Consider the following 61678-nt stretch of genomic DNA (forward strand, 5'->3'; position numbering starts at 1 on the left):
GTATTGTCATTTAAAAAGCTGTGGGTCTGAAATTGCTGTACTCACAGGTCTTTAATCTATTGTTAACAAATGCATTCATTCATTACTGAAGATGGCCCTTGTTGTCATTCCCACTGCGATCCCTAAATCTGGGAGGGTGCCAGATAGCATTATCACTGCAAGGTGTATGTTGCAGTACCAAGTGCCAGCCTGCCAAGAATGAGTGAAAAGATGGATAAGAGTTGGTGGAGCTATATGAAAACAGTTGCGGTTGCCCTGTGCTCGCGTGCGGTATATGCCAATTTTCCCAATGGAGAGAAAGGAATACTGGTTAGGTGTGCATAACATTGACATAGGGCTGGCTTTTACGGGCCCCTATGAGACGCGGTCAGAGACATGGTGGTGGGGGCATGGGTGACGTGGGGTGGAGGACCCGTTTCCTCCCTGTCGCCAAACAATCTTGCCGGGGGTGTGACATGCTGACGACAGCCTTCCCGCCCAGAGGCCAATTGAGGCCGTTAAGTGGCCTGTTAAAGGCCAATTAAGGGCCCCTTTCCGCCGCTGCTGGGACCTTACCACAGTGGGCGGTGCCTCTGCCATGCAGGGAGAAAGCATTGTAACATGAGGTGCCATCCCTGCGAGCTTGGGGGTGTGGGGATCCCTCCTCCATGGGCAATCAGTGACCCACGAGGACCCCCGCCGGGAACCACTTTACCCCCAGGACCCCCGTCCCCCTGGACTGCACGACTGCCCCTCTATCCCCCCTTGCCAGGACCTTCCAGACTGGCCCCAGCAACCCAGCCTCTCTTACCTGTGGTTCAGGGTTCCAGCGCTGAGCCTGGGTCCAAGGCCTCTGCAGTATCAGCAGTTGCTAATGCTTCTGGTGGCACTACCGATACTGCTGAGCTGCCAGCCTTCCGATTGGCCGGCAGCTCTTGGAGGCGAGATCCCTGTTTTTAAAGGGATGGGGATGCCTGCTACTGAAACTTTGAATTAAAAAGACCGGAGGATCACTCAGATTGGAGTGGGAGTGGGGGTGGGGGGGTCGGGGGTTGGGGCGTGGGCATGAAATGGCAGAGGCAGGGTTTCCCCTGCCTTTTCAACCCAGTGCCGGGAGCCTTGCCTCCAACGCAAAATCCAGCCCATAGTATGCAAAGGATTTTTTTTAATTTATTCAGTTTTAGGATGTGGGCATTGCCAGCAAGGCCAGCACTTATTGCCCATCCCTAATTGCTCTTAAGAAGGTGCTGGTGATCCACCTTCTTGAATACAACTGAGTGACTTGCTGCACCATTTCAAGAACAACATATTTATATAGCGTTTTTAACGTAATAAAATGTGGCAAGGCGTTTCACAGGAACATTACAAAACAAAGTATGACATCGAGCCACAAAAGGATAGATGGGGTAAGATGACCAAAAGCTTGGTCAAAGAGCTAGGTTTTAAGCAGTGTTTTAAAGGAGAAAAGTGAGGTGGAGAGGCGCAGAGATGTTGGGAGGGTATTTCAGAGCTTGGGGCCTAGGCAACTGAAGGTGTGGTCACCAATGGTGGAGCAATTAAAATCAGGGATGAAAAAGAGGCCAGAATTATAGGAGTGCAGATATCTTGGAGGGTGTGGGGCTGGAGGAAATTACAGAGATAGGAAGGGAAGAGGCCATGGAGGGATTTTAAAACAAGGGTGAGAATTTTAAAATCAAGATGTTGTTTGACCAGGAGCCACTGTAGGTCAGCGAGCACAGGGTGATAAGGGAATGAGACTTGGTGCAAGTTATGACAAGGACAACAGAGTTTTGGATGTCCTCAAATTTATGGAGAGTAGAATGTGGGAGACCAGCCAGGAGTGCATTGGAATAGTCTAGAGGTAATGAAGGCATGAATGAGGGTTTCAGCAGCAGATACGCTGAGACAGGGATGAAGTCAGGCAATGTTATGGAGGTAGAAATAGGCGATCGTAGTGACACCATGAATATCAGGTCAGAAGCTCATCTCAGGGTCAAATGTGACAACAAGGTTGCAAACAGACTGGCTTAATCGCAGAACTTAATTTCAGCGAGCTGTTAAAAGTCAACCAGTTGCTGTGGGTCTGGGGGCACATAGAGGCCAGATCAGGTAAGTACAGCAGATTTTCTTCCCTAAAACACATTAGCAAACCAAAATAGACGGACTTTTTGAAGAATCCTGTAGTATCATGTTCACCATTACTGATACTAGCTTTACAGGAATTGCAATTATTGTCTTTGAACAGAGACCTGAAGCTGCCTAATTCAGCTGGAGGACACTTTTAAAAGCCTATCTCCCTCCACAACTAAGATTCAAGGAGTTTGTCAACACATTTTACTCTCTTGAGTTCTGACCTGAGAAAACATGAGGCCTGAAAAGGCCAATACCTATTTGGCACCTGCTGCTGCAAGAGACTTTTTAAAAATTCTTAGCTTTGAAACAGCATGAAATTAAATTGAAACATGCTGAAAATACTCAAGAAAAGTGGCAGAAACTCCAATGAAACATCTGTGGTCCTTTGGTTTCATCTCTTTCTATTTTTTTGAAGAGCATGCTTCTTCTTATCTTGCCTGTCCTGGTCAAATCATTATACTTCTTGTGACATTGTTCCTTTCAGAAGTTCTCTCCTTAGCAGGAAAAAGTGAAACAGTTACTATTGTATATCAGTGGGAGCCTCCTTGAGCTGAATAGCAAAATTACTTATTATCTACCTAGCAGAATTTGGAATTGTCAGAGGGACAAAACCATTAGATAGTTTAGTGGTTGCATGGTCTTCTATTACACGACTACATACAAATGGAAAGATCTGTGTGGGGGTGGTGAATCATTTATCGATCTGACTGCAAGAAGAGGGACAAGTTTAAGTTGCTCTTGAAAAGTGAGCCCTGCTGCAGAATTCTGAAGACTGTAAGATAATTTTGGGAGCAAGAAGTATGCTGTGTTATGTCTATTTAACACAGGAAACTGGGAGATAGTCCTAATTTAGTTGACATGGTAACATCTCTTCACTGGCAGTCAGCTATTGTGCACTTTGAACTGTCTATTGGCAGAACTTACCTCCTACCCAGCACTCTGTGCTGCTGTCCTGTGTAGACAAGGGCCTGGAACCCCATTATTGTCTGCCCTACTTGCTGCCGATAGAAAGTTTTACGGCATCTTATATTCCAGAAAGTCTTCTCTTCTGTTGTTAAAAAGAAACACTTCAATTAATTTTCAAAATTTTGCTGCACATAAAGATCCCCTTTAAGGTAGATTTCATAAAATTACATAGAATTTACAGCACAGAAACAGTTCATTCAGTTCAATAATCCATGCCAGGGTCTAAGCTCCATTTGAACCTCCTCCCACCCCACTTCATGTTTCCTTCTATTCCTTTCTTCCACATGAGTTTTTTTTAGCTTGTCCTTAAATACATCTATGTTATTTGCCTCGACTAGTCCATGTGATAGCAAGTTCCATATTCTAGCAACTTCCAGGATAAAAGTTTGCTTGCAGCAACACCAGCCTTAATTTCTGTGGGGCATCCCAATTTCCTGTCATAATTTGAGGAGAAAATTGGCAGAACTCCAAGAGGAACAATGTAAATGACCATTTTTCGCCATTTTATGTCATTTCTTTGGGATTTCCTCTGGTCTCCTGTCAAAGAACCACACTATAAATTCCAGATGAAGATATCTCACTGTACAATCAGCAATCCTACAATTTGACATGGGTTTTATGCCAGGAACTAATCTTGGTAGTACTAGTGGGTTCAATCCATTTTCATTCAGACAGCAGGACACCTGCCAAATCTGATTAATTCAGGTACACACATGGACTGGAAAATCCACTATCACATTTCCAAGCTTTGTCATTCCTCATTTTTTCTAGTGTGTCAGCTTGATCTCTTGTTCCTTGTGTGTTGCATAAATGTTATTTAAACATTCATTGTACAATAGAATGTACGTAAGGAAGAATTTCAAAACTTTACCAGCTTCTTCTGATAATTAATTTTACAGTTTATTTTCCTGGACGATCAAAATTTTGTCTGATTTTAAATCTCTGGACATAGCCGAGAGGTTCTTTTGATCCTTGTTCCTCTGAAGTGTTGGATGAAGATTTCTAGCCTAAGTAAATAAAATGGATCCTGTCGCCCTCGAGGCACACTTTTCCTCAGATAAATGGAGCTCTGCTGAGTAGGGTGAAATCACATTTCTGAGCTGAACATTTCAAATCTATTAAGACATATTCCACTTTGACGAAGGCTTTCTTGTTTAGAATCTCCCCACAACTGAGTTGTTGCTTCAGTGAAAAATCAATAGTTTTATTTAAACAACAGTATATTTAATTGTGTCGGGTAGAAATCACTGATTTTGCTGAGTTGTTGAAATTTATTCTCAGTATCACTGACATCAAAACCTTTTTAATTTCACCTAAATTTTAATTATTCACCCCACATTTACTTCTGCAAAATATTCAGTCAGGTCCCTAGAAATGCTGTTATTGAGGAAACTGCAAAGAGATGTACAAGCATTGCACTGTGGTGATTTACTCTTGGTTTGAATCCCCCCCGCCCTCAATTTTCTCTTCTTGCCTTGGGAAAAGTGCCCACCTTTAACATTGCAATATCAACTGTATGAGAGATGGAGGCACAAACTCTGCAATGTGAGGAATTATGAGGGAGTATTTTTCAGTCTTATCACTAAAATGGCAGGACTAGAGATTGTTAAATTTATAAGATGTTAGTATCATAGAACCATACAGCACAGAAGGCCCATCGTGCCTGTACCAGCTTTTAATCTGAAAGCTATCCAATCAGTCCCACTCCCCTGCTCTTCCCCCATTGTCCTGTACTGTTATTCCTATCAAATTTCCTTTCGAACGTTGTTATTGAATTTGCTTCCACCATCCTTTTAGGCAATGCATTTCAGATCACGATAACACGTTGTGCACTTTCTTTCACTCATGCCATCTCTTTTTGCCAATTACCTAAAATATGTGTCCTTTCCTTACTGACCCTTCTGCTACTGGAAACAGTTTCTCTTTGCTTATCCTTGGAAAACCCTCCATGATTTCGAACAACTCTATCAAACCTTCTCTTAACCTTCTCTGCTCTAAGGAGAACAACCCCAGTTTCGTAAGTCTCACTATGTAACTGAAGTCTTACATCCTTATCATTCCTGTAAGTCTCCTCCTCAACATCTCCAATGCCTTCACATCATTTCCAGAAACAATCAAAGAATCTTAGAAATTTACAGTACAGAAGGAGGCCCTTCAGCCCATCATGTCTGTTCAGCTGAAAAAGTGCTATCCAGTTGTTGATCCATTGCCGTGTAGGTGTAGTATAAGGGTTTGAAAGGGTGAATGTTTGAGACAGTATGAGGAATACCCACCATGATGATGTAAGAGATGAATGTACAGACCATCTGACGTCAATAGTCATGGCAGTGGGGTGGGGGGTGAGGGCCGGAAAATGCCTCCAGAGAGGGCCACCATGCACCCCGATGCTGGGAGGGCCCAGCCTGATATTGCCGGTGGCAGCAAGGCCTTGTGACGGCCCCCGCCGCTTGGCGACAGGATTTTTTTTTATTCATTCAGGGATGTGGGCATCACTGGCTAGGCCAGCATTTATTGCCCATCCCTAATTGCCCTTGAGAAGGTGGTGGTGAACTGCCTTCATGAACCTTTGCAGTCCATTTGGGGTAGGTATACCCACAGTGCAGTTAGGAAGGGAGTTTCAGGATTTTGACTCAGCGACAGTGAAGGAACAGCAATATAGTTCCAAGTCAGGATGGTGTGTGACTTGGAGGGGAACTTGCAGGTGGTGGCGTTCCCATGCATTTGCTGCCCTTGTCCTTCTAGAGGTCTGGAAGGTGCTGTTGAAGGAGCCTTGGTACATTGCTGCAGTGCATCTTGTAGATGATACACATTGCTACCACTGTGCGTCGGTGGTGGTGGGAGTGAATGTTTCTGGATGGGGTGCCAATCAAACGGGCTGCGTTGTCCAGGATGGTGTCGAGCTTCTTGAGTGTTGTTGGAGCTGCACCCATCCAGGCAAGTGGAGAGTATTCCATCACACTCCTGACTTGTGCCTTGTAGATGGTGGACAGGCTTTGGGGAGTCAGGAGGTGAATAACTCGCTGTAAGATTCCTAGCCTCTGACCTGCTCTTGTAGCCACAATATTTATATGACTACTCCAGTTCAGTTTCTGGTCAATGGTAGCCCCTAGGATGTTGATAGTAGGGGATTCAGCGATGGTAATACCGTTGAATGTCAAGGGAAGATGGTTAGATTCTCTCTTGTTGGAGATGGTCATTGCCTGGCACTTCTATGGCGCCAATGTCACTTGCCACTTATCAACCCAAGCCTGGATATTGTCCAGGTCTTGCTGCATTTCTAAACGGACTGCTCCAGTATCTGAGGAGTCACGAATGGTGCTGAACATTGTGCAATCATCAGCGAACATCCCCACTTCTGACCTTATGATTGAAGGAAGGTCATTGATGAAGCAACGGAAGATGGTTGGGCCTAGGACACGACCCTAAGGAACTCCTGCAGCGATCTCCTGGAGCTCAGATGATTGACCTCCAACAACCACAACCGTCTTCCTTTGTGCTAGGTATGACTCCAGCCAGCGAAGGGTTTTCCCCCTGATTCCCATTCACCTCAGTTTTGCTCGGGCTCCTTGATGCCATACTCGGTCAAATGCTGCCTTGATGTCAAGGGCAGTCACTCTCACCACACCTGCAGAGTTCAGCTCTTTTGTCCATGTTTGAACCAAGGCTGTAATGAGGTCAGGAGCTGAGTGGCCCTGGCAGAACCCAAACTGAGCATCACTGAGCAGGTTATTGCTAAGCAAGTGCCGCCTGATGGCACTGTTGATGACAACTTCCATCACTTTACTGATGATTGAGAGTAGGCTGATGGGGTGGTAATTGGCTGGGTTGGACTTGTCCTGCTTTTTGTGTATAGCACATACCTGGGCAATTTTCCACATTGCAGGGTAGATGCCAGTGTTGTAGCTATACTGGAACAGCTTGGCTAGGGGCGCGGTAAGTTCTGGAGCACAGGTCTTCAGTACTGTTGCCGGAATATTGTCAGGGCCCACAGCTTTTGCAGTATCCAGTGCCTTCAGTCGTTTCTTGATATCACACGGAGTGAATCGAATTGGCTGAAGTCTGGCATCTGTGATGCTGGGGACTTCAGGAGGAGGCTGAGATGGATCATCAACTCAGCACTTCTGGCTGAAGATTGTTGCAAATGCGTCAGCCTTATCTTTCGCACTGATGTGCTGGGCTCCCCCATCATTGAGGATGGGGATATTTGTGGAGCCATCTCCTCCAGTTAGTTGTTTAATTGTCCACCACCATTCACGGCTGGATGTGGCCAGACTGCAGAGCTTAGATCTGATCCGTTGGTTATGGGATCGCTTAGCTCTGTCTATCGCATGCTGCTTACGCAGTTTGGCATGCAGATAGTCCTATGTTGTAGCTTCACCAGGTTGACACCTCATTTTGAGGTATACCTGGTGCTGCTCCTGGCATGCCCTCCTGCACTCTTCATTGAACCAGGGTTGGTCTCCTGGCTTGATGCTAATGGTAGAGTGGGGGATATGCCGGGCCATGTGGTTGAGTACAATTCTGTTGCTGCTGATGGCCCACAGCGCCTCATGGATGCCCAGTTTTGCATTGCTAGATCTGTTTGAAATCTATCCCATTTTGCACGGTGGTAGTGCCACACAACACGATGGACAGTTTCCTCAATGTGAAGGCGGGACTTCGTCTCCACAAGGACTGTGCGGTGAACAAAGAACAAAGAACACTACAGTACAGCACAGGAACAGGCCATTCGGCCCTCCAAGCCTTCACCGATCTTGATGCCTGCCTAAACTAAAACCTTCTGCACTTCTGGGGTCCGTATCCCTCTATTCCCATCCTATTCATGTATTTGTCAAGATGCCTCTTAAACGTCTCTATGGTACCTGCTTCCACCACCTCACCCGGCAACAAGTTCCAGTCACTCATCACCCTCTGTGTAAAGAACTTGCCTCGCACATCCCCTCTAAACTTTGCCCCTCTCACCTTAAACCTATATGCCCGAGTAACTGACTCTTCCACCCTGGGAAAAAGCTTCTGACTATCCACTCTGTCCATGCCGCTCATAACTTTGTAAACCTATATCATGTCGCCCCTCCAACTCCGTCGTTCCAGTGAAAACAATCCCAGTTTATCCAACCTCTTCTCATAGCTAATGCCCACCAGACCAGGCAACATCCTGGTAAACCTCTTCTGTACCCTCTCCAAAGCCTCCACGTCCTTCTGGTAGTGTGGCGACCAGAATTGCACGCAATATTCAAAGTGTGGCCTAACTAAGGTTCTGTACAGCTGCAGCATGACTTGCCGTATGCCTTCTTGACTACCTTATCCACCTGCGTTGCCACTTTCAGTGACCTGTGGACCTGTACGCCCAGATCTCTCTGCCTGTCAATAATCCTCAGGGTTCTGCCATTTACTGTATACGTCTCACCTGCATTAGATCTTCCAAAATGCATTACCTCACATTTGTCCGAATTAAACTCCATCTGCCATTTCTCCGCCCAAGTCTCCAACCAATCTATGTCCTGCTGTATCCTCTGACAATCCTCATCATTATCCGCAACTCCACCAACCTTTGTGTTGTCCGCAAACTTACTGATCAGACCAGCTACATGTTCCTCCAAATCATTTATATATACTACAAACAGCAAAGGTCCCAGCACTGATCCCTGCGGTCACTCCTGCCAATACAGTCATGGACAGAAGCATCTGCGGCAGGTAGATTGATGAGGACGAGGTCAAGTATGTTTTTCCCTCGTGTTGGTTCCCCCACCACCTGCCGCAGACCCAGTCTAGCAGATATGTCCTTTCGTACTCAGCCAGCTTGGTCAGTCGTGGTGCTACCGAGCCACTCTTGGTGATGGACATTGAAGTCCCCCACCCAGAGTACATTCTGTGCCCTCGCCACCTTCAGTGCTTCCTCCAAGTGCTGTTCAACATGGAAGAGTACTGGGTCATCAGCTGAGGGAGGGCGGTAGGTGGTTATCAGTAGGAGGTTACCTTGTCCATGTTTGACTTGATGCCATGAGACTTCATAGGGTCCGGAGTCGATGTTGAGGACTCCCAGGGCAACTCCCTCCCTACTGTATACCACTGTGCCACCACCTCTGGTGGGTCTGTCCTGCCGGTGGGACAGGACATACCCGGGGATGGTGATGGCAGTGTCTGGGAAATTGTCTGTAAGGTATGATTCCGTGAGTTTGACTATGTCAGGCTGTTGCTTGATTAGTCTGTGGGACAGCTCTCCCAACTTTGGCACAAGCCCCCAGATGTTAGTAAGGAGGACATTGCAGGGTCGACAGGGCTGGGTTTGCCATTGTCGTTTCCGGAGCCTAGGTCGATGCCGGGTGGTCCATCTGGTTTCATTCCTTTTTATTGACTTCGTAGTGGTTCGGTACAACTGAGTGGCTTGCTAGGCCATTTCAGAGGGCATGTAAGAGTTAACCAAATTGCTGTGGGTCTGGAGTCACATGTAGGCCAGACCAGGTCAGGACAGCAGATTTCCTTCCCTAAAGGACATTAGTGAACCAGATGGGTTTTTACAACAATCAACAATGGTTTCATGGCCATCATTAGACTAGCTTTTAATTCCAGTTTTATTAATTTAATTCAAATTCCACCTTCTGCTGTGGTGGAATTCGAACCCATGTCCCCAGAGAAATACCCTGGGTCTCTGGGTTACGAGTCCAGTGATAATACCACCAGGCCACCGCCTACCCTGTATGCCCATTTACATATTCAAATAAATTAAAATAAATGCATTAATTAGACTTACGCTGCCGCCTTCCATCCCACTATGATCTTCCTGCCACTGGCTGGCATTTGTGGGGAGGAGGGGAGGTAAGTTTCTCAGTGTGGGGGGTGGGGAACGGGATCAAAGGAACATCATTGGTATAGGGGATGGTGGGAAGGGTTTGAGGTTAAAGTTTATGCACCTGTGGGGAGTAAGGTCAGGTGGACAAGTTAAGTGTTTTTGGGGTGAGTGGGCAAGTAATTAATTTTATGGTTATGGGGGAGGAGTGGGAGAGGGGCAAAATAAATGTATTTAATTTTTTTGATTCACTGTATCTTTAAATATTTCAATTTCATGGTAGGGCTCAAAGCCCTTTACAAATGGCGTCAGCGCCTGTGCACAGGCAGCTGACGCCATTGCTGGGACAGACAGCCCACCCTCTCCATGTGATTGTGGGGGTGGTGCAGGATATTTAAATGAGCTGCTGCGATTGAAGTGCGGCCCGCACGGGTGGGCCGCCATTGTTTTCACTTGTAAAATTCAGCCCCACTTGTGAGAGAGACTTGAGGGAGAATAGCCTGGCTTCAGAGAAATCTTGCAGACTTATGTAAAGCTGTCCTTCTTTGGCCTCCTTATCTCGAGAGACAATGGGTAAGCGCCTGGAGGTGGTCAGTGGTTTGTGGAGCAGCGCCTGGAGTGGCTACAAAGGCCAATTCTAGAGTGACAGGCTCTTCCACAGGTGCTGCAGAAAAATTTGTTTGTCGGGGCTGTTACACAGTTGGCTCTCCCCTTGCGCTTCTGTCTTTTTTCCTGCCAACTGCTAAGTCTCTTCGACTCGCCACACTTTAGCCCCGCCTTTATGGCTGCCCGCCAGCTCTGGCGATCACTGGCAACTGACTCCCACGACTTGTGATCAATGTCACAGGACTTCATGTCGTGTTTGCAGACGTCTTTAAAGCGGAGACATGGACGGCCGGTGGGTCTGATACCAGTGGTGAGCTCGCTGTACAAGGTGTCTTTGGGGATCCTGCCATCTTCCATGCGGCTCACATGGCCAACCCATCTCAAGCGCCGCTGACTCAGTAGTGTGTATAAGCTGGGGATGTTGGCCGCCTCGAGGACTTCTGTGTTGGAGATACGGTCCTGCCACCTGATGCCAAGTATTCCCCGGAGGCAGCGAAGATGGAATGAATTGAGACGTCACTCTTGGCTGAAATACGTTTTCCAGGCCTCGCTGCCATAGAGCAAGGTACTGAGGACACAGGCTTGATACACTCGGACTTTTGTGTTCCGTATCAGTGTGCCATTTTCCCACACTCTCTTGGCCAGTCTGGACATAGCAGTGGAAGCCTTTCCCATGTGCTTGTTGATTTCTGCATCTAGAGACAGGTTACTGGTGATAGTTGAGCCTAGGTAGGTGAACTCTTGAACCACTTCCAGAGCGTGGTCGTCGATATTGATGGATGGAGCATTTCTGACGTCCTGTCCCATGATGTTCGTTTTCTTGAGGCTGATGGTTAGGACAAATTCATTGCAGGCAGCCGCAAACCTGTCGATGAGACTCTGCAGACACTCTTCAGTGTGAGATGTTAAAGCAGCATCGTCAGCAAAGATGAGTTCCCTGATGAGGACTTTCTGTACTTTGGTCTTCAAAAAGTTCCAGTCCAGCAATCGCAAGCTTCAAGTCATAAAACCAAGCAATGGTCGGGGATCGGGTGAGCAACTCTTAAAGAGGGTAAAATGAAAGATTGTTCCTAACGGCACTAGGCAGGCAGCACCGGGAAAACCAAAAGTCCTTAGCAAGGGCAGATCTGAGGTCGGCGCCATTACTTGTGGTGATCGCAAGGACGAAAAAAAGGGCAGCAAATACTCAATTTTCCAAGTGAAGGGAGTAAAAAGAGTACAGAGAAAATGCTTGGGAGCTGCTTTTAAAGAAAGAAACAAAAACAGAGGCTAGCGGCGAGATTTCACAGGGAGAAATGGTGACCACAGTGGGAGTCAGCATGAGGCTGAAAAGCACAATGCAGAAAATATCAGATACTGGAGGGAAAGTCTTAAAAAGGAAGTAAATCAAATAGAAGGCAATGGATCTTAAATTCACAATACCAGAGAGATTTGGGCACATGGACAGACCAAATCGAACTCAAATTTGGTCATTCTGGCACAAAAAAGTTTTGAGATACAGAATTACTTCCAAGTTAGACAGCCAGTCTGAAGCAGAGCAAGTTACCACATTGCTGTATTCCATCGGAGCAATAATAGACGATGGTATTGCAAGACAAAGCGTTAATGAGACATCGGATGAATTTGTTGGAGTTTTAAAAGCCTTTGATAACTATTTTAACCTGAGGAGCAATAAGATTCTGGAAAAGGCAAAATGTAACAGAAGGGTCCAGAAGCCAGGTGAACTAGTAGATGCTTTTATTAATGACATTTACAGACTAGTTGAAGGATGCAAATATGGAGACCCAAAAGCAGAATTAATTCGAGACCACATTTTAGTAGGTATTGCCAATGAATCCCTATTAGATTTAGAGTCATAGAGAGATACAGCACTGAAACAGGCCCTTCGGCCCACTGAGTCTGTGCCGACCATCAGCCACCCAGTTATACTAATCCTACATTAATCCCATGTCCCCTACCACATCCCCACAATTCTCCTACCACCTACCTACACTAGGGGCAATTTACAATGGCCAATTTACCTATCAACCTGCAAGTCTTTGGGTGTGGGAGAAAACCGGAGCACCTGGCAGAAACCCACACGGTCACAGAGAGAACTTGCAAACTCCGCACAGGCAGTACCCAGAACCAAACCTGGGTCACTGGAGCTGTGAGGCTGTGGTGCTAACCACTGCACCACTGTGCCGCAGTCTAAGGAAGACCTTTCCCTAGACAAAGCAATACAGCTGGTGAAACAAGTAGAGGTCCAGAAGAAGAACAGAGCAATCCTGAGAGGTGAAGAAAAACCTTGGTCAGGAAACCTCCAGCGGCCATACAATTCCTTAAGCACAGGGCTGTAAAAGAAGCACCAGAAAAGAAGGAACACGGTGCATTGTGCGGGGGGCGAAGGTTGCGGGGTGGGGGTGTGAGGGAAGTGCAAGATGCCATGAAACCTTACCAGCAATGTGGTGCTTAAAAGTGCCACAGGCACAAACAGTGTCCTGCAAAAAAGCAGAATGCTTCCACTGTAAGAAAGTAGTCCATTTTGAGAAGATGTGGCAAAGTAAAATCTTCAGTTTCAGAGTTCGTAAGGAAAAGTCTTCAAGCATAGAGCTGTTAATGAAGTTGAACAATCTCCATCAGGAGAGAAATCAGAAAACTTCCTTGGTGAGATCAAAGATCCTAATCAGGTGTTCTGGTCTGCAGATATATATGTCAACAGACATATCACCAATTTTGAACTAGACACTGCAGCAAGTGTGATAGTTTTATCAGACAACGAACCGTGGTTATCAATGCATTTCCTGAACAGAAATTCAGTTTCATGGCCCTGAAGGGATTTTTTTTTATTCGTTCAGGGGATGTGGGCATCACTGGCTAGGGCAGCATTTATTACCCATTCCTAATTGCCCTTGAGAAGGTGGTGGTGAGCTGCCTTCTTGAACCCTTGCAGTCCTTGGGGTGTAGGTACACCCACAGTGCTGTTTGGGAGGGAGTTCCAGGATTTTGACCCAGCGACAGTGAAGGAACAGCAATAGAATTCCAGGTCTGGATGATGTGTGGCTTGCAGGGGAACTTGCAGGTATTGGTGTTCACATGCATCTGCTGCCCTTGTCCTTCTAGGTGGTAGAGGTCATGGATTTAGAAGGTGCAGTCTAAGGAGCCTTAGTGTGTTGCTGCAGTGCATCTTCCAGATGGTGCACACTGCAGCCACTGGGCATCGGTGGTGGAGGGAGTGAATGTTTGTGGATGGGGTGCCAATCAAGCAGGCTGCTTTGTCCTGGATGGTGTTGAGCTTCTTGAGTGTTATTGGAGCTGCACCCATCCAGGCAAGTGGAGAGTATTCCATCACACTCCTGACTTATGCCTTGTAGATGGCGGACAGGCTTTGGGGAGTCAGGAGGTGAGTTACTTGCCACAGGATTCCTAGCCTCTGACCTGCTCTTGTAGCCACAATATTTACATGGCTACCCCAGTTCAGTTTCTGGTCAATGGTAACCCCCAGAATGTTGATAGTGGGGAATTCAGCGATGGTAATGCCGTTGAACGTCAAGGGAGATGGTTGGATTCTCTCTAGTTTGAGATAGTCATTGCCTGGCACTTGTGTGGCGCTAATGTTACTTGTCACTTATCAGCCCATGCCTGGATATTGTCCAGGTCTTGCTGCATTTCTACACGGGTTGCTTCAGTATCTGAAGAGTCACGAATGGTGCTGAACATTGTGCAATCCTCAGCGAACATCCCCACTTCTGACCTTATGACTGAAGGAAGGTCATTGATGAAGCAGCTGAAGATGGTTGGGCCTAGGACACTGCCCTTAGGAACTCCTGCAGTGATGTCCTGGGACTAAAAGATTGACCTCCAACAACCACAACCATCTTCCTTTGTGCTAGGTATACCTCAAACCAGTGGAGAATTTTCCCCCTGATTCCCATTGACTCCAGTTTTGCTCGGGCTCCTTGATGCCATACTTGGTCAGATGCTGCCTGGCTGTCAAAGGGCAGTCACTCTCACCTCATCTCTGGAGTTCAGCTTCTTTGTCCATGTTTGAACCAAGGCTGTAATGGGGTCAGGAGCCGAGTTGTGCTGGCAGATCCGCTGGTTGTGAGATCGCTTAGCTCTGTCTATCACATGCTGCTTATGCTGTTTGGCACACAAGTAGTCCTGGGTTGCAGCTTCACCAGGTTGATACCTCATTGATTGAACTGAAAGTCAAGGGAAAGCTACAAGCAACACTCCAGTACACGGGAAAGCAGATATTAGAAATACTGTATGCTCTACGGAATCAAGAATTCTCTCTCTTAAGTAGAAGTGTGAGTATTAACCTTCATCTTATAAGAAAAGTGGAAACAGTTAAGCAACAAGAATCCAGGAGTCACTTCCGAAAAGACTTTCCAAAATTATTTATTGGTCAAGGAAGACTTAAGACCAAATATAGTATTACATTGTGAAAAGGAGCTAAACCCTGGAAGGTAGGAAGATAGAACCCACTAATGATGTAAGTCCAACGTCAACTCTAAGAAATGACCAGGATGGGAGTCATTTCTCCTGTTACTGAGTGTTGTTCGGGAATGGTTCCATTCCTTAACCTAACAATACTCTTCGCATTTATGTAAACTTAACTTAATTTTCCACCACTGAGGTCAGACTGACTTGTCTGTAATTATTCTGCCTATCCCTTTCGCCCTTTTTAAACAGAAGGAGGCCATTCAGTCCATCATGTCTGTGCTAGTTCTCTGTCAGAGCTACTCCATAAGTCCCTCTCCCTCGCCTTTTCCCTGTTGCCCTGCAAATTTTTTCTCTTTAGATAATTATCCAATTCCCTTTTGAATACCATGATTGAATCTGCCTCCACCACACTCTCAGGCAGTGCATTCCAGATCCTAACCACTCTCAATGAAAAAGGCTTTTCCTCATGTCATCTCTGGTACTTTTTCCAATCACCTTAAATTAGTGTCTTCTGGTTCTCGACTCTTTCGCCAATGGGAACAGTTTCTCCCTATCCATTCATGATTTTAAGCACCTCGATCAAATCGCCTCTCAACCTTTCTTTTCGAAGAAGAGTAGCCCCAGCTTTGCCAATCTGACTGGCCTGTGGTTGCTGGGATTTTGAACAAGGGCATAACATTTGCAATTCTCCTGGCCTCTTGTACCACCCCTGTATCTAAGGAGGATTGGAAGATTATGGCCAGTGCCTCCACGGTTTCCTTCCTTACTTCCCTCAGCATCCTTAGATGCATCTGATCTGATCCTGGTTTATCAACTTTATCGAATACTTCCTCCTTATCAATTTTTAGCCCATCCAATGTCTCAACCACCTTCTCATTCACTACAACTTTGACAGCAGCTTCATCCTTGGTAAAGACAAATGCAAAGTAGTCACTTAGTAGCTCAGCCATGCCCTCTGCCTCCATGTGTAAATCCCTTTTTGGTCCCTAATTAGCCCCCCTTCCTTTTACCACTTTTTTACTATTTATATACCTATAGAAGATTTTTGGATTCCCTTTTATATTAGCTGCCAGTTTCTTCTCATACTCTCCTTTGCTGCTCTTATCATTTTTCACTTCCCCTCTGAACTTTCTATATTCAGCCTGGTTCTGAATTTATTATCAACCTGATACCTTCGTACCCACCCTTTCTCTGCTTCTTCTTATTTTCCATCTCTTTCATCATCCACCGAGCTCTGGCTTTTTTTTTGCCCTCCCTTTCCCCCTCATGGAAATGGACCTCAATGGATCCTACCTATCTCCTCTTTAAAGGCAGCCCATTGTTCAGTTACAGTTGTGCCTGCCAGTCTTTGATTCCAACTTACCTGGGCCTGATCTGTTCTCACCCCATTGAAATTGGAACTCCTCCAATTAATTCTTTTTAATCTGGATTGTTTTGCTCTTTTCCATGGCTAACCTAAGCCTTACGATACTATGATGACTGTTCCCTAAATGTGCCCCTACTGACACCTGATCCACTTATCCCACCTCATTCCCTAGAACCAGATCCAGCACTGCCTCCTCCCTCATTGGACTGGATACATATCAATGTAGAAAATTCTCCCGAACACACTTCAGAAACTCTTCCCCTCTCTGCCCTATACTCTATTACTTTCCAAGTCTATAGTAGGATAATTAAAGCCCCCCGTGATAACTACCCTATAGTTTTTGCACCTCTCTGTAATTTCCTTGCAAATTTGTTCCTCTGTATCTTTCCCACTAGTTGGAGGCCTATGGAAAACACCCAGAAATGTAATATTACCTCTATTGTTTCTTAGCTCTAACCAAATAGATTCTGTCCTTGACTCCTCTCGGACATCCTCTCTTTCCAACATTGTAGTATCTTTAATCAATACTGCCATCCCTCCTCCTTTCTTTTCTTCCCTATCTTTCCTGAACACCCTGTATCCAGGAATATTTAGTACCTAGTCCTGCCCTTTTTTGAGTCAGGTCTCCATTATCGCCATAGCATTATATCTCATATGGCCACCTGCACGTGAAGCTCACCAACTCACTGTTATGGTCAAGTGAGGAGGGGTCGAAGGGCTTCCCTCTTTTCCTTCTCCTTGTTTGACCACAACAGGTTTATTTCTTTCTTAAAGTGGATGTACTGGTCAATTCAGTAGTGTTTGACTACTTACTTGCTATGATCATAACATTAACCAATCAGACAGGTTTTGTTGAGTTAACAAAGAAATAGGTTAACTTTATTGTACCTAAACTGAACTAATAAAATAATAAACAAAGCACCAACTTTCACTCACACACACTCTGGAGGTTTACACACACACACAAATAGATTACTGAGTGGGGAAAGGTAGATTGGTTGAGTTAGAATACGTAAGAAGGTTTACAGTCTGTGAAGTTTGGTGATTCAGCTGGCTTTAGCTGAATTCAGTGGTCCTGAGGCTTTTAGTTTGTAGAAGTAGATGACTGGTTCAGTGAGTCTCTTGGAGACAGCGATGCAGATGATTTCCTCCAATGAAGTTTCTGATTGTAGCTGGAGTATGCACAGGTGGCCAGTCAACAGGCAGGATTTGAAAACTTTCAAGCTGGAATGGAGAAAGAGAGAGAGAGTGGAACCCCCATTTAGGATCTGCTCATGTCAGAGTCCGGTTGTTTCTCCTATGCTGCAGAGAAAAACATCAGCTTAAAACCACAGATGGGGAGGGGCCTGTCACATGACAGTCACTCAACAATTCAAAAATAGCAGTTATCAGTATTTCTTCTTCTTGCTGAGAGAACAGATAGTTTCTTTAAACTTCCTGGGTCTTGGTTCTGGCTGGGGACTTAGCAGACATTTGATCTCTCTCCTCACAAGCATTGCAGTGTCGGATATAGTGTTGCAAACTAGGTGATCATCTTCAGCTGAAAGGATGACTTTGGTGGCAGCTTGTCTTTTAAAAATGTATTTAAAAAAATACAAATTCAGATATCCAGTCAGTGAATTAAAGAAAATCATCATTCAACAAAATACATTGGCGTAACAATATATATATTGACAGTTACTGTACTCGCCACATCTAAACATATCTCCCTCTGTCAGGCTACAGTCACAACTCTCTGGTCATGTGTGACATGACATCACCTCCCCTGGTGACCTGCACTTGCAGCTTCTTAAGATGGTCCCTCTTAAGGTCCCACAACAGTCTCTCTCCATTTAAATAATATTCCGCTTTTCCATTCTTCCCGCCAAAGTACATAAGCTTACATTTTCCCACATTATACTCCATCTGCCAATTGTCTGCCCACTCATTTAACCTATCTATAACCGTTTGCAGACTTTGTCTCCTCCTCACAACTTGTTTTCCTACGAATCTTTGTATCATCAGCAAATTTGGCTACAATACACTTAGTCCCTTCATCTAAGTCATTAATATAGATCGTAAATACATAAATAGTTGAGGCCCCAGCACTGATCCCTGTGACATTCCACTAGTTAGTTTGCCAACCTGAAAAAGCCCAGACATCCCGACTCTCTGTTTCCTGTTAGTTAGCCAATCTTCTATCCATGTTAATATATTACTCCCAACATTATGAGTTCTTATCTTGTGTAGTAACCTGCTATGTGGCTCCTTATCAAATGCCTTTTGGAAATCCAAATACACTACATCTACTAGTTCCCCTTTATCCACCTTGCTTGTTACATCCTCAAAGAATCCTAATAAATTTGTCAAACACAATTTCTCTTTTATAAAAACATATTGACTCTGCCTGATTTTATTATAGAGTCATAGAGCTATACAGCACAGAAGCAGGTGCATCGGCCCATCATGTCCTTTCCAGCCATCAAGTACCTAACTATTCTAATCCCATTTTCCAGCACTTGGCCCATAGCCTTGTATGCTATGGCATTTCAAGTGCTCATCTGAATACTTCTTAAAGGTTGTGAGACTACCTGCCTCTACCACCTCTTCAGGCAGTGTGTTCCAGATTCCAACCACCCTCTGAGTGAAAATTCTTTCCTCAAATCCCCTCTAAACCTCCTGCCCCTTACCTTAAATCTATGCCCCCTGGTTATTGACACCTCCACTAAGCGAAAACGTTTCTTCCTATCTACCCTATCTATGCCCCTCATAATTTTGTATATCTCAATCAGGTCCCCCCTCAGCCTTCTCTGCTCTAAGGAAAACAACCCTTGCCTATCCAATTTCTCTTCCGAGCTGAAATGCTCCAGCCCAGGCAACATCCTGGTGAATCTCTTCTGCACCCTCTCCAGTGCAATCACATCCTTCCTATAGTGTGGCGACCAGAACTGTACACAGTACTCCAGCTGTGCCTAACTAGCGTTTTATACAGCTCCATCATAACCTCCCTGCTCTTATATTCTATGCCTCGGCTAATAAAGGCAAGTCTCCCATATGCCTTCCTAACCACCTTACCTACTTGTGCTGATGCCTTCAGTGATCTATGGACAAGTACACCAAGGTCCCTCTGACCCTCTGTACTTCCTAGGGTACTACCATCCATTGTATATTGCCTTGCTTTGTTAGTCCTCCCAAAATGCATCACCTCAAACTTCTCAGCATTAAATTCCATTTGCCACTGCTCTGCCCATTTTACCAGCCCATCTATATCATCCTGTAATCTAAGGTTTTCTTACTCACTATTTATGACACCACAAATGTTCGTATCATTTGCAAACTTACTGATCATACCTCCTATATTCAAGTTTAAATCATTAATGGACACTACAAACAGCAAGGGTCCCTGCACCGACCCCTGAGGTACATCACTGGTCACAGGCTTCTAATCGCAAAAACAACCCATGACCATCACCCTCTGCCTCCTGCCAATAAGCCAATTTTGATCCAATTTGCCAAATTGCCCTGGATCCCATGGGCTCTTACTTTCTTGACGAATCTCCCATGCGGGACCTCATCAAAAGCCTTACATCAACGGTTTTACCCTCATCTACACACCTCGTTACCTCCTCAAAAAATTCAATCAAATTTATTAGACACGATCTCCCCCTGACAAAGCCATGTTGACTATCCTTGATTAATCCCTGCCTCTCCAAGTGGAGATTAATCCTGTCCCTCAGAACTTTTTCCAATAGTTTCCCTAGCACTGATGTTAGACTCACCACCTGTAATTACCTGGTTTATCCTTACCACCCTTCTTGAATAATGGTACCACATTCACTGTCCTTCAGTCCTCTGGCGCCTCTCCTGTGGCCAGAAAGGATATGAAAATTTGTGTCAGAACCCCTGCTATCTCCTCCCTTGCCTCACATAGCAGCCTGGGATACATTTCATCTGGGCCTGGGGATTTATCCACTTTTAAGCCTGTTAAAATTATGATTTTCTAAATGTCCTGCTACTATTTCCTTAATAATGGATTCCAGCTTTTGCCCCATGACAGATGTTCGGTTAACTGGCATATAGTTTCCTCATTTATTTCTCCCTGCTTTCATGAATAGAAATAATACATTTGTAGTACATTTGCTGGCTGTTTACCCTCCCCCCTCAGAGAGTTCAGTAACATGCTTGACCCTGGCACAGGGATGCATCTTACCACCCTAGATTCACAGTTATAGCTGTAGAAACGCCTGTCTGTTCCCCTAACTATTGAATCCCCTATCACTATTGCTTTCCCAATCTTCCCCCTGCTGTACAGCTGAGCCAGCCATGGTGCTGTGGAACTGGATCTGGCTGCATTCCCCAGCAGAAACATACTGTCACCACTATTCAGAACTGAAAACTGGTTGGACAGTGAGATGCACTCAGGGGACTCCTGCAATACCTGCCTGGTCTTCCTTGACTGCCTGATGGTCACCCATTCCCTCCCTGCTTGCAGGGTGACCACATCCAGAAACATGCTACCCACGAAACTCTCAACCTTGTGGATGCACCACAGTGACACCAGCTGCTGCTCAAGCTCCTAAGCCTGGAGCTCAAGCTGCTTCATTGATGACAGTTCCTGTACATATGATTGTCCAACACATGAGAAGTGTCCTGGAGTTCCCACATGGAACAGGATGTGCACTCCATGGGACAGCGATGCCCAGCTATGTCTCTATTTATTAGACTGTTAGCTGACTTAACAGAAATAAACTTTGGAATTAAATTAAGACTTGCCATCTACTCACCAATCAGCTGGTTCTCTTGTGCTGTCCTCACTTTATTTTGCATCAAGTTACCTTGAATGTTTTACTTAACTGTTCGAACCCTTTCGTATTGCTATCCCTTTCTGTTTAAATTTTAACTTTATCCCTAGATTTGATTAATTAATTGAACACCGATTTTAATTATGGCACACTGCCAAATTGGTTTCAGTTTTTATAGTAATTAATTGATGAAGTCTTACTTTATCATTGATTAATTTAGATTAAATTAAACTTACCAGTACACTCACCCCATGTGACTCCTTGTCCTATGATGACACTTCACAATTTATTTCCTCCCATTCGGATCAGTTTCACAGATTACAGCCTGCTCTGCTCCAGGCCTACTCCCTGCTGCTCCACTCCACTTCATTCCAGGTCTCCATTATGCTGCTCCGCTCCACTCCAGGCCTGCTTTATGATGCTCTGCTCTGCTCTGGGCCTGCTTTATGCAATGGCACAACATTTGCAATCCTTCAGTTCTCAGGCACCATGCCTGTAGCCGCTTCGTAAAATGTGGTGCCCAGAATTGGTCACAATACTCCAGTTGAGGCCTAACCAGTATTTTATATTGCCTCCCCAATTTTTCCCTACAAATTGCCACTTCACATTTCTCTGCATTAAACTTCATATGTCATTTGTCTGCTCATTTCACCAGGCTGCCTATGTCCTCCTGAAGTCTGTACTATCCTCCTCACTGTATACTACATTTCAGTGTTTTGTGTCATCTAGAAACTTAGAAATTATGTCCTGCAGACCCAAGTCCTGCTGATTAACATATATCATAAACAGCAGTGGTTCCAACACTGACCCCAAGGCGACACCACTGCACACTTCCCTCCAGCCTGAAAAACAACTGTCACCACTATTCTCAGATTTCTGTCTCTTAGCCAATTTCATATCTAGGCTGCCACTGCCTGTTTAATCCCATGGACTTTAATTTTGCTAACAAGCCTAGTATGTGTTACTTTATCAAAGGCTTTTTGAAAGTTCATATGCATAACGTCAATCACACTACCCTAATCAACCATCTCTGTTAATTCATCATCGAACTCAGTCAAGTTAGTCAAACATGATTTGCCTTGAAGAACTCTACACTAGCTTTCATTTATTAACCCATATTTTTGAAGTTGCCAATTACAAAGTTTTGGAAGATTATGGCCAGAGCCTCTGCAATTTCCACCCTTACCTTCTACAGCAATCCAGGATGCATCCCATGTGGACTGGGTGACTTTTCTACTTTTGAGCACTCTTGACTCTTTAATTACCTTCTCTTTCGTGATTTTTATCCTATCCATTTTCTTTATACCTTTTCCTTTACTGTGACATTGGCAGCATCCTCTTCTTTAGTGAAGACAAATGCAAAGTCCTCGTTTAGTACCTCAGTTATACCCTCTGGCTCCACACGAAGATCCTCTTTAGGGACCCTAATCAGCCCCACCCTTCCTTTGATCATCATTTAACAATTTATAAAAGACTTCTGAGTTCCCTTTTATATTACCCGCTGATCTATTCTCATGCACTTTCATTGCTGATCTTATTTCCTCTTTCAGTTCTCCTCTGTAATTTTTGTATTCAGCTTTTTTCTCCACTGTATTATAAACTTTGCATTTGCTACAAACCTCCTTTTTCAGTTTCATTTTAATCTGTATATCTTTAGCCATCCACTGAGCTCTAGATTTGGATGTCCTTCTTTTCGCCCTCATGGAGATGTGTCTAGTCTGTACCTGAACTCTCTCCTCTTTGAAAATGCTTCCCATTACTTATTTAGCATTTTTACTGCCAATTCTTGGCTCCAATCCATCTAGGCCAGACCCTATTTCAACTCACTGAAATTAGCTTTCCTCTTGGTTTGAGTATTTTCAAATTTGATTTTTTCTTGTCCTTTTCCTGTTCCAAATCTAATGATATTATTAACATTGTTTGGCAAATGTTCCCACAATAAAACATTTTCCATTTGTCCCACTTCACTCCCCAGGAGTAGATCCAGCACTTCTTCCTTCCTCGTTGGACTGGAAACATAGTGATCAGGGAAGTTCTCATGTCCACTTTTCAGGAATTCCTCCAACTCTTGGCCGTTCACACTGTTATTTTCCCAAGTCTATATAAGGATAATTGAAGCTCTATTATTGCTAATCTTAAGTTCTTCCATCTTTCTGCAATTTGCCTGCAAATTTGATCTTTCTCACTATATGATGGTCTCTAGCATACACCCAGCAATTGAATAGCTCTTCTATTATTCCTTAATCCTAACCAAATAGACTCTGCCTTTGAAACTTCAGGTCCACCGTCCCTTTTTACTTCAGTAACAGTGTCATGGTTACATCAAGTTACATCCTGTTTACAGAACAGAAACAAGTCATTCAGCCCATGGTGCTCCACTGAACCTCCTCCTCTTCATCTAACTCTATCAGTATATCCTTCTATTCCTTTCTCCCTCATGTGCTTATCTAGCTTCCCCTTTAATGCATCTATGCCATTTGTCGCAACTACTCCATGTGGTAGCAAATTTCCCATTCTTACCATTCTCTAGGCAAAGAATTTTCTCCTGAATTCCCTATTGGATTTATTAGTGACTATCTTATATTTATGTCCTCTAGTTTTGGGCTGCTCCACAAGTCGAAACATTTTCTCTATGTCTGCCCTGGCAAATTCATTCATTATCTTGAAGACCTCTATCAGGTCACCCATCAGCTTTCTCTTTTCGAGAGAAGAGAGCCCCAGCTTGTTCAACCTTTCCTGATAAGTATATCCTCTCAGTTCTGGCATCCGCTTTGTGAATATTTTTTGCATATTCTTCAACGCCTCAATATCTTTTGTACAATATGGAGACCAGAACTGTGCACAGTACTCCGTGTGGCCTAATCAAGGTTCCTCAGCTAACTTGACTACAATTCCTCACACTACACTTTCTACAAGGACTCAATACTTTCCACGACAGTGCTTCTGATATGTCTTCCTTTGTCCTCAACCGAAGATTCCCCCCCACTATGGTTGACAGGGCCCTGAACCGTGTCCGGCCCATTTCCCGCACCTCTACCCTCACCCATTCCCCTCCCTCCCAGAACCGCAACAGGGTTCCCCTTGCCCTCACTTTCCACCCCATCAGCCTCCAGATCCAAAGGATCATCCTCCGCCACTTCCACCACATCCACCAGAGCCACTACCAAAAGTATCTTCCCCTCCCTTCCCCTGTCAGCATCCCAAAGGGATCGTTCCCTCTGCGACACCCTCGTTCACTCCTCCATTCACCCACCACCTCGTCCCCTTCCCACGGCACCTTCCCCTGCAATTGTAGGAGGTGTAATACCCGCCCATTTACCTCCTCTGTCCTCACTATCCCAGGCCCCAAACACTCCTTTCAGGTGAAGCAGCGATTTACTTGTACTTCTTTCAATTTAGTGTACTGTATTCACTGCTCACAATGTGGTCTCCTCTACATTGGGGAGACCAAATGCAGATTGGGTGACCACTTTGCGGAACACCTCCGCTCAGTCTGTAAGCATGACCCCGAGCTTCCGGTTGCTGGCCATTTCAACACATACCCCTGCCCTCATGCTCACATCTCTGTCCTGGGATTGCTGCAGTGTTCCAACGAACATCAACGCAAGCTCGCGGAATAGCATCTTATTTATCGATTAGGCACACTACAGCCTGCCGGACTGAACATTGAGTTCAATAATTTCAGAGCATGACGGGTCCCCCTTTTTATGCTTAGTTATTTTTTCTTTTTTTCTTTTTCCTTTTTTATTTGGTTATTTTATTTTAGGTTTTTCAGTTTGTTTAGTTTGTTTCCACTGTGCTTACCCACTGTTTTGTTTTTTTTAATGTGTTTTTTTATGTTGTGCTTGGAGTGCTCTGTGCTTTACAGTCATTCACACCCTATCTATACTAACACTTCGTCTTTCACCACACCATTAACATACCATTTGCCTTTGTTCCATGACCTTCTGGTCAGTTATTCTCTGTGACCTTGTCCTATCAACACCTTCACCTTTGTTATCTCTTGCCCCACCCCCGCTTTACTTGCTTAAAACCTTTTACATTTCTAATATTTGCCAGTTCTGAAGAAGGGTCTCTGACCTGAAACGTTAACTCTGCTCCTCTCCACACATGCTGCCAGACCTGCTGAGTATTTCCAGCATTTCTTGTTTTTATTTCAGATTTCCAGCATCTGCAGTATTTTGCTTTCATTTTACTTAATTCCATTCTCCCAGTTTATCTGTCTCCCTCACATCTGTTCGGACGATGCAACCTTCCACACTAGCACTTCTGATAAGTCTTCCCTTTTCCTCAACTGAGGATTCCCACCACACCCACCATGGATGATGGGGCCCTCAACCATGTCCAATCTATTTCATGCATTTCTGTTCGCACCCCTTCCCCTTCCTCCCAGAACCATGATAGGGTTTCCCTTGTCCTCACCTTCCAGCCCATCAGCCTCCATATTCAACAGATCATCCTCTGACATTTCTGGTGTGATGCCACCACCAAACACAGCTTCCCCTCCCTTTTCAGAATTCTAAAGGGACCATTCCCTCTGCAACACGCTGGTCCACTCCACAGTCACCTCCAACATTTCCCTCCTTTCCGACAGTACCTTTCCATGCAAGTGCAGGAGATGCAACACCTGCCATTTTACTTCCTCCCTTCCCACTGTCCAGGGCCCCATTTCACTCCTTCCAAGTGAAACAGCGATTTACTTTAACTTCTTTCAATTTAGTATATCAGAATTGCTGCTCATGATATGGTCTCTACATTGGGGAGACTAATTGCAGACTGCTTTGCAGAACACCTCCATTCAGTCCGCAAGTGCGACCCTGAACTTCCTGTCACTTGTCAATTCAATTCTCCACCTTGCTCCCACGCTGACCTTTCTGTCCTTGGTCTGCTACAGTGTTCCAATGAAGCTCAATGCAAGCTCGATGAACAGTACCTCATCTTTCGATTGGGCACTTTACGGCCTTTCGGACATAACATTGAGTTCAACAATTTTACATCATAACCTCTTTTTTTGCTGGTTTCCACCCTCCAGCACCACACCTATCACCTTGTTTCTTTCTTAATCTCTTCCCTTTGTGTTCAGACAGCCGCTATACTGCCATCTACACCTCGTCTGGAAACATCTTTTGTTTCCTTACTTTGCTTTGTAGCATGAAACTTTTTGTGACTTAATGTTTCCTGCCCTCCACCCAACTGCAGACCTTCACTTTTGTTCTTCTGCCCCCTCCCCCCTTTTACTTGTTCAAACCTATTACATTTCTAACCTTTGCAGTTCTGCTGAAAGGTCATCGATTTGAAACATTAACTCTGCTTTTCTCTCCACAGATGCTGCCTACCCTGCTGAGTTTCCAGCATTTTCTGTTTTTATTCTATATAAGGAGAACCTAATTTGATCCCATACATTTTCAATACTGACTCCTAAGCTAGGTCCCTTACTAACAAGCTCTCTTTCCATTCAGCTAATGTCCAGACTGGCCAAGAGAGTGTGGGAAAATGGCGCACTGACACGGAACGCAAAAGTCCGAGTGTATCAGGCCTGTGTCCTCAGTACCTTGCTCTATGGCAGCGAGGCCTGGACAACGTATGCCAGCCAAGAGCGACGTCTCAATTCATTCCATCTTCGCTGCCTCCGGAGAATACTTGGCATCAGGTGGCAGGACCGTATCTCCAGCACAGAAGTCCTCGAGGCGGCCAACATCCCCAGCTTGTACACACTACTGAGTCAGCGGCGCTTGAGGTGGCTTGGCCATGTGAGCCGCATGGAAGATGGCAGGATCCCCAAAGACACATTGTACAGCGAGCTCGCCACTGGTATCAGACCCACCGACCGTCCACGTCTCCGCTTTAAAGACGTCTGCAAACGCGACATGAAATCCTGTGACATTGATCACAAGTCGTGGGAGTCAGTTGCCAGCGTTCGCCAGAGCTGGCGGGCAGCCATAAACACAGGGCTAAAATGTGGCGAGTCGAAGAGACTTAGTAGTTGGCAGGAAAAAAGACAGAGGCGCAAGGGGAGAGCCAACTGTGCAACAGCCCCGACAAACAAATTTCTCTGCAGCACCTGTGGAAGAGCCTGTCACTCTAGAATTGGCCTTTATAGCCATTCCAGGCACTGCTTCACAAACCACTGACCACCTCCAGGCGCGTATCCATTGTCTCTCGAGATAAGGAGGCCCAAAAGAAAAGAAAAAGAAGAATGACATCGAACTCTGGTGTCCCATTTATTGGAAAGTATGTTGGAAAGCAAGCATGGCTCGGCTTCAATGGGGCAGGACTTTGCCTCTTTTTCTTCTTCTTGTTACCTGAGTACTGCCTGAAATTGGGCAGTAAAACTGAGAAAAATCCTCCCTTATGTGTTTTCACAATCCTGTGATCATTGTTTCGCCTGCAAGAAGTCACATCACTTCTACACACCTCTTCTGACTCTATTAAAGGAACAGTTGGGGAGTTCTCCCTGGTGTCCTGGTCAATATTTATCCCTCAACTAACACTACTAAAAACAGATTATCTGTACATTTATCTCAGTGGTGTTGGTGTGACCTTGTTCTGAGCAAATCGGCTGCCGTGCTTCCGTATTACATTTCAAATGTATTTCATTTGCTATAAAGCGCTTTGGGACGTCTTGAGGTTGTGAAAGGCGGCAAATGAATTCAAGTTCTTTCTTCTTTCCTTTAATTCATAAATAAAACATGAAGGAAATAATTATGATATTGTAACTGGCAGCTCATCTCGCATCCTCCGTAGGAATGTGTTCACTTTTACAGGCTTCCGAGCAAAGGGAAGAAAAAGAATTTACTGAATTATCCAAAAATAATTAAAGTTCCATCTAAGAGCTTAAGTAGCCATCATAATATAAGATACAAACTGCCTAGAAAAAATAAAAGAGGACACTGGAATCATATGTGAGTAGAATCAATGTATTTTACTTGAATGCCAAAAATTTGCAAACACAATACCAGTAGTTTTGTCTAAAACTAAGATATGTTTTAACTAGTTATCTCCATGCAATCAGACATAGTTTGTGTAATTAAATTAATTAAACAAAACAAGTGCACATATCTCAGCACAGTATCTGCCATAACTTATATGGAGCAGAGGATCTGGTAACAGATGATGACTTTTTCCATTGCTCAGCAACAGCTTGTGGGCTCCCTGGAGTGTTCAATGGCAGCAGACAACGGCTCTGTATTTCCATTATATTCCTGTTCCTCTTCAGTGCGCTCAGAGTTAGTAATGGTTTCTGCAAAGCATAGAGTCGGGGTGAGAGAAGATTATAACATACAGGTAGAGGCCAAAGGGGCAAACATAGAAACTAAGCTTCCTCATGCATCAGGAACATAAAACAGCAGATGCCAGTTACAAATAGACATACAAAGTAGGTGAAATGCAACTGTAGATTTTGTGTGAAGGAGTTTCTGCAGATACAGTGTGAACTTCAAACAGTGTTATTGATAGTCTGCACTAAGTATAGATTATGTAGTCCTTTCCAAACTACTGTATTTACAGGTTACATAGAATATAAATTGACCAGACATAGGGTTCTAGTTAATAAAAACTGCAAATGCTGGAAATACTCAGCAGGTCAAGCAGCATCCGTGGAGAGAGAAACAGAGTTAATGTTTCAGATCAATAACTTTTCATCTGAACTGGGAAAAGTTAGAAAGGTAATAGCTTTTAAGTAGATGAAATGGGGGAGGATGGAAAAAGAACAAAAGGGAAGGTTTGTGATATGGCAGAAGACGGGAGACATTCAATGACAAAAGAGTTGGTGGGGCAAAGCCAAAGGGAGTGGTAATGGGACCAATAAAGAAACAAAAGATGTGTCTAGAGGAGGTCTGAATGGCAGAATGATGAACAGCTGCTGTCTGAAAGCAAAAACAAGAGAAAAACAAGAGTAAGACTGAAATTTCCAAAGAAATGGAAACAAAATATGGGCAGAGATTATAGTCTGAAATTGTTGAACTCAATGTTGAGTTCAGAAGGCTGTAAAATGCTTAATTGAAAGATGATTTGCTGTTCCTCGAGCTTGCATTGAGCTTCATTGGAACACTGCAATAGGCCGAGGACAGAGAGATCAGCATGAGATCAAGATGGAGAATTAAAATGGTAGACCACATGAAGCTCAGGGTCATGCTTATGGACTGAATGGAGGTGTTCTGCAAAGCAGTCACCTAATCTGCATTTCATCTCCCCAATATAGAGTAGACCACATTGTGAGCAGCAAATACAGTATACTAAATTGAAAACATTATATGTAAATTACTGCTTCACCTGAAAGAATTGTTTGCTGCCTTGGATGGTGAGGACAGAGGAGGTAAAGGGGCAGGTATTGCATCTCCTGCATGGAAAGGTGTCACGGGAAGGGATGTGGTATTGGGGTGACTGAGGAGTGGATCAGGGTATCAGGGGAGGGGCGGGTAAGATGTTTTTGGTGGTGGTATCATGCTGGAGGTGGTGGAAATGGTGAAGAATGATCCGTTGCATATGAAAGTTGGTGCAGTGGGAGGTGAGGACAAAGAGAACCCTATCACGGTTCTTCGGAGGGAGGGGAAGGAGTGAGAATAGAAATGTGAGAAATGGGTCAGACGCAGTCGAGGGCTCTGTCAACCATGGTAGGGAGGAATCCATGATTGAGGAAAAAGGAAGACAGAAGCGCTTATGTGGAAGGTTGTATCTTTAGAACCACTATGATGGAGGAAAAGAAACTGGGAGAACGGAATAGAGACATTACAAGAAGTAGGGCGTGAGGAAGTGTAGTCGAGGAAGCTGTGAGTGTCAGACCCCACCGTGGTTGACAGCTCCCTCGACCATACCTGATCCATTTCCCTCACTTCTACTCTCACCCCTTCTCCTCCCTTCTAGAGTCACGGTAGGGTTCTCCTTGTCCTTCCACCCCACTAGCCTCTTTATTCAACGGATCATCCTCACCATTTCTGCCACTTCAAGTGTGATGCCACCGTCCAGGGGCCCAAACACTCCGAAAAAGGGAGGTGCAGTGGCAGTACTGATTAGGGAAGACATTTTAGCGTTGGCACATGAGGATGCCCTTCAGAGGACAAAGACAGAATCCATTTGGTTAGAACTGAGAAGCAAACAGGATATGATCATGCTATTGGTGGTATTTTAGAAGCCTCCATATATTGAGAGAGAGATAGAGGAGTGAATCTGCATGGAAATCACAGAGATGTGCAAGAAATATAGACTGGTAATCATGGAGTATTTTAATCACCCAAATATCAATTGGGATAATGTTAGACTGAAGGTTAAGGAGGGAGAGGAATTTCTGAAATGAGTTCAGGAAAACTTCCTTAACCAGTATGTTTTCGGTCCAACTAGGAAAGAGACATTGCTGGATCTGGTGGTGGGAAATGAGGTGGACCAAGTGGACCAAGAACCTGTGGGGTAACACTTGGGTAAGAGTGATCATCATATCATAAGGTTTAGATTAGCAATGGAGAAGAGCAAGGAATAATCTAAAGTCTTCGCATTTCTTCGCGGATGAAGATTTTGGGAAGGTTGTACTCATCAGTTGCAGGCCCGCTGGTGGCTAGTCAGGCCTATTCGTGACCGGCAGATTCTCCCACAGCAGGTACAAGTGAAGGTGTAGTTGCTGCGAGGGCAATAGGATCTATCCTTCTCTTCCTTTTCTCTTTCATGCTGGTTCTTCGCTCAGTCTCAAAGGTGTCTGTAGCACTCCCGATGTAGCATCTCCAAGCATCACGATCTATGGCCTGCACCTCCCATTGGCGATAGTTGATGTGGCACACAGAGAGGGACCTCTTCAGGGGGTCCTTGGAATGTTTGTGTGGTGCCTCTCAGTTCTATTTACCAATGGTCAGCTCTCCATAAAACATGATCTTGGGCAGGGCAACGTGACCCGCTGAACACAGTTGGCTTTGCAGGAGGATGGCTTTGATGCTGGTAATGTTGGCTGGTTCCAGGATTTCAATGCTTGTGATGCGGTCCTGCCAGCGGATCTTGAGGATACTGCAGAGGCAACACTGATGGAAGCGCTCTAGAAGGCGTACATGACGGCGGTATAGGACCCATGACTCAGCGCCATATAGGAGGGTAGTGAGGGCTGCAATTTGTACACTTTGAGTTTGGTCTGTGCTCTGAGGCTGTGGTTGCTCCACGCTCATTTGTAGAGTATGCCAAATGCGCTGTTTGCTTTCGCATACATACATACAAATTAGGAGCAGGAGTAGGCCACTCGGCCGCTCGAGCTTGCTCCACCATTCAATACGTTCATTGGTGAACTGATTACTCCACATTTCCACCTATCTCCATAAGCTTTCACCCCCTTGTTTATCAAGAATCTATCTACCTCTGCCTTAAAAGTATTCAAATACTCTGCATCCCCGCCTTTTGGGGAAGAGAATTCCAAAGACTCATGACCCTCTGAGAAAAAAAAATTCTCCTCATCTCTGTCTTAAATGGACGACCCCTTATTTTTAAACAGGGACCCCTAGTTCTAGATTCTCCCACAACGGGAAACATCCTTTCTACATCCACCCTGTCAAGACCCCTCAGGATCTTATATGTTTCAATCAAGTCGCCCGTCCAGTCTTCTAAATTCCAGAGGATACAAGCCAAGCCTGTCCAATCTTTCCTTGTAATACAGCCCGCCCTTTCCAGGTATTGGTCTCATAAGCCTTCTCTGTACTGCCTCCAATGCATGTACACCTTCCTTAAATAAGGAGACCAGTACTCCAGATGTGGTCTCAACAATGGCCTGTATAGCTGAAGCATAACCTCCCTACTTTTGTATTCAATTCCCCTCACGATAAACGATAACATTCTATAGCTTTCCTAATTACGTGCTGTACCTGCATACTAACCTTTTGCGATTCATGTACTAGGACACCCAGATCCCTCTGCATCTCAGAGCTCTGCAATCTCTTACCATTTAAATAATATACTTCTTTTTTATTCTTCCTGCCAAAATGGACAATTTCACATTTCACCTCATTATACTCAATTTTCCAAGTCTTTGTCCACTCACTTAACTTATCTATATCTCTTTGTAGCCTCCTTATGTCCTCTTCACAACTTACTTTCCTATCTATCTTAGTGTCATCAGCAAATTTAGCAACCATACCTTCGGTCCCTTCATCTAAGTCATTTATATAAATTGTAAAAGGTTGAGGCCCCAGCACAGATCCCTGTGGCACACCATTCATTACATCTTGCCAATCAGAAAATGACCCATTTATGCCTACTCTCTGTTTCCTATTCAATAACCAATCTTCTATCCATGCCAATATGTTACCCCTGCACCATGAGCTTTTATTTTCTGTAATAACCTTTGATGTGGCATATTATCAAATGCCTTCTGGAAATCTAAGTACAATACATCCACCAGTTCCCCTTTATCCACAGCACATGTAACTCCCTTAAAGAACTCCAATAAATTGGTTAAACATGATTTCCCTTTCACAAAACCATGTTGATTCTGCCTGATTACCATGAATTTTTCTAAATGCCCTGCTATAACATCTTTAAAAATAACTTCTAACATTTTCCCTAAGACAGATGTTAAGCTAACTGGCCTGTAGTTTCCTGTTTTCTGTCTCCCTCACTTTTTGAATAAAGGAGTTATATTCGCAATTTTCCAATCTAACGGAACCTTCCCCGAATCTAGGGAATTTCGGAAAATTAAAACTAAGCATCAACTATCTCACTAGCCACTTCTTTTAACACCCCAGGATGTAGTCCATCAGCACCCGGGGATTTGTAAGCCCGCAGCTCCAACAATTTGTTCAGTACCACTTCCCTGGTGATTGTTATTTTCTTGAGTTCCTCACTCCCTTCCATTTTCTGACTTACAGCTAATACCGGCATGTTACTTGTATCCTCAAGAGTGAAGACCAATGCAAAATATCTGTTCAATTCATCTGCCATCTCCTTATTATCCATTATTAATTCCCCAGAATCATTTTGTATAGGACCAACGTTCACTTTTTAAATTCTTTTCTTTTTTAAATATCTATAAACTCTTACCATCTGTCTTTATATTCCTAGCTAACTTTTTCTCATACTCTAATTTTACCTTCCTCATCAATCTTTTAGTCATTCTTTGCTGTTATTTATATTCTGTCCAATCTACTGACCTGCCTCCCATCTTTGCGCAATTATAGGCTTTTACTTGAAGTTTGATACTCTCTTTAACTGTTTTAGTTAACCACGGATGGCAGGTCCCACTCTTGGAATTTTTCTTTCTCGTTGAACTGTATCTATTCTATGTATTCTGAAATATCCCCTTAAATGTCTGTCACTGCATCCCTATTGACCTATCCCTTAACCTAATTTTCCAGTTCACTTTAGCTAGCTCTGCTTTCATGCCCTCATAATTGCCCTTATTTAAGTTTAAAATATTAGTCTTGGACCCACTCTTCTGTCCCTCAAACTGAATGTAAAATGGAATCATATTATGATCGCTGCTACCTAGGGGTGCCTTAACTATGAGGTCATTAATTAATCCTATCTCATTGCACATTACCAACACTAGTATAGCCTGCTCTCTGGTTGGCTCCAGAATGTACTGTTCCAAGAAATTATCCGGAAAACATCTACATCTGCCCATCTGATTTTTCCAGTCTATATGTAGGTTAAAATCCTCCTTAACTATTGCCATACCTTTCTGACAAGCTGCCATTGTTTCTTCCTTTATACCCCATCTACAGTGTGGTTAATGTTAGGGGGCCCGTACACTAGAGGCCTGCTGCCCGATCCGAACCTGACGGGACCCGACGACATGTCTCGGGTTCAGGTCGGGTCAGACCCATCTTCCGGGGTCGGCTTTCGGGCTTGGGTCGGGCCGGGCCGAGTCCAGGTCGAGTCAGGTCGGGCCGGACACACACGGTAAGTGCTCTGCTGGTAAGTATTGAAATTTTTAAAACTTACCTGAGCTGGGAGTCCGGGAAGAAACTGAGTCTGCGCAGTGCGCGATGACGTTACTATGACGTCATCGCGCATGAGCTACAGCTCAGTGGAGCTTCCCAGTGGAAAGGTAAGTAAAGTGATGGTCGGGTCAGGCTCGGGTCGGGTCAACTAGTGGCGGGTTCGGGTTGGGTCGGGCTTGGGACAAAATCGGAGGGACTTGGGCTGGGTCGGGCTCGGGTCCGCTGTGGTTCGGTTAGGTTCGGGTCGGGTTCTTTTTCCCGACCTAAAGCAGGCCTCTACTGTAACCACTCCCACAAGTGACTTCTTGTCTATATGATTCTGATCTCTACCCAAACTGCTTCTACATTCTGGTCTCCTGAACTTAGGCTATCCTTCTCTATTGCGCTAATACCATCATTAATTAACAAAGGTACTCCTCCACCTTTTCCTAGCTTCCTGTCCTTCCTAAATGCCATGTACCCCTCAATATTCAGGTCCCAATCAATGTCATCCTGCCGTCATGTCTCTGTCGTGGTTATCAGAGCATACTTATTTATTTCTATTTGAGCTCTCAGTTCATCTGTTTTGTTTTGAATGCTCCGTGCATTCACATACAGAGCCTTTAGTTTTGTGCTTTTATTATTTTTGTAACCGCTAGCCTTATCAGTTGATTTGCTCTTAGATTTGTACGCTCTGTTCTTCCTGTCACAATCTGTTTATCATTTCCCATATTAATACATTTCTCTCTTGCCTTGTCGCTCCTCCTTGATTTACCATATCTTCCCAAATTTGATCCCTTGCCCCCACTATTGAGTTTAAAGCCCTCTCTACTTCCCTAATTATGTGGCTGGCTAGAACACCGGCCCCAACACAGTTCAGGTGTAGACTGCCCCAATGGTACAGCCACCACTTTCCCCAGTACTGTTGTCAGTGCCCCACGAACTGGAACCCACTTCTACCACACCAGTCTTTGAGCCACGCATTAATTTCTTTAATCTTATTTGCCCTATGCCAATTTGCACGTGGCTCAGATAATAATCCAGAGATTAAAGCCTTTGAGGTTCTGTTTCTTAATTTGGTGCCTAGTTCCTCATACTGACTATGCAGAACCTCTTTCCTTGACCTGCCTATGTCATTTGTACCTACATGGACAACGATGACTGGATCATTCCCCTCCCACTGTAAGTTCCTCTCCAGCCCTGAGCAGAAGTCTCGAACCCTGGCACCGGGCAGGCTACACAGCCGTCTGGACTCTTGCTCTTTGCTGCAGAGAACAGTGTCAATTCCCCTAACTACACTGTCCCCTACTACCACTACATTCCTTTTTTCTCCCTCCACTTGAATGGCTTCCTGTACCATGGTGCCATGGTCAGGTTGCTCATTCACCCTGCAGACCCACTCTCATCCAAACAAGCTGAAAGAATGTCAGACCTGTTGGACAATCGCAAAGGCTGAGGCTTCTGCACTCCTACCCTCTGGTTCACCTTACCTGCCTCAGCTGCAGCCACACTCTGCTGTCCCTGACCACTGACCAAATCAGAAGACCCGATCATAAGGGGTGTGACCACCTCCTGGTACAAAGTGTCCAGATAACTTTCCCTCTCCCTGATTTGTCGCAGTGTCTTCAGCTTGGCCTCCAGTTCAATGACTCTGAGCCAAAGCTCTTTGAGCCACAAACACTTACTGCAGACGTGTTTGCCCTGGATCACACTGGCATCCAGGCGCTCCCACATGCTGCAGACATGACAGTCTATTGTCCACTTCCTTGTCTATGGGGACATCAGATGAGATGGCGCCCCCCCAAAATAGGTAAATTGCTTGATGGCATTCAGCTTGGTTCCCTCGATGACAATGCATGGTGGTTGATATTCTTCTTGGGGTGCAGGCTCATGCAGAACTTGATTTTTCTTTAAACTGATTTTTAGTCTGAAGAGTTGTACCAACTCGGAAAAACGTGTTGTTATACGTTGCAGGTCTGACTGACTGTGGGCCATGAGAGAGCAGTCATTGGCGAAAAGAAGTTCACGGATGAGTTTGTGTGTGCTTGAAGATGACTAAGGCTGAAAAGGCCTCCATCAGTCAGAAAGTGCACGTAAACTCCCTCCTTAAGGCCTTCCATTGCCTGCTGCAGCATTATGCTGAAAAAGATGGTGAAAAAGGTCAGGGCCAGCACACATCCTTACTTCACGCCAGTGGAGATACGGAAGAGACTCAAGGGGTCACTGTTGTGCTTGACTTGTGTGTACTGATTTTCATGAAATTGTTTCATCATGGCCAGGAACCTAGGTGGACATCCAAGTTTTTCAAGGATTTTCCAAAGTCCATCTCTGCTCACAGTATCGAATGTCTTTGTGAGGTCGATGAAAGTGACAGAAGCAACCAGAGCCTCAGAGCACAGACAAAACTCAAAGTGTACAAACTGCTGTTATCACTACCCTTCTATATGTGAAATCATCAGGGGGAATGAGGAAATGGCAGAGGCATTGAACAAATGTTTTGTGTCTGTCTTCACAGTAGAAGACACAAGTTCCATACCAGAAATAGGCAGTAAACTACAGGCTAAAAACAGTGAGGAAATTAAGGATATTGATATCAGCCAAGTAAAAGCATTGGAGAAACTTGAAGGATTAAAATCTAACAAGTCCTGGAGACCAGATGGCCTACATCCGAGGGTTCTAAAAGAGATAGCTGCAGAGATAGTGGATGCGCTGGCTATGATTTTCCAGAATTCCTTAATTCAGGAATGGTCCCGTCAGATTGGAAGTTGGCAAATGTTTTGCCACTTTTCAAGAAAGGAGGTAGAGAGAAAATAGGGAACTACAGGCTAGTTAGTCTAATATCAGTTGTTGGGAAGATGCTGGAAACTATTATTAAAGAAGTCTTAACATTGCACTTGGAAAAGCATAGTATGATTAGAACAAGTCAGCATGGTTTTACTAAAGGGCGATCCTGTTTGACAAATATATTAGAGCTTTTTTGAGGATGCAATTAGTAGGGTAGATAAAGAGTAGATACCTGGATTTTCAAAAGGCATTCAATAAGGTGCCACATAAAAGATTAATAGGCAAGATAAGGGCTCGTGGTGTTGGGGATAATATATTAGCATGGATAGAGGATTGGTTAACAGACAGGGATCAGAAAGTGGGCAGAAATGGGGCATTTTCAAGTTGGCAGGCAGTGAATAGTGGGGTGTCGCAAGGATCAGTGCTGGGGCCTCAGCTATTTACACTCTATATTAATGACTTGAATAAAGAGACAGAGAGTAATGTATCTGAGTTTGCTGATGATACAAAGCTTGGTGGAAAGGAAAGCTGCGGGGAGGATGTAGACAGGCTGCAAAGAGATATAGACAGGTGAAGTGAGTGGGCAACAAGATGGCAAATGGAATATAATGTAGGAAAGTGTGAAGTTGTTCACTTTCTTCGTAAAAATAGAAAAGCAGAATATTTTTTAAAAGGTGTGAAACTGGTAAGTGTTGATGTTCAGAGAGACTTGGAGGTACTCGAACAAGGAGCACACAAAGTTAAGATGCAGGTGCAGCAGGCTATTAGGAAGGAAAATGGCACGTTGGCTTTTATTGCAAGCGGATTGGAGAACAGGAATAAAGAAGTTTTACTAAAATTGTACAGGGCTTTGGTGAGACCGCAACTGGAATACAGTGTGCAGTTTTGGTCTCCACATTTAAGAAAGGATATACTTGCACTGGAGGCTAAATTGGTCCCAGGGATGAGGGGGTTGGCCTATGATGAGAGGCTGAGTAAATTGGGCCTATATTCTCTGGAGTTCAGAAGAATGAGAGGTGATCTAATTGAAACATACATTGAGACAAGGTTCTAAAAGGGCTTGATAGGGTAGAAGCTGAGAGATTGTTTCCGCTGGTCAGGAATCTAGAACGTGGGGACACAGTCTCAGGATAAGGGGTCAATCATTCAGGACTGAGACGAGGTGAAATTACTTCACTCAAAGGGTTGTGAATCTTTGGAATGCTCTACCCCAGAGGGTTGTGGATGCTCCATCATTGCATACATTTAATGCTGGGATAGATAGATTTTTGGTCTCGCAGGGAATCAAGGGATATGGGGAGTGGGTAGGAAGGTGGAATTGAAGCCCAAGATCAGCCATGATTGTATTGAATGGCGGAGTAGGCTTGATGGGCCATATGGTCTACTTCTGCTCCTATTTCTTGTGTTCTTGTGTTCTTGTACAGGCCTTTGCTTTGCTCATGACACATTTCTTGTAATTGTCTGAGTGCAGATACCAGGGGCTGAATTTTATAAGCCCCGCAACATCAGGGGTTGTGGTGGGGTGTCCTGGAAAATCCTTCTGGGAGAGGCCCACCACGGGCCTCGGCGCCGGGAAGGTACCGCCCCATTTTATCAGCAGCGGCAAGTCCTCATGGCGGCCTCCCCGCCACATGGCGACGGAGACTTTATTTAAATATGTTAATTGCATTAAAGTGAGTGAATAATGACTTACCTTGCAGTCACAGCCGTACCACACAGATATTCCGACCGGTTGCCGGATGTCCCACACCTTTCGATCTCCGTTTGGAGATCCGAGACGGAACACTGGTGAGGAGGGGGAGGAGTAAAATTTTCAGGTCAGGGCGGGGAGTGGCAAAAACTTATGCGATTGGTGGAGGGTATGCTGGGAAGGGTTTGAAGGGTAAAGTGGAGAATGTTCGGGGAGGGGGAAAGGTCGGAATTAATTTTTATTTATTTATTTGCCTGGAAAAGGCTATTTAGACATTGATTACTCATTCGGGGGGGGGGGGGGGTGGCGGGAGGAGAGGGGATTTAACCTGATAGTAAAGTCTTCACTTGAATTTTTTCCCACCTGTCATTTTCAACATTTAAATTACACTGCAGGGCATGAAGCTCTTTAAAAATGGTGCCAGCACCTGCACAGTGGCGCTGGATGCTGTTGCCATGGACGAAGCTCCATGTTAATGAGCCACCGCATAAAATATCGCAGCAGCTCCACAGCGCACATCTCGCATGCGCACCATGCACTTTTTGAAGCTTGCCACCGCCAGTAAAATTCGGCCACGTGTCTCTGGTGCCTTTGTATGCTCTGGAACTGCACTGGCTCTCAGGGTAGTTTTCGTCCACAAGCCTGTTCAGAAGTCTTCTAGCCAGGATCTTCCCAGCAATAGAAAGGAGGATGATCCCACAGTTGTTGGAGCAGTCTTATTTTTCTCCTTTGTTTTTGTACAAGGTGATGATAATGGCATCACGACGATCCAGTGGACCCTGTTCCCTGCAGCTGTGAAAAACTCATGGAGCTTGGTGTATAGGGCAGGGCCACCATGCTTCAAGGCTTCGGGTGGAATTCCATTGGCTCTGGGGGCTTTGTTGTTCTTCATCTGATTGATGGCAGTCACAGTTTCCTCCAGAGTTGGGCTCTCATCCAGTTCTTCTTTGACAGGCTTTTGTTGGATGTGATTGATGGCAGTATCATGCACTGTGCACTTGGCGCTGAAGAGATTTCTGACCAGTGCTCTGACCAGCGATCCAGGACTGACACCTTGCAGGGTCTTGTCATTGGCACTCCTCAGGGGGTTTTGGGTTTGATGTGCTGGCCCATGGACATATTTTAGTGCTTCATAGAAACTTCTTATGTCACCAATATCAGCATACAGTTGAGTTTTTTCTGCAAGTGCGATCCACCAGTCATTTTGGATGTTCCTCAGTTTTCATTGAAGGGTGCTGCATGCTTGATGATAGGCTGTCTTTTTCTCTTGGCTGGCCGGCTAAGCCATGTGAGCCTGATGAGCTGACCTTTTCATTTTTAGCAGAACTTGAATTCCCTTGTCATTGTCATCAAACCAGTCCCTATTCTTCTTGGTGCTGGGTCTGATGACCTTGTCAGAAGTATCCAGAACTGCAGCTTTGATGTGTTCCCAGAGTTCTTCTGGAGTGGAATCAGCAGTGAGATCAGGATGTTTCAGTCTAGTCTGTATGGTTGCTTGATCTCTATCTGTGCAAGATGAGGTTTGCAGGTTGCTGACTCAAAATTTCTTTGATGGGTTGTCTCTAGACCTGTTCTCGGGCTTAGGCTTGAAGTGGAAGTTCAGCTTTGATCGAACGAGCCGGTGGTCTATATGACAGTCAGCAATGGGCATGACTGTAGTATGCAGGATATCCTTTAGGTCACACTGGCGCACCAAGATGTAATCTATCAGGTGCCAGTGTTTAGAGCGGGAATGCATCCATGTGGTCCTGAAGTGATCTTTTTGTTGCAAGATGGTGTTGGTTATGGACGGCTGCTTTTCTGCACAGAGGTCAAAGAGTAAATGTCCGTTTTCATTACAGTTTCCAACTCCATGGTTTCCGAGCACTGCCTTCCATGCCAGGCTGTCACAACCCACTCTGGCATTGAAATTACCAAAGACAACAATTTTGTCCTTGGGAGGGGCATTCTGGATGAGTTCACGGAGATCTGTGTAGAACTTCTCTTTGTCAGCTGGGTTAGCCTTCTGGGTTGGAGCATAAACACTGATGAGAGTTGCCAACTGCTGGTCTTGGAGGGGCAGGAGCAGGGACATGATGTGTTTGGAGTGGTCGATTGGAGGGCTTGAAAGTTTAGTGTCGATAGTCTTCTTCACCATGAGGCTATCACTGAAGAGGCGTTGTTCACCTTGACCAATAGAGGGTTTAGCCAGTGTTGCGTTCTGTCAGGCTGCCTTGCTCTAAGAAGCGGACCTCACTCAGGGCTGCTATATCAATGTCTAATCTGGCTAGCTCGTGGGCCACCAGGGCTGAGCGTCTTTGGGGGCGGCTGTTGTCACCAGAGTCGAGCATTGTTCTTATTTTCCAGCAGGTGAGTTTCAGAATTTTTTCCTTTTCCCATCTTTTCAAGCGAGGTGAGGAGTTCACGCTTTCTTCCCTGTCGTAGTTTGACCTGATTAAGAGATGCCTGTTGACTACGGAAAACCAATTGAATGGTGGGGAGATGAGCATTTGTTTCAGTCATGTTTTCTAGGTCCCTCTCCAATTCTGATGCAAGCAGTGCTGTCTTTCAAAAAGGCTGCTTGGTCGCTCAGGGTGCTACCAGGTGATGATGTCATCGCTAGGTCGTCATCAAAACGAACAATATCATGAGCCGCCTGCATGCAGGATTGGAACTGCAGCTGCCAGTGCCATCTTGCACCTGTCGTTTTTGCCTCTTTCCCATCACTACGGGACTTACTTGTTGAGTTGCATTGGGGTGGATCTTTCCTTCCTATCTGAACAATGGTGCTTTAAGGTGGTGTACAGTTTGCGCTGACTAACCCCACCCTTCAATCCTGGAGCTCATCTTTTGTGGCCCAGTGAACTGAGACGGCAGCAGCCGTAGGTTTGGATTCAGAGTTTCCCTCTCCTAGGCGGGTTGTCAACCAAAGCCTAAAGGGACCCACCTTCCCTTGTTATTTCATCCACAGCTGGTATACCAACAACCGTAGTACACGCAATATGGTGCAGCATGCCATTGCTCCAGAACATGATGATCACTTGAACTGCTGGTAATCCTTCTGCACTGGCCGTTACCTTTATCAAGAAAGACATCTGCCCAGATGGTGTCATGTTCATTATTTCTCCCCTCACTACGTTTCACACGCCAGCTGAGACAGTGTACCGGGGTATGGCGCTTGGACCAGCAGTGAGAGCTGGGTGTAGGTGAGGACCAGTGATTCCAATCCATCTGCAAATGGGATGCAGCTGACTGAAAATACAAGGGTGCTATCTCTAGCTGAACACTCCATACACCCCATCTAATCTAAAGTAGAACTTCTAAATTGGAAGAGGGCTAACTTCAATGGGATGAGAGGGAATATAGCCAGATAAAATGGAACCAAAAATTGACAGGTAAAATGGGGCAATTGTGGATCTTTAAGGAGGCAATGTTTCAGGTACAGGCTAGGGTGCAAGGTAAGGAAACCAAAGCCAGGGCTCCTTGGAAGACAAGGGAGAGAGAGAGTATGATCAAACAGAAAAAGAAGGTATATGATGCATTTTAGGTGAATTCTTCAAGCAAGAACCAGGTCAAATATAATAAGTTGAAAGGGGAAATGAAGAGGAAAATAAAACTGGCAAAGAGAGAATATGAGAATAGAACATAAAAGGGAATCCAAAGGTCTTCTACCGGCATATAAATAATAAGCCGATAGTAAGAGGTGGAGTGGAGCCTATAGGGACAAAGACGGTGATGTATCCTTAAAGGTACAGGGCATGGCTAGAATTCTTAATGAGTACTTTGTATCGGTGTTTACTAAGGACGGGGATGCTGATTAAATATTGGTAGAAGCAGAGATGGTCGAGGTAATGGCTGGTGTGGAAATTGATAGGAAGGATGTACTGAAAAGGTTGATTATGCTTAGAGTGGATAAGTTACCTGGTCCGGATGGCTTGCATCCCAGGTTGCTCACGGAAGTGAGAGTGGAGATAGTGGAAGGGCTTGCCATAATCTTCCAATGTTCCCTAGATATGGGGGAGGTGCCAGAGTATTGGAGAGTGGAAAATGCGACGCCATATTCAAGAAAGGCTGTGAGGACATTCATAGTAACTACAGGTCAGTCAGTTTAACGCCAGTGGTGGGTAAGGTTTTAGAAACAATAATCAGGGGAAAAAATCACAGGCACTTGGAGAAGTTTGAGTTAATTACGGAGAGCCAACATGGATTTGTAAAAGGTAGGTCATGATTGACTAATGGAATTGAATTTTTTGATCAAGTAACAGAGAAGGTTAATGAAGAGTGAGCAATCAGTGTCGTCTATATGGATTCAAAGAAAGCATTTGGCACAGTACCATATAAAAGGTTGGTTAACAAAATTGAGGCTCATGAAATAGGAGGATCAGTGTCCAATTGGATGAAAAAGGGCTAAGGACAGAAAAGAATGAATCTTGGTAAATGATTCTTTTTCAGACTGGAGGATGGTAAACAGTGGTGTTCCCCAAGGGTCAATGTTGGTACCACTGCTTTTTTTGATTTATATATGTAAATGTCTTGTATTTTGGAATACAGAGCAAAATTTCAAAATTTGCAGATGACACCAAACTTGGAAGCATGGCAGACAAATAGACTGCAACAGCACATAGACAGGCTAGCAGAATGGGCAGACAAGTGCCAGATGGAATTTAATACAGAGAAGTGTGAGGAGACGCATTTTGGCAGAAAGGATAGGGAAGGGCAATAGAGTCCAAATGGCACAGTTCTAAGTGGTTTACATGGACAGAGGGACCTGGGGATTCATATGCATAGATCTTTGAAAGAGGCAGGATATATTCAGACATTACCTCGGAGCGGAGCGGAGCGGCGTGGCGGCTGGCGGACGTGCGTGCAACCTGATCCGGAGTGGCAGCAGACTCCCTGTGTCTCTCAGCGCGCGCTGAGACTTGAAAAGAGGGGGGAAAAACCTTACAGTGACATCACGTGAATTCTGCAAGATGATTGATTGGGTAAGTAACAGCTGTTTGTGCATTTAAATTGCTTCAAAAAGGGGAAAGTTTTTTTTTAAAAACCCTCAAGTGATAAGGTGAGTCTTCTTTCTTCTTTGGCCTCCTTATCTCGAGAGACAATGGGTAAGTGCCTGGAGGTGGTCAGTGGTGTGTGGAGCAGCGCCTGGAGTGGCTATAAAGGCCAATTCTAGAGTGACAGACACTTCCACAGGTGCTGCAGAAAAATTTGTTTGTCGGGGCTGTTACACAGTTGGCTCTCCCCTTGCGCCTCTGTCTTTTTTCCTGCCGACTGCAAAGTCTCTTCGACTCGTCACACTTTAGCCCCGCCTTTATGGCTGCCCGCCAGCTCGGGCGAACGCTGGCAACTGACTCCCACGACTTGTGATCAATGTCACAGGACTTCATGTCGCGTTTGCAGACGTCTTTAAAGCAGAGACGTGGTCGGCCGGTGGGTCTGACACCAGTGGCGAGCTCGCTGTACAATGTGTCTTTGGGGATCCTGCCAACTTCCATGCGGCTCACATGGCCAAGTCATCTCAAGCGCCGCTGATTCAGTAGTGTGTATAAGCTGGGGGTGTTGGCTGCCTCGAGGACTTCTCTGTTGGAGATACAGTCCTGCCACCTGATGCCAAGTATTCTCCGGAGGCAGTGAAGATGGAATGAATTGAGACGTTGCTGTTGGCTGATATACATTGTCCAGGCCTCGCTGCCATAGAGCAAGGTACTGAGGACACAGGCTTGATACACTCGGACTTTTGTGTTCCGTGTCAGTGCGCCATTTTCCCACACTCTCTTGGCCAGTCTGGACACAGCAGTGGAAGCCTTTCCCATGCGCTTGTTGATTTCTGCATCGAGAGACAGGTTACTGGTGATAGTTGAACCTAAGTAGGTGAACTGTTGAACCACTTCAAGAGCGTGGTCGCCAATATTGATGGATGGAGCATTTCTGACGTCCTGTCCCATGATGTTCATTTTCTTGAGGCTGATGGTTAGGCCAAATTCGTTGCAGACGGCCGCAGACCTGTCGATGAGACTCTGCAGACACTCCTCAGTGTGAGATGTTAATGCAGCATCATCAGCAAAGAGGAGCTCCCTGATGAGGACTTTCCATACTTTGGACTTCGCTCTTAGACGGGCAAGTTTGAACAACCTGCCACCTGATTTTGTGTGGAGGAAAATTCCTTCTTCTGAAGACTTGAACGCATGTGAGAGCAGCAGGGAGAAGAAAATCCCCAAAAATGTGGGTGCGAGAACACAGCCCTGTTTCACGCCACTTAGGATAGGAAAGGGGTCTGATGAGGTGCCGCTATGTTGAATTGTGCCTTTCATATTGTCATGGAATGAGGTGATGATACTTAGTAGCTTTGGTGGACATCCAATCTTATCTAGTAGTCTGAAGAGACCACGTCTGCTGACGAGGTCAAAGGCTTTGGTGAGATCAATGAAAGCAATGTAGAGGGGCATCTGTTGTTTGCGGCATTTCTCCTGTATCTGACGAAGGGAGAACAGCATGTCAATGTTCGATCTCTCTGCACGAAAGCCACACTGTGCCTCAGTGCAGATGCGCTCGGCCAGCTTCTGGAGCCTGTTTAATGCGAGTCGAGCAAAGACTTTCCCCACTTTGCTGAGCAGGGAGATTCCACGGTAGTTGTTGCAGTCACTGCTGTCACCTTTGTTTTTATAGAGGGTGATGATATTGGCATCGCGCATGTCCTGTGGTACTGCTCCCTCGTCCCAGCACAGGCAAAGCAGTTCATGTAGTGCTGAGAGTATAGCAGGCTTGGCACTCTTGATTATTTCAGGGGTAATGCTGTCCTTCCCAGGGGCTTTTCCGCTGGCTAGAGAATCAATGGCATCACTGAGTTCCGATTTTGTTGGCTGTACGTCCAGCTCATCCATGACTGGTAGAGGCTGGGCTGCATTGAGGGCAGTCTCAGTGACAACATTCTCCCTGGAGTACAGTTCTCGGTAGTGCTCAATCCAGCGGTCCATTTGTTTGCGTTGGTCAGTGATTATGTCCCCTGATTTAGATTTGAGGGGGGCGATCTTCTTGATGGTTGGCCCAAGAGCTCTCTTAATGCCATCATCCATTCCTCTGATGTTTCCCGTGTCGGAGGCCAGCTGAATATGACTGCATAGGTGTTGCCAGTAGTCATTTGCGCAGCACCTGGCTGTTCTTTGTGCAGTGCTTCTGGCTGCTTGAAGTGCTATCGATGTTAACTCGCTGGGGGCTTTCTTGTAGTTCAACAGTGCAATGCGCTTAGCGGCTATGACAGGTTCCAGCTCTACAATATAAGATTGAAACCAGTCTGCATTCCTCTTCGCACGTTTGCCGTAGGTGGTCAAAGCTGACTCATAGATGGCGTCTCTGATGTGGGCCCACTTGGTCTCAGCATCCCCTGTGGGAGTGTTTTGAAGGGCTGTTACAAGTGAATTTAGAGATTTTTGTAACAGCTGTGGATGAGAAATTCTGCTCGTGTTGAATCGCGGGTGGCCCTTCTGCTTGGAATGATGCAACTTCTTTGGTCTGAGTCTAACCTTGCTGCACACCAGGGAGTGGCCGGTGTCGCAGTCCGCACTGTGGAAGCTGTGTGTGATTTGAACACTGTTTAAGGAGGCTCGCCTTGTGACGATGAGGTCTAGCTGGTGACAACGACGCGATCTTGGGTGGCTCCATGAAACCTGGTGACAGGGTTTAGTATGAAAGAACGAGTTGGTGATGCAGAGGTTATGATAGGTACACAACTCAAGCAGTCTCTGTCAATTCTCATTCATCCTTCCAACGCCATAGTGCCCAAGGCAGGAGGGCCATGAGTCATGGTCGGCCCCAACCCTGGCATTAAAGTCCCCCAGCAGGAACAGGTGTTCGGTGTTGGGGATGCTACTAACGATATTATGGAGTTCCTCGGAGAATTGGTCTTTAGCTTCAGGTGGGGAGCAGAGTGTTGGAGCATAGATGCTGAGTAGGTGTACTGGACCAGAGGTGGTGAGCAGTCGGATGGACAGTATGCGTTCCGAGCCATTTGAGGGACGCTGTATCATGCTGAGCCAGGAGTTTCTGATGGCGAAGCCCACTCCATGCTGTCTTGGTTCTTCAGGATCCCATCCCTTTTTCTACCTATGTCTTTGGTACCAATGTGTACCACAACCTCTGACTGAGTAGTACTACTTAAATTAGAGTAATTTATTAAGGACTTTAGATTGTAGTGGGTCATGTTTGGAGTAGAACTAGTGTTCTACTAGTGTAAATAGTATTTTTTAAAGGGAGTAACTAAATTAATTTAAAGGTAAGTCATGGCAGGAGAGCTCAGCCCCATGGTATGCTCCTCCTGCACTATGTGGGAAATCAGGGATGCTTCCAGTGTCCCTGACAACCATGGGTGCAGGAAGTGTATCCAGCTGCAGCTACTGACTGCCTGCATTACAGAGCTAGAGCTGCGGGTGGATTCACTGTGGAGCATCCGTGATGCTGAGGACATCATGGATAGCACATTTAGAGAGGTGGTCACACCACAGGTAATGGCAGCACAGGCAGAAAAGGGATGGGTCACCACCAGGCGGAGCAGTAGGCGCAGTCCCCTGTGGCCATCTCCCTCTCAAACAGAGATACCACTTTGGATACTATTGGGGGAGATGACCTCACAGGGGAAAGCAGCAACAGCCAGGTCCGTGGCACCAAGGATGGCTCTGCTGCACAGCAGGGGTGAGAAAGGAGTGGAAGAGCTATAGTGATAAGGCATTCTATCGTAAGGGGTACAGATAGGCGTTTCTGTGGCCGCAAACGTGACTCCAGGATGGTATGTTGCCTCCCTGGTGCTCGGGTCAAGGAGGTTACGGAGCGGCTGCAGGACATTCTGAAGGGGGAGGGTGAGCAGCCAGAGGTCATGGTACACATTGGTACCAACGACATAGGTAGAAAAAGGGATGAGGTCCTGCAACAAGAATTTAGGGAGCTAGGTAGCAGATTAAAAAGCAGGACCTCGAAGCTTGTAATCTCTGGATTACTCCCGGTGCCACATGCTAGTGAGTTTAGAAATAGGAGGATAGAGCAGATGAATGCGTGGCTGAGGAGATGGTAGGGGAGGGAGGGCTTTAGTTTCCTGGATCACTGGGTCTGTTTCTGGCAAAGTTGGGACCTGTACAAGTTGGACAGGTTACACCTGAACCGGAACGGGACAAGAATCCTTGCTGGGAGATTTACTAGTTCTGTTGGGGGGGCGGTTGAACTAATTTGGCAGGGGGGTGAGATACAGAGTGGAGGTACAGTAGGGGGTAATATAGAACAGAAAGTGAGTCTGCCTGGAAGGCAGACAAAATATAGACGTGGTAAGGAACAAAGGAAAAATGCAAGGTTGGATTGCATCTATTTCAATGCAAGGAGTCTTACTAGCAAGGCAGATGAATTGAGGGCGTTGATTAGCACATGGGATTATGATATTATTGCTATCACAGAGACATGGTTGAGGGAGGGACAGGACTGGCAGCTCAATATTCCAGGGTATAGAATCTTCAGGCATGACAGGGGAGGGGATAAAAGAGGAGGTGGCATTGCACTGTTGATCAAGGAGTTAATTACTGCAGTAAGGAGGGATGACATCTTAGAAGGTTCCTCAAATAAGGCCATTTGGGGAGAACTTAAAAACAAAAAGGAGGCAATCACTTGGCTGGGAGTGTACTACAGGCCTCCAAACAGTCAGGAAGAGATAGAGGAACAGATTTGTAGGCAAATCTCTGAGAGGTGTGAAAATAATAGGGTAATAATAGTAGGGGATTTCAACTTCCCCAATATTAACTGGGATAGTCTTAGTGCAAAAGGCTTAAAAGGGGCAGAATTCTTAAAATGCATACAGGAGAGCTTTTTGAGCTAGTATGGAGAAATTCCTACATGGAATGGGGCAGTACTGGACCTAATCCTAGGGAATGAAGCCAGTCAAGTGGTAGAAGTGTCAGTGGGAGACCATTTCGGGGATAGTGACCATAACTCTGTAAGATTTAAAGTAGTTATGGAAAAGGACAAAGATGGACCAGAAATAACAGTACTGAATTGGGGAAAGGCCAATTTCAATTTGATAAAACAGGATCTGGCAAAAGTGGACTGGGAACAGCTACTTGGAGGAAAGTGTACATCACATCAGCGGGAGTCATTCAAAGAGGAAATAGTGAGAGTTCGGAGCCAACATGTACCCGTTAAGGTGAAGGGTAGGACCAACAAGTCCAGGAAAACATGGATGTCAAGGGATATAGAGGATTGGATCAGTAAAAAAAAGGAGGCTTATGGCAGATCCCAAGGGCTGAAAACAGCAGAGGCACTAGAGGAGCAAAGAAAGTGTGGGGTGGCACTTAAAAAAGTAATTAGGAGCTTGAAGAGGGGGCATGAAAAAACACTGGCGGGCAAGATAAAGGAAAATCCCAAGGGGTTTTATAAGTATATTAAGAGTAAAAGAATAACCAGGGAAAGAGTAGGGTCCATTAGGGACCTAAGTGGCAATATTTGTGTGGAGCCGGAGGACATAGGTGAGGTTTTAAATGATTACTTTTCATCGGTGTTCACTATGGAGAAGGACGATGTCGGTGTAGAGATCAGAGAGGGGGTTTGTGATATACTTGAACATATTAGCGTTGAAAGGGAGGAAATATTAGCTGTTTTAGCAGGCTTAAAAGTGGATAAATCTTCAGGCCCAGATGAGATGTATCCAAGGCGGTTATGTGAGGCAAGGGAGGAGATAGCAGGGGCTTTGACACATATTTTCAAATCCTCTCTGGCCACAGGAGAGGTACCAGAGGACTGGAAGACAGCGAATGTGGTACTCATTATTCAAGAAGGGCAGTAGGGATAAACCAGGTAATTATAGGCCGGTAAGTCTAACATCAATGGTTGGGAAAATATTGGAAAACATTCTGAGGGAGAGGATTAATCTCCACTTAGAGAGGCAGGGATTAATCAGGGATAGTCAGCATGGCATTATCAGGGGGAGATCGTGTCTAACTAACTTGATTGAATTTTTCGAAGAGGTGACTAGATGTGTCGATGAGGGTGAAGCAGTAGATGTAGTATACATGGATTTCAGTAAGGCTTTTGATAAGGTCCCGCATGGGAGATTGGTTAAGAAGGTAAGAGCCCATGGGATCCCGGGCAATTTGGCAAATTGGATCCAAAATTAGCTTAGTGGCAGGAGGCAGAGGGTAATGGTCGAGGGCTGTTTTTGCGATTGGAAGCCTGTAACCAGTGGTGTACCACAGGGATCGGTGCCGGGAGAACTTGCTGTTTATAGTGTACATTAATGATTTAGACGTGAATATAGGAGGTATGATCAGTAAGTTCGCAGATGATACGAAAATTGGTGGTGTTGTAAATAGTGAGGAGGAAATCCTTAGATTATAGGGAGATATAGATGGGCTGGTAAGATGGGCGGAGCGGCGGCAAATGGAATTTAATCCTGAAAAGTTTGAGGTGATGCATTTTGGGAGGACTAACAAGGCAAGGGAATACACAATGGATGGCAGGACTCTAGGAAGTACAGAAAATCAGAGAGACCTTGGTGTACTTGTCCATAGATCACTGAAGGCAGCAGCACAGGTAGATAAGGTGGTTAGGAAGGCATATGGAATACTTGCCTTTATTATCCGAGGCATAGAATATAACAGCAGGGAGGTTATGCTGGAACTGTATAAAATGCAAGTTAGGCCACAGCTGGAGTACTGTGTACAGTTCTGGGCATCACACTATAGGAAGGATGTGATTGCACTGGAGAGGGTGTAGAGGAGATTCATCAGGATGTTGCCTTGGGCTGGAGCATTTCAGCTATAAAGAGAGACTGAAAAGGCTAGGATTGTTTTCCTTGGAGCAGAGAAGACTGAGGGGGGGGGGCCTGATTGAGGTGTACTAGATTATGAGGGGCATAGATAGGGTAGATAGGAATAAACTTTTTCCCCTCGCGGAGGGGTCAAGAACCGGGGGCATAGATTTAAGGTAAGGTGCAGGAGGTTTAGGGGCGATTTGAGGAAACATTTTTTCACCCAGAGGGTGGTTGGAATCTGGAACACACTGCCTGAAGAGGTGGTGGAAGCAGGAACCCTCACAACATTTAAGAAGTATTTAGATGACCACTTGAAACGCCATTGCATACAGGGCTACGGGCCAAATGCAGGGATATGGGATTAGAATAGTTGGGTACTGTATGGCCAGCACAGTCACGATGGGCCAAAGGGCCTGTTTCTGTGCTGTATAACTCTATGACTCTATCAGTAGTTAGCAAAGCATCTTGCGCTTTATAAATAGACATATTGGGCTGGATTTTACCAGTCCCTCGATGTCGTGGATCATGGTGGGGAGGCCCATAAAATACTTGTGGGAGCATCCCGCCATGACCCACGATGCTGAGAAGGCCCCGTCGCATTTTACCTGTGGCAGTGAAGTCTCGGTGCGTATCCCCCACCTACCCTGCCGCTTGGTAGGGTGAGCTTCATTTAAATATTGAAATTAGAGTAATAAGTATGGAAATGAACCTACCTGGTCATGGCGGCGGTCCCACGCCGATTTTACGGCTGGCAGCTGCAACCCACGTGCCTTCGGGACTCCGTATGGAGTTCCAAGGCGAGATACCGATGGGGAGTGGGGAGGACTGCAATTATCAGGGTGAGGTGAGGGGACAAGGGAAAACCTTTTTCATTGGGTATGGGGATGGTGGGAAGGGGTTGAAGGGCAATGGTGACCAAGTTCATGTGGAAAAGGTCGGGTTGGGAATAGTTTTTGCTGGTGGGAAAGGCCCAGAAATGAAGTGTGTGGTCATTGGGGGTGCGGGGAGGTGGTGGGGGGGGGGAGTGGGGAGGTGGTGGTAGGGGCTTTCAGCTTTTATTTAATTCATTACAATCAACATTATGTTAATTTCACTTTAAAACTGTACATTCCATTGAAGGGCTTGAAGCCCTTTGAAAATGGCGCCTGCGCGTGTGCGGTGGCACCAGACGTTGTTTACGGGGACGCGACAGCTGCCCCCTCTTGTCACTTCCATGTCAGAAGGCCGCCGACTTCTAAGCGCGCCATCACGAAGTGCGGCGCAAGGGTAAAATTCAGCCCATTGTGCAGAAAAGCAGGGAAGTTATGCTCAACCTTTGAAAAGTTCTGTTTAGGCCACAAGTAGGTTATTGAATTCAGTTCTGGTCACCACACTTTCGGAAGGATGTGAGGATCCTTGGGAGGGTGCAGAGGAGATTTACCAGAATAATTCCAGGGATGAAGGATTTTAACTACAAGGTTAGGTTGGAAAAGCTGGAGTTGTTCTCCCTGGAGCAAAAGAGATTGAGGGGAGATTTGATAGAAGTGTACAAAATTATGACAGATTTAGATGTTAGGCAAAGAAAAGCTGTTGCCATTAGCTGATGGTACAAGGGCTGGGGGATAGATTTAAGGTTTTGGGCAACAGCTACAGTCAGGATGTGAGGAAGAACTTTTCTTTCACACAGCGAGTGGTAATGACCTGGAGCATGCTGACCAAGACAGTTTTGGAAGCAGAGATGATGAATGATTTCAAAAGGAAATTGGGTAGGCACTTGAGGTAAATAAACTTGCAGGGTGACAGAAATAGAGTGGGTGAATAGGACAGATTGGATTGCTCTACAGAGAGACAGCATGGGCTGGATGGCCTCCTTCTGTGCCATGATGACTATATGACTCCAGGTGAAACAGCAATTTTATATGTACTTCTTTCAATTTAGTATACTGTATTCGCTGCTCACAATGTGGTCAGCTTTACATTCGGGAGACCAAACACAGATTGTGTGACCACTTTGTGGAACATCTCTATGCAGTCCACAAGTATGGCCCCGAGCTTCCGGTGACCTGCCATTTTAATTCTCCACCTTGCTCTCACGCTGACCTTTCTGCCCTCAGCCTACTGCAGTGTTCCAATGAAGCTCAACACAAGCTCGCAGAACAGCATCTCGTCCTTCAATTAGGCATTTTACAGCCTTCTGGACTCAACATTGAGTTCAACAATTTCAGACTGCAATCTCTGCCCCAATTTTGTTTCCTTTTCTTCGGATGTTTCAGTCTTATTCTTGTTTTACTCTTGTTTTTGCTTTCAGACAGCAGCTGTTCATCATTCTGCCATTCACACCTCCTCCAGACACATCTTTTGTTTCTTTACTGATCCCAATACCACTCCTTTTGGCTCTGCACCAATAACTCTTTTGTCATTTAATGTCTCCTGTCTTCCACCGTATCACAGACCTTTCCTTTTGTTCTATTTTTGCTCACCTTCCCCCATTTCACCTGCTTAAAACATTTCTAACTTTTCCCAATTCTGATGAAGGGTCAGTGACCTGAAATGTTAACTCTGTTTCTCTGTCCACAGATGCTGCCTGACCTGCTGAGGATTTCCAGCATGCTCTGTTTTTATTTCAGATTTCGAGGAAATTGCTGCTTACCCATCTTAATGTTGGACAAGCAGACTAACAATGTTGAAAAAGTGGAGGAGTCGAGTGTGGCGGTGGTCAAGTAGAGCTGGGTGTCACGTTATGTCTTCGGATGATGTCACTGAGGGGCAGTATGTAGATGAGACTAAATGAGAGAAAAGTATTAAAATGAGGATAAAGGTGGGAAGAAAACAGGAGCAGCATCCGCTGCAAATATTTCTACTTTCCCATCTTCCTTCTGTGTTGAAACAGTTCTGGGAGTTCAATATGGATTTTCAGCCCGAGATGAGATAGAAGTTGGCAGAGGGGCTGCACCATCTGCCTGTAACTAGCATCGGAGGCCTATATAATTTTTGGGTTGAAGCTTATTTGAAAGCAGCCAGTGAGCTGTGGGTGCCAAACAAGCAATCCACAAAGGATAGGTGGTTGTGGGATAATTGGAAGTTGGCCAGCTTCAGGTCCAGGCCTCGGTAAGAGCCATTCCGGCAAGGGTGGCGGTGGGGGGAGGGGGGAACAGCCTGGACCAGTATGAGGCCACAGTGATTTTTGGGGCCAGAAGAAGCACTCATGTTAAGGGGTCATAGTTACAAAGGACAATAAAAGAATAGAGGAAATGCAGGAGAAATGTTTTTTACAGAAGGGTGCTAAATATATGAAAGAGATTAGCAGATCTGGTGGTGGCAGAAGAAACCTTCATGGGTTTTAAGGACAAACTAAGCAGGTTCTTGTGAGCAAATGGTAATCAAGGCTATTGAAGATGCACCAAGGGAATACTGTGGAGAGGTGAGTCAGATAGACCAAAGGTCTTCTCCTGCTTGGAAGTGTTCCAATGTTCAAAACAGTCCACAATTTGAAATCTGTTTCATGGCGATTGTGAGCTGGACCAAATGACTACTGGGGCATAATGGCTATTCTTTTGAACCCTGACTGATAACATTAGTCACAATGACAACCAAAGTGGCTGAGGCCCATGCCAAAACAAGGACACTCATTGAACAATCTTTGAGAATCTTGAAACAATTATTCTATTGCCTAGGTCACTCAGAGGTCACATTGTCAAAATAATTCTGTTACTTTGATCATGCTTGATTGATTCTCCTATCTGCAAAGAAATTAAGGATTTAAAATAAGTGGAATTTTCTTTGCTCTTAAGCATTTCTTGGATTTCTGAAATTTATTCAGACGAAAGGGCTCTATGAGAATACATCTTACATATTTAGAGTCATAGAGTCATAGAGTTATACAGCACAGAAACAGGCCCTTTGGCCCATCGTGTCTGTGACGGCCATCAAGCACCTAACTATTCTAATCCCATTTTCCAACACTTGGCATTTCTCATGCATTCCGCTACAAAAGGGATTCGACAAAGGAAGAACTGAAAGATTCTATTAGAAAATGGAAGCAAAATACTGCAGATGCTGGAAATCTGAAATAAAAACAAGAAATGCTGGAAATACTCAGCAGGTCTGGCAACATCTGTGGAGAGGGAAGCAGAGTTAATGTTTCAGGTCAGTGACCCTTCATCAGAACTAGCACATATTAGACATGTAAAAGGTTTTAAGCAAGCAAAGCGGGGGTGGGGGGTGGGGGTGGGGAAAGAGATAACAAAAGAGGTGTTGATGGAACAGAGGGTCACAGAGAATAACTGACCAGAAGGTCATGGAACAAAGGCAAATGGTATGTTAATGGTGTGCTGAAAGACAACGCACTAGTACAGAGAGGGTGTGAATTGACTGTAAAGCACAAAGCACTCCAAGTACTAACATTAAAAAAACCGAAATAGTGGGTAGGCACAGTAGAAACAAACTAAACAAACTTAAAAAACTAAAATAAAATAACCAAATAAAAAAGAAAAAAAGAAAAAATAACTAAACATAAAAAGGGGGCCCGTCATGCTCTGAAATTATTGAACTCAATGTTCAGTCCGGCAGGTTGTAGCATGCCTAATCGGTAAATTAGATGCTGTTCCTTGAGCTTGCGTTGGTGTTCGCTGGAACACTGCAGCAATCCCAGGACAGAGATGTCAGCATGAGAGCTGGGGGGGATGTTGAAATGGCAAGCAACCGGAAGCTCAGGATCATGCTTATGGACTGAGTGGAGGTGTTCCGCAAAGCGGTCACCCAATCTGCGTTTGGTCTCCCCAATCTAGAGGAGACCACATTGTGAGCAGCGAATACAGTATACTACATTGAAAGAATTAGAATTAGAATTAGAATATTACAGCGCAGTACAGGCCCTTCGGCCCTCGATGTTGCGCCGATCATCTGACCTACACTATTCCATTTACATCCATATGTCTATCCAATGACCACTTAAATGCCCTTAAAGTTGGCGAGTCTACTACTGTTGCAGGCAGGGCGTTCCACGCCCCTACTACTCTCTGCGTAAAGAAACTACCTCTGACATCTGTCCTATATCTTTCACCCCTCAACTTAAAGCTATGTCCCCTCGTGTTTGCCATCCTCATCCGAGGAAAAAGACTCTCACTATCCACCCTATCTAACCCTCTGATTATCTTGTATGTCTCTATTAAGTCACCTCTCCTCCTCCTTCTCTCTAACGAAAACAACCCCAAGTCCCTCAGCCTTTCCTCGTAAGACCTTCCTTCCATACCAGGCAACATCCTAGTAAATCTCCTCTGCACCCTTTCCAAAGCTTCGACATCCTTCCTATAATGCGGTGACCAGAACTGCACGCAATACTCCAGGTGCGGCCTCACCAGAGTTTTGTACAGCTGCATCATGACCCCGTGGCTCTGAAACTCGATCCCCCTACTAATAAAGGCTAACACACCATATGCCTTCTTAACAGCCCTATTAACCTGGGTAGCAACTTTCAGGGATTTATGTACCTGGATACCAAGATCTCTCTGCTCATCTACACTACCAAGAATCTTCCCATTAGCCCAGTACTCTGCATTGCTGTTACTCCTTCCAAAGTGAATCACCTCACACTTCTCCGCATTAAACTCCATTTGCCATCTCTCAGCCCAGCTCTGCAGCCTATCTATGTCCCTCTGTACCCTACAACACCCTTCGACACTATCCACAACTCCACCGACCTTCGTGTCATCCGCAAATTTACTAACCCACCCTTCTACACCCTCATCCAGGTCGTTTATAAAAATGACAAACAGCAGTGGCCCCAAAACAGAACCTTGCGGTACACCACTAGTAACTAAACTCCAGGATGAACATTTGCCATCAACCACCACCCTCTGTCTTCTTTCAGCTAGCCAATTTCTGATCCAAAGCTCTAAATCACCTTCAACCCCATACTTCCGTATTTTCTGCAATAGCCTACCGTGGGGAACCTTATCAAACGCCTTACTGAAATCCATATACACCACATCCACGGCTTTACCCTCATCCACCTGTTTGGTCACATTCTCGAAAAACTCAATAAGGTTTGTGAGGCACGACCTACCTTTCACAAAACCGTGCTGACTATCGCAAATGAACTTATTCTTTTCAAGATGATTATAAATCCTGTCTCTTATAACCTTTTCCAACATTTTACCCACAACCGAAGTAAGGCTCACAGGTCTATAATTACCAGGGCTGTCTCTACTCCCCTTCTTGAACAAGGGGACAACATTTGCTATCCTCCAGTCCTCCGGCACTACTCCTGTCGACAATGACGACTTAAAGATCAACAACAACGGCTCTGCAATCTCCTCCCTGGCTTCCCAGAGAATCCTAGGATAAATCCCATCTGGCCCAGGGGACTTATCTATTTTCACTCTTTCCAAAATTGCTAACACCTCCTCCTTGTGAATCTCAATCCCATCTAGCCTAGTAGGCTGTATCTCAGTAATCTCCTCGGCAACATTTTCTTTCTCTACTGTAAATACTGACGAAAAATATTCATTTAACGCTTCCCCTATCTCCTCTGATTCCGCACACAACTTCCCACTACTATCCTTGATTGGCCCTGTTCTAACTCTTATCATTCGTTTATTCCTGATATACCTATAGAAAGCCTTAGGGTTTTCTTTGATCCTATCCGCCAATGACTTCTCGTGTCCTCTCCTTGCTCTTCTTAGCCCTCCCTTTAGATCCTTCCTGGCTAGCTTGTAACTCTCAAGCGCCCTAACTGAGCCTTCACGTCTCATCCTAACATAAGCCGCCCTCTTCCTCTTGACAAGCGCTTCAACTTCTTGAGTAAACCACGGCTCCCTCGCTCGACAACTTCCTCCCTGCCTGACAGGTACATACTTATCAAGGACACGCATTAGCTGCTCCTTGAATAAGCTCCACATTTCGTTTGTGCCCATCCCCTGCAGTTTCCTTCCCCATCCTACACATCCTAAATCTTGCCTAATCGCGTCATAATTTCCTTTCCCCCAGCTATAATTCTTGCCCTGCGGTATATACCTGTCCCTGCCCATCGCTAAGGTAAACCTAACCGAATTGTGATCACTATCGCCAAAGTGCTCACCTACATCTAAATCGAACACCTGGCCGGGTTCATTACCCAGTACCAAATCCAATGTGGCATCGCCCCTGGTTGGCCTGTCCACATACTGTGTCAGAAAACCCTCCTGCACACACTGGACAAAAACAGACCCATCTAAAGTACTCGAACTATAGTATTTCCAGTCAATATTTGGAAAGTTAAAGTCCCCCATAACCACTACCCTGTTACTCTCGCTCCTGTCGAGAATCATCTTCGCTATCCTTTCCTCTACATCTCTGGAACTATTCGGAGGTCTATAGAAAACTCCCAACAGGGTGACCTCTCCTCTCCTGTTTCTAACCTCGGCCCATACTACCTCAGTAGATGAGTCCTCAAACGTCCTTTCTGTCGCTGTAATACTTTCCTTGATTAACAATGCCACACCCCCCCCTCTTTTACCCTCTTCTCTGTTCTTTCTGAAACATCTAAATCCCGGAACCTGCAACATCCATTCCTGCCCCTGCTCTACCCATGTCTCCGAAATGGCCACAACATCAGGATCCCAGGTACCAACCCATGCTGCAAGCTCACCCACCTTATTCCGGATGCTCCTGGCGTTGAAGTAGACACACTTTAAACCAAGTTCTTGCTTGCCAGTGCCCTCTTGCGTCCCTGTAACCTTATCCCCTACCTCACTACTCTCAACAGCCTGTACACTGGAACTACAATTTAGGTTCCCATTCCCCTGCTGATTTAGTTTAAACCCCCCCGAAGAGCACTAACAAATCTCCCCCCCAGGATATTGGTACCCCTCTGGTTCAGGTGAAGACCATCCTGTTTGTAGAGGTCCCACCTACCCCAGAAAGAGCCCCAATTATCCAGGAAACCAAAACCCTCCCTCCTACACCATCCCTGCAGCCACGTGTTCAACTCCTCTCTCTCCCTATTCCTCTCTTCGCTAGCACGTGGCACAGGCAACAACCCAGAGATAACAACTCTGGTTGTTCTCGCTCTAAGCTTCCACCCTAGCTCCCTGAATTTCTGCCTTAAATCCCCATCTCTCTTCCTACCTATGTCGTTGGTGCCTATGTGGACCACGACTTGGGGGTGCTCCCCCTCCCCCTTAAGGATCCCAAAAACACGATCGGAGACATCACGTACCCTGGCACCTGGGAGGCAACACACCAACCGTGAGTCTCTCTCGTTCCCACAGAACCTCCTATCTGTTCCCCTAACTATGGAGTCCCCAATGACTAATGCTCTGCTCCTCTTCCCTTTTCCCTTCTGAGCAACAGGGACAGACTCTGTGCCAGAGACCTGCACCCCATTGCTTACCCCTGGTAAGTCGTCCCCCCCAACAGTATCCAAAACGGTATACCTGTTGTTGAGGGAAACGGCCACAGGGGATCCCTGCACTGCCTGCTGGTTCCCTTTCCTTCCCCTGACGGTAACCCATCTACCTACTTCTTTTACCTGAGGTGTGACTGCCTCCCTATAACTCCTGTCAATAATCCCCTCCGCCTCCCGAATGATCCGAAGTTCATCCAGCTCCAGCTCCAGTTCCCTAACGCGGTCTGCGAGGAGCTGGAGTTGGGTGCACTTCCCGCAGATGCAGTCAGCAGGGACACTCTTGGCGACCCCTACCTCCCACATTCTGCAGGAGGAACATACAACTGCCTTTACCTCCATTCCCACTATTCTAGATTCCCAATAAATCTACTGAAAAACCAAACGAAAAAAAAAAGTCAAAACTTGTTCGCTTAGCAATCCGACGGACTGAACTTTTTAAATAAAAAGCTTACCTTATCAACACACTAGAGTCCTTTTTTTTTTGGTTAGAGGAGGAGGGTGGGTGGGAGACACTACACGTGTAGTGTCTCGGGTACTGCCACTGCCCAAATAAATAGTTTTCCCCTACCCAGCAGTCCCCGGTCCTCCGAAACAAAAAAGGGATTAACTTGTAACTTACTGAAATTGACCGCTCAGCTGAAAGTCCGCTCCGCACCCCGTTCTATCAAGGCTGCTCCTCGCAAAAGACAAAGATTTTAAAACTGCCCAAATAAATAGTTTTCCCCTACCCAGCAGTCCCCGGTCCTCCGAAACAAAAAAGGGATTAACTTGTAACTTACTGAAATTGACCGCTCAGCTGAAAGTCCGCTCCGCACCCCGTTCTATCAAGGCTGCTCCTCGCAAAAGACAAAGATTTTAAAACTGCCCAAATAAATAGTTTTCCCCTACCCAGCAGTCCCCGGTCCTCCGAAACAAAAAAGGGATTAACTTGTAACTTACTGAAATTGACCGCTCAGCTGAAAGTCCGCTCCGCACCCCGTTCTATCAAGGCTGCTCCTCGCAAAAGACAAAGATTTTAAAACTGCCCAAATAAATAGTTTTCCCCTACCCAGCAGTCCCCGGTCCTCCGAAACAAAAAAGGGATTAACTTGTAACTTACTGAAATTGACCGCTCAGCTGAAAGTCCGCTCCGCACCCCGTTCTATCAAGGCTGCTCCTCGCAAAAGACAAAGATTTTAAAACTGCCCAAATAAATAGTTTTCCCCTACCCAGCAGTCCCCGGTCCTCCGAAACAAAAAAGGGATTAACTTGTAACTTACTGAAATTGACCGCTCAGCTGAAAGTCCGCTCCGCACCCCGTTCTATCAAGGCTGCTCCTCGCAAAAGACAAAGATTTTAAAACTGCCCAAATAAATAGTTTTCCCCTACCCAGCAGTCCCCGGTCCTCCGAAACAAAAAAGGGATTAACTTGTAACTTACTGAAATTGACCGCTCAGCTGAAAGTCCGCTCCGCACCCCGTTCTATCAAGGCTGCTCCTCGCAAAAGACAAAGATTTTAAAACTGCCCAAATAAATAGTTTTCCCCTACCCAGCAGTCCCCGGTCCTCCGAAACAAAAAAGGGATTAACTTGTAACTTACTGAAATTGACCGCTCAGCTGAAAGTCCGCTCCGCACCCCGTTCTATCAAGGCTGCTCCTCGCAAAAGACAAAAATTTTAACACTGCCCAAATAAATAGTTTTCCCCTACCCAGCAGTCCCCGGTCCTCCGAAACAAAAAAGGGATTAACTTGTAACTTACTGAAATTGACCGCTCAGCTGAAAGTCCGCTCCGCACCCCGTTCTATCAAGGCTGCTCCTCGCAAAAGACAAAGATTTTAAAACTGCCCAAATAAATAGTTTTCCCCTACCCAGCAGTCCCCGGTCCTCCGAAACAAAAAAGGGATTAACTTGTAACTTACTGAAATTGACCGCTCAGCTGAAAGTCCGCTCCGCACCCCGTTCTATCAAGGCTGCTCCTCGCAAAAGACAAAGATTTTAAAACTGCCCAAATAAATAGTTTTCCCCTACCCAGCAGTCCCCGGTCCTCCGAAACAAAAAAGGGATTAACTTGTAACTTACTGAAATTGACCGCTCAGCTGAAAGTCCGCTCCGCACCCCGTTCTATCAAGGCTGCTCCTCGCAAAAAAAAAGTACAAGTAAATCACTGCTTCACCTGAAAGGAGTGTTTGGGGCCTTGGATAGTGAGGAGGGAGGAGGTAAATGGGCAGGTATTACACCTCCTGCGATTGCAGGGGAATGTGCCATGGGAAGGAGACGAGGTGGTAGGGGAAATGGAGGAGTGGACGAGGGTGTCACGGAGGGAACGATCCCTTTGGAATACTGACAGGGGAAGGGAGGGGAAGATGCATTTGGTAGTGGCATCACGCTGGATGTGGCGGAAGTGGCGGAGGATGATCCTTTGGATCTGGAGGCTGGTGGGGTGGAAAGTGAGGACAAGGGAAACCCTGCCACGGTTCTGGGAGGGAGGGGAAGGGGTGAGGGTAGAGGTGCAGGAAATGGGCTGGACACGGTTGAGAGCCCTGTCAACCACAGTGGGGGGGAATCCTCGGTTGAGGAAAAAGGAAGATATATCAGAAGCACTGTCATGGAAGGTAGCATTATCAGAGCAGATGCGTCAGAGACGGAGAAACTGGGAGAATGGAATGGAGTCCTTACAGGAGGCAGGGTGTGAAGAAGTGTAGTCGAGGTAGCGGTGGGATCAGTGGGCTTATAATGGATATTCGTAGATAGCCTATCCCCAGAGATGGAGACAGAGAAGTTGAAGAAGGTAAGGGAAGTGTCGGACATGGACCATGTGAAGGTGAGGGAAGGTTGGAAATTAGAAGCAAAGTTGATAAAGTTTTCTAGTTCCGGGCGGGAGTAGGAAACAGCACCGATATAGTCATCAATGTAAAAAATAAAGTCAAGATAGGAAGAAATAAGTTCAGTGGGGCAGGAACAGGCTGAAACAATGGGTCTGCCAGGACAGTCCTGTTTGTGGATTTTGGGAAGGAGGTAGAAGCGGGCTGTCCGGGGTTGTGGGACTATGAGTTTGGAAGCTGTAGAGGGAAGATTTCCAGAGGAGATGAGATCAGTGACAGTTCTGTTGACAGTAGCTTGATGTTTGGTGGTGGGGTCATGGTCCAGGGGAAGGTAGGAATAAGTGTC

At 45.5% G+C, this 61678-nt stretch overlaps 1 long non-coding RNA gene across 1 annotated transcript; it reads right to left on the minus strand.

Annotated features, from left to right (window-relative positions):
• Nucleotides 1-28009: 28009 nt before the first annotated feature.
• LOC137352883 (uncharacterized) lies at nucleotides 28010-59205 on the minus strand. The gene is made up of 3 exons (XR_010969791.1): nucleotides 59150-59205; nucleotides 52795-52927; nucleotides 28010-28286 (listed from the first exon to the last, which is right to left on the minus strand). It is a non-coding gene; the product is annotated as an uncharacterized lncRNA (long non-coding RNA).
• Between the last annotated feature and the right edge of the window lie 2473 nt (nucleotides 59206-61678).

The sequence above is a fragment of the Heterodontus francisci genome, chromosome 3 (genome assembly GCF_036365525.1).
Source record: "Heterodontus francisci isolate sHetFra1 chromosome 3, sHetFra1.hap1, whole genome shotgun sequence".
Classification (NCBI taxonomy): domain Eukaryota; kingdom Metazoa; phylum Chordata; class Chondrichthyes; order Heterodontiformes; family Heterodontidae; genus Heterodontus; species Heterodontus francisci.